Here is a 69,446-nt window from a genome sequence, read left to right on the forward strand (position 1 = left end):
CCCCCCCCTCCCCCCCCCCCCCCCCCCCCCCCCCCCCCCCCCCCCCCCCCCCCCCCCCCCCCCCCCCCCCCCCCCCCCCCCCCGCTTTCATCTCTGCCGGGGCACATCCCAGCACCAACATCTGTCCCCCAGGGAACCCCCACGGCTCCAGCCTCAGGGCACTGTCAGGCCGGGTGACCTTAGAGACGGTGACAAATCAGGTGGCAGGTGTGCTTCCCTTCACCCTACCTCAGGGCCGGGGCTTCACAAATAACCTAACGTCTATATTTAGGCGCTGTCGCAGCACTGTCGGTGACTATAAATACAGTCGCTGCGCTGACTGCCGACACACAGACCGACTGGGATTCATTAGGACAGGGCGAGGAGTAGATCGCTGAGGCCAGGAGTCTGCAGCTGTGGGGCGCCAGACTGGGGAAACCCGGGTGCCCGGGACTGTAGGAGGAAGAACAGCTTTCCCACCCTCTTCCCTCTCCCGTGGGGCTTCCTGGTTCGGCGACAGCTGTCCCAGCTCACAATTGCGCGGCCGCCCTGCTGGAGCCCAGTGCCCGCTCATCCGCGAGGAGCTGCCCGGCCTCTTCCTCTGCCATTGTCTCCAGCCGGTGGCATCCTGTTATGGTCCCTCCGCCCGGGATCCCATCCGACCCCTGCCCTGCCCAGGCTCATGCAAGCGCTGTTGGGCTTGCGCTGGTGGGACGTCGAGGTCCCAGTCTGCTTGCCACACCCCAAAGACAGCTGCTAGTTTTTGCGTTTTATTCTCTTGCTGCTTGGTCATTCCCTCAGGATCCCCGTGGGCGCCAAAAGGCGCTCCACTCACAGATGGGGAAATTGAGGCTCAAAGAAAACACATCACTCCCCAAAAGGGCAGAGCTTTGAGGTAGATTGAAGTGTTTTGAGCCACCAAGCAATTCATGATACTCTTGCAGGCTTCCCCCATATGTCAAGTGGAAACCATGCTGCCCGGAGCTATTGGGAGGATGAGCAAGTTCTAATTGCTGTGAAAGGCTACAGAGAAAGAGCAATGGCTGACGTTCTAGTCAATAAAGGACGCTGAATTCGGGCTTTCCTCCACAACACTGTGGAAAAAAGTGGGGTGCACAATAGATATCAATTATCTATTGCACCTTTGATCCCAGCACTCAGGAGGCAGAGGCAGGTGGATCTCTGCAAGTTCCAGACCGACTTGGTCTACAGAGTGAGTTCCTGGACAACCAAGCTGCACAAAGAAACCCTGTCTCAAAAAAANAAAAAAAAAAAAAAAAAAAAAAAAAAAAAAAAAAAAAAAAAAAAAAAAGAAAGAAAAGAAAGAAAACAACTCTGTGGCAACAGAGGATATGAGTTCAGAGCTCAGCATCCATCAGCTCAAAGAACCCAGCGCCCTCTTCTGGCCCCCTTGGGGACCTGCATGAACCATGAACATGCACATGCACACAGATACATAAAAGTAAATTTAAAAATTCCATATTAAAGCAAAATTTTACTAAGAATAAAAGAGATAGAAGTACTCGGTGGTGGCGCAGATCTTTAACCCCAGCACTCGGGAGGCAGAGGCAGGTGGATCTTTATGAGTTCAAGGTCAGCCTGGTCTACACAGTGAGTTCCAGGACAGCCAGAGCTGTTACACAAAGAAACCCTGACTCAAAACACAAAACAACAACAAAAAATGAAACAAACAATCTGAGTTCCATTGCCAGCGCCTACATGGTGGCTTACACTGTACTGTAACTGCAGTTCTGGGAATTGATCCTCTTCTGGCCTCTGTAGTCATCAGCCTCACAGCGGTACACAGAAATATGCAGACAATACCCATACACATAAACATTCAAAAAAAAAGTGTATCAGGCATAGTAATCCCATCCCTCTGGAGGCTGACACAGGAGGATCATGGGTTCAATGCCAGCTTGAGCTATAAGGCCAGATTCCAACTTAAAAAAAAATGATAAAAGTCCTGCCTGGGGACTAAATAGCAGAGAGGGAAGAGGGCCAGATGTAAGACCGAGTTTCTGGTGGACAAACGATAATGCTGTGGGAAATAGAAACAAAACACCCGGGCCTGGGAGGGGGCAGAGCCAGGCAGCTCTCAGGGCTTGCTGCCAGCCAGGCTAACCCGGGGGGTGAGCTCCAGGTTCGCTGAGAGACCTTGTCCAAGAAACTAACATAGAATGAAATTGAGAAAGACACCAGCATGCACAGGCAAGCACACACATACACACATACCTATGTACACTGTAAACACACCAAAAGAAAAATAAAGAGAAAATAAAAGAGAAGATAAAAGAAGAAAGAAAGAGCAAGAAGAACTGCCGGTCCAAGAGGTGGCCTTATTGTTGAGATGAAGGTGTGGGAGGCCCAGTGATATTCAAACCCAAACCGAAGAGCAGGGGCCCTTCAGAGGTTACCTAGTGAGTCTGACAGAGTTGTGCCCCGCTGCAAAGACCCTGAGGCCAGACCCTGCAGGGGATGAGGGACTTAGGTCAGTGGTGAGCATTTGTCTGACATACGCCAGACCGTGGGATTCTTCCCTAGCACTGAGAAAAACACCAAAACAAACAAACACAAGCCAGGTACACAGTAGTAAGTGACAGATAACACTGTAAGACCTGTAACAACAACAATAATACTATGATTAAAACCTCCACTTTAATTTCAGCATCCAGGAGAAAGAGGCAGGAAAATTCTTTCTGAGTTTGAGGCTAGCCTGGTCTTCATAGTGAGTTCCAGAAGAGCCTGGTTGTGTCTTGACCGGAGTGTGCACTGGGGAGAGTCTAGAGGGTGGGAACCAGGATGGGGCGTGAGAAGTGGAGCCATGGGTCTATTTCAACCTGCAAACAGGTCAGATTTAGGGTATCAGTGACAGAGGAGGGGACATCATAGAGCCATCAGCCTGAAACTTTTTCTCCTGTTACTCTGTCCTTCTTCACCCTGACCCTCAGAACACTGGGATCTGCTGTTCTGTTTTTAAAGGTTTCTTTTTCTTTTCCCTATATCCATGCTTGCGTGCACGTACATTTGTTCACCCTGAGCCTGCCTGGTGCTGAGGGAGGTCAGAAGAAGGTGTTGGACCCCCTGGAATTAGAGTTAAAGACGGTTGTGAGCCACTGTGGGCATGCAGGAAGCAAACCCTAGTCCTCCGGAAGAGCAGCAAGTGCGTTTAACCCTTGAGCATCTCTCCAGACCCTTTGTTTTGTTTTGGTTGAGGTCCAGTCTGTCTGTAGACCTAGTTGGCCCAGAATTCACAGTAATCCTCTTTCCTTTGCCTCCCGAGTGCTGGATGACTCCTGCGGGCCACCATACGTGGCTTTTATTTTAGTCTAGTTTTTGTTTTGTTTTGAGCCAGTGTCTTGTGTAGCCCTGGCTGACTTTGAACTTGCTATGTGTTCTAGTCGGTGTTCTCTGGAGTAACAGAGCTGGTAGAATAAATATTTATATGGGATTTATTAGAGTGACTTACGGGCTGTGGCCCAGGTAGTCCAACAATGGCTGTCCCCCAACAATCCAGGATCCAGTAGCTGTTCAGTCCATGAATCTGGAGGTCTCAGCTGCTCTTCAGGGTATGGCAGGATACTGAAGAAGTGGGCTTGATGTCAGGGAAGGAACAAACTTGTCAGTGGCAGTGAGGACAGCAGGAAAAGAGCAAGAGCTTTGTCTGCCACGTCCTTTGTGTAGGCTGCCACCAGGTGTGGCCATATTTAAGGTGGCTCTTCCTACCTCGGATGATCTAAGCAACTAAAAGCATCTCTCACAGGTGCACCAATCGTCTAGGGCTTCATGTAGCCAAGGTGACAACCAAGAATCGCCACCATGCTTTGTGGATGTGTCCATCTTGAACCCCTGATCCTCCTGACTCTACTTTTTAGTGCTGGGATAATAGGCGTGGGCCTCCATGTTTGGCTTAATCCCATTCAACACACAGGAAAACCAAATCTCAGGGAGGCTCTGACTGCCAGTCTCTAGGGACAGTGGACCCTAAGGTCTCTCATTTTGGGGGGAAAAAAAGCCCAAATTCCACTCTGGATTTGGACTGCCCTTTGTCTCCCCTCCGCCTCCTCTCTACTGTCTCTTGCTCAAACCCCAAGGGATTAAATCCTGAGCTAAGACTTGGCCATCTCACAGCCATGCTTTCCTGGTGCCGCCACTGGTCCCTTCTCAATGTCCCCTGTGAATTACTTTGTACCACACATTTTCTTTTAGTTTTTAATTCACACACTAAGGCTTAAAGAGAAACGTCTACATGCTGAGAATCCTTGGCCATAATCTTCCTTCCACAAACTTCAATCCCAATAGCCTTTCTACTTACTAAAATACGGAAAATGGGTCTAGCGTAAGGACAGGAGGAGGACAGACCAGAAAGGAATTGCAATATTTTTACCCCCTTCTAAACAGAGGTAGGAAGATGAAGATATATGATGGCCAATAGTTATACCCAATGCATTTAAAACACCATTATAATTGACAAGGTGAAAATAAAGATTTATATTTTGAACTTAAAATCTAGAAACTGTGTAAGAAGCTGAATTTTTCCAAATAAAACATTATTTTATTTTTACAAAATATTTCTGGAACAGGAAGTTGAGGAAAACGTTGTATCTTTCAGTGGGGAGGGTTTCAAGACAGGGTTTCTCTGTGTATCTTTGGCTGTCCTAGAACTCACTCTGTAGACCAGGCTGGCCTCGAACTCACAAAGATCCACCTGCCTCTGCCTCCCAAGCGCTGGGATTAAAGGTGTGCTCCACCACTGCCTGGCCTCATGTCTTTATTTTCATTACTGATTTTGTTTGGCCTTGGTCAGTTCTCTGTGTGTGTAGCTGTGCACCAGTGTAAGCCATCTCTGTGGAGACCAGAAGAGGGAATCAGATCCTCTGGGTCTGGAGTTGCAGACAGTGGTTAGCTGCCGTGAGAAAACTGGGAATACACCCTGACCTCAGGGAGAGTGGCCAGTGCTGTTATCCACCAGTGTTCTTAACTAGGAAGCCATCCCTCTGGCCCTAACAGCACGTGCTTTCTACAACTTCCTTAATTTTGTTTTATTTTTCTCTCATGACATCAGTCAGGCTAGCCACGAATCCTCTCGCCTTGGCCTCATGAGCGCCACCATGACAGGCTGTGTGCCTCGTAGCTACATCCATCACTGTGCCCTGGAATTTAGGGAGGTGAAAAGGAGGCCTCCAGCTCCGGGGGTTTAGGCCTGTGGCTCCTGCAGACTTAGGCCTCAGAGGTGGGGAAATCAGGAGTTCAAGGCTCTCCTAGGCTACACAGAGTTCAAATTCAGCCTGAGATACCTGAGACACTGATTCAGAGAAAAAAAGGGGAAAAAAAGTCAGTGATGTTTTGAAAAATCACTAGATGTATCTGGGAACATAGTTCACATGGTAGAGTGCTTGCCGAGCATACACAAAACCCTGGGTTACACACACACACACACACACACACACACACCACATAAAAAGATATGATAGTTATATGACAAGTTCTTCAAACAGGAAACCAGTGTTCATCACGTGTAACCAAAAAGCCCTGCAGTGGTTAGAGATGTCCAGTGGTCAAATCTCCTCTGTTTAATTCTAAGTTCTTAGTACATTGTACTTGTTGATGTACAGTTTAGGACTTGTGCTTGTGACGGTCAGAGGGCAGCTGGCAGGGGCTGGTTCTCTCCATCCATCATGTAGGCCCTGGATGTCGAAGTAATGTGGATAGGTTGGGGGCAAGAGCCTTTACCCACTGAGATGTCCCGCTGGTACTCCTCCCTTTTATTTTATTTTATATTTTATTTTAATTTTATTTGAGATAGAGAACCTATCTGCATACCTCTGGCTGGCCTGGAACTCTTACGAGGTCAAGGACAGCCTGGGTTTAGCCTCTGCTTTCCAGAAAGCAGGGATTACAATAGGAGGGCACAACCCTCCACACCCCTTTTTTCTTTGTGAGGCAAAGTCCTGGCAGGCTTTAAATGCGACAAAACGACAACACGAGAGCTGACTTTGAACGCCTAATTAGGGCTAGGGTTACAGGCCCGCGCCCGTTTAGGTGACACTGTAACTAGACGTGGCCTCGAGCGTGTTAAGCAAGCACTACACACACTGAGTCACATCTCCTATCCCTGACATTTCTCCTTCCCGGCCTGGCATTCCAGAAGGGTCCCCTGCCCTCCTCTGAATCTTATTTGGCCTCTGACTTCTATGAGCCTCAGTTTCCCTCCTGGAATAGAAGAGGGGTGGGGGTAAAGTCCTACTGTTGGGAATGGGGTTCGCTCAGGAGCCCGGGGCGTCGCTCTGGTGGGAGCTCCACCCAGTTCTTTTCGCAGTGACTGTCCCGGGACACCTCGTCGGCGCCGCCCAGCTCTGCAGCCGGCCGGCCGCCTGTCCGCGAGGGGCGGGTGTCCGGGACGCGCGCGCGATGGGTCGCGTTTGTTCCAGGCGCGGGCGCGCGCCGCGCCCTGGGGCTGTTTCCCCGGCACTTTCCTGTTACTTTCCAGCGGGGAGGACAGTTCCGGGGAGGGCCCTGCCCACGCCCGGTGCATAAAGGCCCAGCCCAAGAGGCCGCCACCACCCGCAGCCAGCCCAGACGCCAGCCGTTCCGCGCCACCATGAGAGGCGCCCACCGCCTCCTCCTGCTCCGTGAGTCCTCGGGGTTGCGCGGGGCCGGGAGGAGGCTCGCGGGACGTGGCCAGGCGGGGCAGGGTCAGGCAAAGTCCACGCACCTGTGCGCCCCAGAAGGCTCTCAGGGGTACTGGGCTCTACTGCTGCCAATTTGGAGGCTAAGAGGGAAAACTGAGGCACGGGGACATATAAAGGGAGTGGCAAAGCCGGCATGGTGACACACGGCGTTAGGGAAGCTGAGGCAGGAGGGTCACTAGTTCCAGGTCAGCCTGGGCTACACAGCGAGACCCTGTCTCAAAAGAACAAAAGAAAAAGAAATTCAGGCTGCAAGCTGGAGAGATGGCACAGAGGTTAAGAGCATTAAGAATGGACCTGGTTGGTTCCCAGCACCCACATGGTGGCTCTCAAGCGTCTGTAACTCCAGGGGACCCAACACCCTTTTCTGGCTTCCACAGGCACCAGGCATGCATGCAGTTCACAAACATACATGCAGGCAAAACGCACATACAATAATAAAATTAAGAAAAAACAATACAGGATAAAGTAAACTCCACTGGTTGGTCTCCTGTACTGGCGCTCTTATGCGGACACCTGCGAGTGTGAGAATGACCCCAGAGAGTGGGAACCCACCCCCCACCCCCCCCCACCCCCCAGAGATGCTCCTTGAGACCTGCCTTGGACTGAGCTGCTGGCTGAAGGGATAGTGTCAGACCGAGTTTGAACTTGGACTTTCCCGCCCCACCCTGGGTTCCTCCAACCGCTGTCTGACTGCTGAGTTACCTAAGTAACTCGATAACAAACAATGAAGAAATGTAATTGAGGTGCAAGCTGGGGTTACCCCAACCACAATGACTGGCCTGCGTGCCAGCAACAGGTGGCAAGTGTCAGGCAGCTCAGGGGCCTGTGGCCTCTGGAACCAGGAACTAGAGTCCCAGTGGGGCACAGTTGGTGGCAGACAGCTGCTGAGACGGGCCTGCCTGTCATCACTGGGCTGGGTCACAGTGACCTTGGGCTTCACCTTCCTCCTCTGTGAAATGGAACAAGACCAGCTGCATTTTATGGTACTGTTTCAAGGGCCAAGAGTTTGTCCAGAAACTTTCTGGTTCACAGTTTGAATTAACTGAACACATGGGTGTGGTGTCCATGTCTGCCAGCACAGTACCCTGGTAGTGGAGCCAGGAGGGTTCGAAGTTCAATGTCATTCTCTGCTAGTTCAAGGTCATTCTCTGCTGCGCGTGAGTTTCAGGCCTTAGTGAGACCTCATCTCAAAAACCAAAACCAAAACCAACCAACCAGCCTAGCTGGTGTCTTTAATCCTAGCACTAAAGAAGGAGCCGGGCAGATCTTGTGAGTTGGAGGTCTACATAGCAAGTTCAGCGCAGGCGTGCGGGGACACACACACACACACACACACAAAGGGGGTGGGAGAGAGAATTAAGTGGGCACTGTTTTATTGTTGTGATAATTATTTTCTGGGTGAGATGCTGGGGGATCTCCCGCACCAAGCACAAAGGCGTTCTTTCCATTTTGAGCCTGGGAATCTGAACCACTCCTGCCTTCCTACCCCCACTCCTGGCTTCCCATTTTGAGCCTGGGAATTTGAACCAGATGTGTCTGGGAGCAGAAAAGAGCAGCTGTGCTTCTGTTTGGTTAACTTCCAAGCCTCCAGATGTGGGCAGCCTGGCCAGTGTCTTCAGGGTAGTGGCGTAGAGCCCAGCTCATGGTGAGGGGACGAGTATCCCACCCTGCCTGGGTGACTCTGCTCCAGCCTTGCCTTCACCTCCCAGCCTGCTTACCCACTAATCTTTTTCCAAGCTCCAAACCTCACTTTGTCTTGGTGGAGATCAGACGTGACACCAGCCCCTGCCTCCTGATGCTGCCCTGAGTCTTCTCCGGGTTTCTTAGGAGACAAAATTTCAGGGTAGTTAAGGATGACCTTGAACTTCTCACCCTCCTGCTTCCCCTTCTGAGGGGGTACAACCAGGCCTAACTTCATTTTGATTTTGATTTGTTTTGTTTTGTTCTTTTTAAGGCAGAGTTTGGCACTATAGCTATGTATCCTGGGCTGGTTTCGAATTTAGAATAAATTCCCCTACTTCTGTTTTGTGTTGTGGCTGTTGATGAGACAGGGTCTTGCTATGTAGCCTGGGGACCTGGAGCTCCCTAGGTAGAGCAGGCTGGCCTCACTAGTGGGCACCATCACACCCACTCCACCATGTTTTGAGTCCTTTTTTTTTTGTTTTGTTTTTTGTTTTGTTTTTTGTTTTGTTTTTTCGAGACAGGGTTTCTCTGTAGAAAAAACCTGTAGAGCCTGTCCTGGAACCAGCTCTTGTAGACCAGGCTGGCCTCGCATGGTTTGAGTCTTAATGGAGTTACTTAAGGCAATAGAGACTTGGCTCAGTGGTTAAGAGCACTTGCTGTTCTTCCAGAAATAGGGGGCTCAGTTCCCTGCAACCACAGGGTGGCTAACAACCATCTTTAACTCCAGTTCCAGAAGATCTACTGCCATCTTTTGCCCTCCCTAGGCACAAGGCAACACACGTGCAGACAAAACATCCATACACATAAAAAATAATTAATATTATTTTACAAAGTTACTTGAGGGCTGGGAAGAGGGCTCTGTCAGTGAACGACCCATGGAAAGGGGGCTGGATATGGTGACACACTTGTAATCTCAGCGTTGTGGCAGATCCCTGTGGCTCACTGGCTGCCCAGCCTAGCCTGCGTGATGAACACAGGTTCCATGAGACCCTGTCTCAAAACTCAAGGTGGAAGGGACCAAGACTGGTCACACAGAGAAAGACAAGTACCCGCACTAGACTTTAGAAACTGTGAAGTTGCCCCAGGGCCCATCCTGGAGGGTAGGTCGTTTTGTGGTCTGTCACACAAAGAGGAACTGGGTTCTGATGGGGGTGAAAGGAGGAGAAATCCAACACTGTGGCCCCAGAAAAGGAAGAATTCTAACTTGAGGCTGACAGTCGCCAGGCTGGGGTGGTCCAGCCTCAGCATCTTCACCCGGAGCCTTGTGGGAACCCAGTCAGACAAAGACTGAGACCCTCTTAGAGACACTGTCCCCGTCCCTCCCCACAACCCTGCTGATAGTGACCGACCCCAGGAACCCCCCTGAGAACCTGGCATGCAGCCAGCCCAGTGGGTGAATCATCCAGGAAGTGACTCACTTCATCTCCCCCTACCAACCAACCCTTCACCCTAGGGCTCCCTCTAGGATTCTGTTAGGATTCTTTTCTTGATGCTGTGGGAACAACTCTGTCCCCTAGGCTCTCCCCAGGTCCCCTGCTTCTCAGACAGCTCCCCTCCCACTTTCTGTCAGCATGCCCTCCCCTTCCTCCTGTACTGAGAGGGAAACTGGGCTTCACACCTGCTGGGGCCATATCTTCACACATGCTACACCCCAGTCTTTCTCTTGACTTCTATTCTGAGACAGGCTCTCGTGCCTATGGTCTGTAGCCCAGGAGGAGACTTCCGGTCCTCCGGCTTCGCATCCCTGTAACCGGCCATCACAGTGCGGCCCCACTGCATGGGTTGCCAGGCTTTCTCCTTTTAGATTTATTTAGCTTGCATGCATGGTTGTTTTGCTTGCCTAAATGTGTATGCACGGTGTGAATGCCTAGTAGCCCTGGAGATCAGAAGAGGGCACCGAAATCCCTGGAACTGTGAGCCACCAAGTGGGCACTGGAAATGGAACCCTGGGTCCATTGGAACAGCAGCCAGTGCTCTTATCTGCGGAGCCATCTCTCCTGCTGCCAATTCTTTTGTTTTGTTTTGTTGTGTTATTGTTTTTCGAGACAGTGTTTTCCTGTGTAGCCCTGGAACTTGCTCTGTAGACCAGGCTGGCCTCAAAGAAGCAGAGATATGCCTGCCTTTGTCTCCCAAGTGCTGGGATTAGAGGCGTGCACCACCACCACCCAGCCCAATTCTTTTTTCAAATTTTTCATTTTATTTTTTTGTGGGGTGGATATGTGTGTGTGTCCGTGCTTGCATGCATGAGTGTGTGTGTGCACGTGCTTGTGTGCGTGAGTGTGTGTGTGTGCGTGTGCTCTCATGGCATCACACACACACAGGTCAGTTCTCCCCTTCCACTGTGTGGATCCCGGCTATTGACTCAGAAGTCAGGTTGTGCCTTTGTTCAAGCTCTCTCTCCTCTTCTTCCTCCTCCACCACCCCCTTTCGATTTTTGGCCTTGGAGATGAAACCCAGGGCCTTGTTTCAGTCAGATTCCCACGGATTTGCCCAGGCTGTGCTCGAATTCTGTGTAAACTTAAGAGCCTCCTGCCTCAGCCTCAAGTCAGTGGGTCACCCTCTTCTTGCCGTCTTGCCCTGCTTCTCTCTTCCTCCCCATCATTTCTTTTCTCTCCACCCCTGCATTCTTGGATGTCTGTCTCTAGTGACTGCTGCTACCTACGGCTTCCAGTCCTGCCTGATGGGATGCCTGCCAGCTACAGCGAGGTAGCAAGGCTGTGTTTTGCAGCCACCCGCCCTCCACCGCAGCCACTTCCTGTGTGTGAGGAGGCCTCTCTGACTTGTTACCACCAGCTCATGCGGTTGACAGTGGGTAGATGTGGGTGGTGCTGGAGTGTCAGAGCTTGGGTGGGACCTGGGAAACACAGTCTGAGTCGTCATTCTTCCCTAAAGGGTCATCGGACAGTGGTGGCGCACACCTTTAATCCCAGCACTTGGGAGGCAGAGGCAGGTGGATCTCTGTGAGTTAGAGGTCGGCCTGGCCTGTAGAGTGAGTTCCAGGACAGGCTCCAAAGCTCTACAGAGAAACCCTGTCTCAAGAAACAAACAAAAAGAACGACAAGGGTCTGGCCTGGCCTCAGCTCCTTAGGTCACTGAGGTAGGAGGACTTCAAGTTCAAGCCCAGCCTGTACAACTTAGAAGTAAAGTAAAAAGCGGGGTTGGGAACAAGGCTTAGTGGTTAGAGCAACTGCCTAGCATGCAAAGGCTTGGAGCTCATGAGAGAAAACAATATAAAATGTGGTCGCTCCAACAGGGTGGAGGCTGGAGGGTCAGGAGTTGAAGGTTATCCTTAGCTGTGCGGCCAGTTTCAGGCCAGCCTGGGCTATAGGAGATCCTACTTCAAACACACCTGAGGTGGCCAAGATAACTTAGTCCATAAAGGTGGCTGCTGTATGTAAGCCCAGTGACCTAAATTTAATCCAGGGCTCCATGTAGTAAAAAGAGAAACAGCTTACACACAGGTTGTTGTAGCACGCGCGCGCACACGCACACACACAAATAAATGTAAATGCATTGCTTAGTTTTCTGTCAACTTGACACAAGCTGTAGAGCCGTTTGAGACGAGGGACCCTCAGTTGAGAAAAGGCCACAAGTTGACCTCTTAGTCAAGTTTGTGGAGTATTTTCTTGATTAATGATTGATGTGGGAGGGGCAATGCCCCCCCCCCCTTCTTTGAGACATAATCTCTCTATATAGCACTGAGTGTCCTGGAACTCATTCTGTAGACCAGGCTGGCCTCGAACCCACAGAGATCCGCCTGCTCTGCCTCCCGAGTGCTGGGATTAAAGGTGTGTGCCCCACAGCCCTAGTTTAACACTGTCTTTTACACTTACTCTTTATCTTAGTTTGGTTTCTATGCTGTGATAAAGCATACACGCACATAACCTGGGCAGGTGATCCTGTGCTATATAAAATAGCAGGCTGAGCAAGCCAGTGAGTAGCCTTCTTCTGTAGATAAACTTTTCTGTCCCGCCTGTCAGTTCTGTCCAGTCAGCCATCTCCCCCATTAACCACACAGAGACTTAATATTAATTATAAATGCTTGGCCGATAGTTCAGGCTTGTTTCTAACTAGCTTTTACGATTTAACCCATATTTCTTATCTAAATTCTAGAACGTGGCTCATGGTTTGTCGCCTCATTTTCTACATGTCCTGCTTCCTCTGTGTCTGGCTCTCTCCACTCCCGAGGCTTCCTCCTCTTCTTCAAGTTTTTTTTTTCTGCAAGTCCCATCTAACCTCTATCTGCCCACCCACTGGCCAGTCAGCTTCTTTATTAACACATAGTAACACATATTCACATGTTCTCTGCTTCAGTCCCTGGCTTCGGTCTCTTGCCTTGACTTCCCTGAAAGTAGACTGTAACCTGTAAGTAGATAAACCCTTTTCCTACCCAGCTTGCTTTTGATCATGGTATTTATCACAGCATAGAGTCCAAACTAAGACAAAGATTTAAGTGTAAAAGGCAGTATTTAGCCAGGCAGTGGTGGTGCACACCTTTAATCCCAGCACTTGAGAGACAGGCAGGCGCATTTTTGTGAGTTTGAAGCTAGCCTGGTCTACGTAGTGAGCTCCAGAGCTATAGAGAGAGACCATGTCTTAAAAGAAAGTGTTAATCCCTGGGCACGGGCACGTAGAGTTTGTTGCCATAAAGGGAGCCCATCATCACCTCCATTGCCACAGAATGGAAAACCGGGTGAGAGAGTAATGAAGCTCTCATTTATCAACCAAAAGCCTGTGGCTTCCTATCTCCACCCCACAGGCCTGGAGAGCCTAGAGCTCAGCCACCTGTTCGCAGGCTGTCTGGTGCTCAGGCCCTGGATGGGCCGCTGTGGGTGCTGATCCTCTGGCTGTAGGTGTCTGAGCCACAGGAAGCAACATCTGGGTTTTGTAGTTTTTCCTCTCTGTGCTTTGTTTTTGAGGCAGATTCTCACTATGTGACGTAGGCTAGTTTAAAACTTGCATCTGCTAGCATACACACAAACAGAATATTGTATTCATAATAAATAAATAAATATTTAAAAAAATAAAACTTGCATCTGGAAACTCTCGTCCGGCTTTCTGTTTTCTTTGTTGGTTTTGTTTTTTTGTTTTGTTTGTTGTTTTAGAGATAGGACTCTTGTAGGCTATATTGGTCTTAACCTTGTTATGTAGCCAAGGATAACCTCAAACTTCTGGTCCTCCTGTAACCACTTCCAAAATACTGGGATTACAGGCATGCGTCCCATGCTCTACTTTGTGAAATTTGTTCTTGTTTGCTTGTTTGTCTAATGTTTTTAAAAGATTTATTTATGTATTCTGTGTATATGCATGTTCTGCCTGCATGTATGTCTGCACACCAGAGAGGGCATCAGATTCCATTGAAGACAGTTGTGAGCTGCCATGTGAGTGCTGGGAATTGAACTCATGACCTCTGGAAGAACAGTCAGTGCTCTTAACTGCTGAGCCATCTCCCCAACCCTGGTTGATTTTTATTTTCTTATTTTTACTTTTTGAGATGGGAATCTCAGTCTGTAGCCCAGGGTTGGCCTTGAGCTCCTAATTCTTCCTCAACAACATCCTGAGTGACTGAATTGTAAGCAAGTGTCATCATCCTTGCCTGCTGGGTCTATTTGAGTATTAACTACAGAATCTTAGCCTGGGCAGGGTCCGCACCCACTCCCACAGACTCACAGCTTTGGCCGCCTGTCCCCTGCTCTGGGTTCCGGCTGATCATCTTTTGCTTTGTTGCAGTGATGTGCATCCCACTGAGCCTGTCAGAAACCCAAACCCAGAAGACTGAAGGTAAGGCCATTGGACACCAGGGCTCCAAGGCCGGAGCTGGGGAGGGAATCATCCCAGGAGCAGATGAGCAGCCGCTGGGGGAGCTTGGGGCCAATCCTCACACCTTTCCAAGATTCTGTTCCCCTCTACCGGGCCTCCTTTACTCTCTTACCAAAGTACCTGCCCCCGACAGTCTGTCCCCGCTGGGGGTGCCCTAAGAACTCAGATTGTGTGGATAAAAGAAGCTGTCGGTGCAAGCCAGGCTTCATCTCAAGTGGCAGAAATGATAACGGGCTCATCACGAATCTCCTACAGTCCTGTGAAGGTACAGAGGCTTGGGGTGGGCACATGCAGAGATGACAGGTGTGGTCTGGGGCCAGGGGTCTCAGCTGCATCAAATACGGAAAAAGACAGCAAGATGGAGAGGCAAGAAGCTAACAATTAGGGTTTCCTGAGAGGGGGCCTGGGTTCTGGGGATCCGTGTCTGAACTTAGCTTTAGGAGTGGGGAGGGGGAGGCTGGTCTTCCGTTCCCCCCCACATTGGTATTGTCCATCCAGAGGACTGAGAGGAGCAGAGCTGACAGTTGCAGCCTGCAGGAATAGCTAGCTCAAGCTATAGCACAGCCATTAATTCCCCTCAGCGATGCTGACACGTCACCGCTCCGCGCTGTAGTCAGGTGGGGTGGGAGGTGACCCTGACTGCTTGTTGTGTTGTAGACGTCAACGAGTGTTTACTACCTGGTATGTCAACGATTTGTGGCTCCTTCGCCACGTGTCAGAACTCAGAGGGGAGCTACCACTGCACATGCAACCTGGGATATAAGCTCCGTTCTGGGGAGACATCTTTTGCTAACAAGAATGAGAACACCTGCGAAGGTAAGAGCCCGCCAGCGTCACCCATGTCAGCTTCAACATCACCCGTTACCACAGCAGGCACAGGGCAGGGTCTCTGTGGTTTGCTCTGGGTCATGTGTCACATCCACAAGCGTAGAGATGCAGGGGGAAGGGGACATTCTGGACCCCCTGCTCAGGCCTCATCCTGATACCTGGGTGTGGCCCTGAAAGCCCTGTTTGGTATTGTGGTGGACATCTATGATCCAACACTCTGGAGCTGAATGAGGGATTCACCACAGAAATCTTTAACAGAATTTTATAAGGGAAAAATGACTTTATTTACCCAGAACAGCAAACATGATGGCAAACAGGCATTACCAACCTATACCCACATGTTGTTTACAGAATTTATGGTGGATAGTTGTTATATAAAGTTGTTTCCAACTTCCTGGTTGTTTTCAGCAAATGGTTACCACAACACACTCACACGCACAAAGGACACATGTACATTATTCTGGGTCAGGAGCATGGAGAGCGGAAGACCAAAGCTGTGCTTTAGCTTAGGCTTAGAGCAGGACCCAGTCAAGGCCTAAGGCCCTGGCTTAGCCATCCATTAGCACTCCAGACTCCAGCCTGAACTGCTTAGAGGACACGCCCACCTGGATCACACTCAAAGGAGGGCAGGAGCCCTTGGGTCACGTCCTCTGCTGCTTCTTTACTACTTGGTTCAGGAAGTTCAGAAGTTCCTTCTGCTCATCTGCATCTCATTTTCATAAGCCACCATCCTCCTGCTCATCTACATTTCATTTGCATAAGCCGACGTGTCTCTGCCCATCTGCATCTCATTTGCATAAGCCAAAGGGATGGTGGTCGGAATACTCTGCCTCTCTCACAAGCACGTTCCGCTGCAGTGTCTGTCCTCTTCCCAGCATCAGTGGACACTGGGGTGACGCCCGCGCCCTCTGGGAGCCACACAGTTACTGCTGCGCCTGGAAGTCTCCCTAAGCAGCCAGCTACAGTACACCCACGGACACAGCCTGGAGACCCAGGAGAAAAGACACCCCAGCCAGCTACAGTACACCCATGGACACAGCCTGGAGACCCAGGAGAAAAGACACCACAGCCAGCTACAGTACACCCACGGACACAGCCTGGAGACCCAGGAGAAAAGACACCCCAGCCAGCTACAGTACACCCACGGACACAGCCTGGAGACCCAGGAGAAAAGACACCCAAGGGTAGGCCACATTCCCTGCCGTTGCTCCTGCTGGAAGATGACACTATGGTCAGCCTCGTTCATTGCTCTTCCCAATCACCATGCTGACTATCCCCAGCAATCCTGGTTCCTTGAAGACAGCATAGAATGGTATGACCAGATTGGGCAGGGTGACATCAGACCCCAACACATTCAGAGAGTTGAAGGCAAGCACTGTGCAAAAGAAGGTGCTATGGAGGACCATAACCATTGCCCCAGAACCCACCCTCACCTGAGGATGTCAACTTGCCACTGCCAGGCGAAGCAGTTCAGGACACGGAGGCGGGGTACACTCAGTGCATCCCCAGGTCTGTGACCCCCCGACAGGAGAGAGGACAGAAATGCCCGTCACTCCTACTCCTGTGGACACTGTGATATTGAAGGGTTGGCATCAATAGAATACATGTTCTTACCTCCCTAACTCCAGCCAAGTGATGCCTAGCTGCTTGTGCACCAGCTGGTCACTGCTCACCATACAGGCTGGCTCCCTGGCCTATCTGGTGTGATTCCTTCTTGCCCTGCCCATTCTATTGGGCTTCTTTCTAAAGGGGGTGTGGCTTGGGAGCAAGGCTCATCCTTCTCCACTGCATAGAACAGAAGGCATCATGGGATACCTTCATGAGTTGGAAGGGGGGTGTGCCCACAGGAGACTGGTATATTCCAGATGCTTCTGTGTCATGAACCTAGCCAACCCTGAGCCTGAGGCTTCAACTTCAAGCACACAACCTCCCCCCCCTGCTTCTTCTCATGAGGTAGAGGAGGGTCAGAACCCCAGTCTATAGGAACACTGCATTTGCACCAACACCCAGGGCAGCTACACACGCAGGTGTCACCTGACCTCAAGCCCAGGCTGAGGCCCCAAAGGTATGCACAGGTGTACCCCCAGAAGCATCTGCAAGACTGGACGGGAGCTGGGAGGAAGAGGCAGGGCTGTAGCCTGAAGAGGAAGAAGTTCTGCAGGGTCTCGGGAGCTCCCAGAACTATGAAGACTCCACTGAGGAGTCATGTTTCGACAGGGTAGGGAGGCCCCAGGGTGAACCCAGAAGCTCTGGAGCCCCCAGAGCTCGGCTCTTCCTCATCTGTGAGAACAGTATCACATCCTGTTCCGACCAGGGTCAGAAAGCAACAAGAGGCCTGGGTCATGAAGTCCAGCCCTATGTGACCCAATCTGCTTCCTGGTTTTACCTCCTATAAACTGAGTCCCCTGATCCTTGCGGGGCCTGTCCTGCAGAGGTCACGTGCAACTGAGTTTGAGGCAGTGAGAAGATGGAAAGTGGGTACAGTGCATGGAGGTATGAGCGGGGGCCGGGATGACCCTTTGCTTCTGTTCTCAGATGTAAATGAATGTGCTTCCGGGCAAAACCGTTGCCACCCATCTACCCATTGCATCAACAAGTTGGGCAACTATTCTTGCAACTGTCGTCACGGCTGGAAACCTGTTCTTGGATCCCCCAATGGCCCAATCAACACAGTGTGTGAAGGTCCGGATGCCACCTTTTAAGGACCCGCAGTCTTGTTTAAGATTTATTTAGTCAGTTGTGGTGAAACACACCTTTAATCCCACCACTCGGAAGGCAGGCAGAAGCAGGCTTACCCTTGTGATTTCCGGGCCAATGACCCTGCTTAAAAATATATATGTAATATATGTGTCTTGAGTATATATATATATATATATATATCTGTGTACACCACATGGGTGCAGGTGCCCAGGGAAGTCAGAGGAGGCGTCAGCTCTCCTGGAACTGGAGTTGAGCCATCTGGTGTGGATGCTGAACCCCGAAGGTTAACTGAGTCATCTCTGCCGTCCTCGTGTTTACTTAAGGAATGAAAGGGGGCTCTGTGGGGTCAGGCCTTAATCTCCTGAGGTTGAATGTAAAAAGCTGAGGGGCCCAGGAAGGGAGGTGAGACACTAAGAGGTATCCCAGAGGACCCCAGATGAAGTCCATAGTCCTATTTTCCTGTGTACATTCGCCTTAGACCTCTCCACATTCCTAACCCGTCATGTACCACTCACTGAGGCCACCAGGGACCAGTACGTCAAGCCAGGCATTATGGTTGTACTAAGGGAGAGACTGGGACCATACAGGAAAGGACCTAAACCCTGTTTTGTGTCCCCAGATATCGATGAGTGCAGCACCGGGCAGCATCAGTGCCACAACTCCACCGTCTGCAGTAACACCCAAGGCTCCTACAAGTGCCGCTGCCACCCAGGTTGGAAGCTAATCTCTAGGTTGCTCAGTGACCCAAAGAGCATCAGGTGCCAAGGTACTTGCCCTAGCTACCCAGCACCTCCATGTCCTGCCCATGCACTCTGAGATTACTGAACCAGTCCTGTCCCTACAGAACCATTCCCTGCCTGGACACTGCTGCCCACAGCCCAGAGCCGGGTGAGTAGCCAGTGGGGACCAGGAGGTCGGATCCCTTCACACAGTCTGTCCATCCCCTTCCGCTGTGCTGCTGCCCACCTGTGACCCACCATTTTCCTTCCCAGAGTCTCTCTCACTTCTCTGTTGAAGTCCAGAATCTGCTCAGGGACTTCGATCCAGCCACAGCCAACTACACCATCCAGGTAAGGGAGAGATCTGGGGACCCCAGTGCAGTAGGGGAAAACCACAGTGTCCCATCCATCCAAGCAGTACTTCTGGTTTGAGGCATGGCTCTGACGTGCAGCCGTGTGTGTGGCTCAGACACAAGGGCTGTAACAGCAATGACTGCAGCAGTTAAGAGTGGAGTTCAGCAGAGTGTGGAGGCCTATGCTGCTTGGAGCCAGGAGAAGGATCTCAGATTCCTGAGCTACGCAGCAAGACCCTGTGGTGGTCTGTGATGTGCCTCCACCCCAGAAGGTAGAGGCAGGAAGATCAATAGCTCAAGGTTTTATAGGGCTGGGGTGTGGCTCAGTGGTAGAAGACCAGCCTGGACTACCCCAGTGAGGGGCTGGGGGATGACTCAGCAGAGCCTTGGCAGTCATGCCTGCTGGTGTGTGTGTTCCATTGTGACATGCACAGGCTCATAAACCTCATCTCTTTGGTTTCTGGCTACTGTGTAAATCTTAATGTGTCCCTCTAGCTGGTTCCCCAAGCAACCCATGTGGCTTTTCAGTGTCTGCTGATGGGAAGGGTGGTCCGGGTCCCTTTATTCAGTTCCTGTGGTTCAAACCTCCACAACTCTTGTTACTCACCACCTCCAGAAACTCATTGAAGCCATGGACAAGCTGCTGGAAGCACCCACAGATATAGATACTCTAAACGCCACTGACCGCCACCTACTGGCTACCCTGTTGCTCAAGTATATGGAACAAAGCCTTCGAATGTTGGCCCAGTTCTTACCCAAAGGTCCCTTCACCTACACGTCCCCTTCAAACACTGGTAAGGCTTCTTCTGGTCCCACCCCCAGGTGCCATCTTATCCTTGGTTTCCCCAGTCACCCACTGTCCCTGTCTTTTCAGAACTGTCCCTGATGATCAAGGAACAAGACAACAAAGATATCACCACAGTATACCAAAGCCAAGCTTGGATGAAACTGGACTGGGCTTTGACAGCTGGAGCTGAACGCTCAGAAAATGGTAGGGGTCGAGGAAGAGGACCTTCCAGGAAAGCCAGGGTGAGGTCTGGGATGTGGGACAGGCAGACAGCAGCTCATCGGGAGGACCTTAGACTGAGGTGGATGTCCTCACTGGGAGGATGGCAATGGAGGGAGGACAGGAGGCAAGCCTGCATCTCTGCCCCCAGGCTACTCCTTGGCAGGCATCCTGTCCAGTCCAAACATGCAGAAGCTGCTGGCCAATGCCTCCATGGACCTGACCCAGAGTCGGGATCTACTGGAGGAGCTCTACGAAAGCCCAGTTCTCAATGTGTCGCTCACGCTCCTCTCCAACGTCAGCTCCATTTTCCTGACCAACACGGACACTGGGAAGCTCACCTCGAACGTCACCTTCAAATTCTCCCATTCTTCCGTGAGTCCCTGAATGGGAAGAGTGGGGGAGGGGATGCTCTGCTGCTCATTCCCTACCCAAAGTCAAGGTGGCCATTCTTGACCCACATGGTAGAAGGACGGAACCAAAGAAAAACCAATTTAGCCGGGTGGTGGTAGCACACGCCTTTAATCTCAGCACTCAGGCAGAGGCAGGTGAATCTGTGAGTTCAAGGCCAGCCTGGTCTACAGAGTGAGTCCCAGGACAGTCAGGGACACACACACACACACACACACCAAAAAGAAAAAAAAGTGTCCTACTCTTTTTCTTTTGTGTACACAAAATAAATAGTTATAATTTAAAAAAACACTAAAAGTACAGAAAACTTTTTAAATTACAGCTGGGTATGGTGACACATGCCTTTAATTCTAGCACTTCAGAGGGTCTCTGAGTGAGGCCAGCCTGGTCCATAGAGAGAGTTACAGGATAGAGCTCTCAAGAGAGACCCTGTCTCAAAAAAAAAGCAAAGCATGAGCTGTGGTCTTGTGGCATAAGTGTCTCGCTCCCAGCTGCAGGGAGGGAGGAGAGTCAAGGTTCAAAGCCTGCCTGAAGCAGAGTCAATTTAAGGCCAGCTGGGCGAGGACTTGTCTTCAAACTTTGGTACAGTACTTGGTTAGAATTCAGAAGGGCCTGGGTTCACTGCTGAATGAATGAATGAATGAATGAGCAATAAACAGCAGGCAGGCAGGCAAGCAAGGCTAGTAGTTGACTCAGGAAGAATGTTTGCCTGTCATAGTAAGGTCCGGTACCATAAAAAGGTTAAAAAACAAAACACTACAGTCTAAGCCCAACAAGATGGCTCGGCAGAAAGGTGCTTTTCCCCAGGCCTCAGTTTAATTCCTGACCTGAGCTCATCTCCAAGACCCGCATCGTGGGAGAAAACCAATTCCCAAGACATGCTCTGCCTTCCGCATGCGTGCTGGAGCACAAGGACAACCCCACCAATGTAACGGTAAAAGGTCTTATGTGTGTGGGTGTTTTCCCTGTATGAATCTGTGTGCCACATGTATGCCTGGTCCCACGGAGGCCACAAGAGGGCATCAGATTCCCTGGAACTGGAATTAGACAGTTTGAGCTACCATGTGGGTCCTGGGAATTGAACCTGGGTCCTCTGGAAGAACCACCACCTGTGTCTGCTGATGTCTGCTGTGAGTGGATTAAAGACGGAAGTGACAGCTCATTCCCAGCACTCAGGCCGGCAGAGCTCTGAGTTTGAAGCCAGCCTGATCTACATAGCAAGTTCTAGGACAGCTAGGACTACACAGAGAAACCCTGTCTTGAAAAAACAAAAATTTTAAAGTTAAACAAATTAGTCTAGGCTGGATATATAGCTCAGTTGGTAGAATATTTGTCTAGGATGCATGAAGCCCTAGATTCAGAGATTAAATGACTACATAAAATATAATCCAAACACTCAAGAGGTAGAAGCAGGAATATAAAAGCATCATCGTCCTCAGCCACATAGTGAGTTTGAGAGCAATCTGGAATACTGAGACTGTCTTAAATTTGTGGGTGGATGGATGGATGGATGGATGGATAGATAGAGGTAGCATGGGGACCCTTCCCTTGCAGTACATTCAATAAACCTGTTTTTTTGTTTTTAAATTACAATCTGAAAGCAACCATTCCCCACAGATTCTTTTAATTTCTTTGGCATTTATTACCTGTTAACTGCTTGTGATTTGCTTCAGCTCACAGCAGGGACTGGTGTCCTGTCGTCCCATTGCTGGCTCCCCATGCTCTCTGCGCAGAGTAGACATATTATGCGACCAAAAAGCAAGATCCTCTGCTTACCCCAGACTCTAACTGTGCTTTGGACACCCTCATTGCCTGTCTGCCTGTAGGTGGAGTCAAAGCGGCCCCGTGAACAGCTGATATGTGCCTTTTGGGACACTGGTGACGATGGGAGTGGGCGCTGGGCCACTGACGGCTGCTCACTGAATGACACTGGTTTCTGCCAGTGCAACCATCTGAGCAGCTTCGCCATCCTAATGGCCCAGTACCATGTGCAGGTAAGTGGTAAGTCCGGACACCATTTATCCAGGCTTGCCTAAGGCGGACCATAGGACCCACTCAAGGGTGTACCCCACTGGATGTTCAAGTAGGTCCCCTTGAATAGCCCCATGCTCTGTGTCTCAGTTCCTCCCCTAAAGTCCTGTGACCCAGTAGCTGACAGATGCAGGCCCCCACCCGAGTCCCTGAACAAATATGAGGCACTGCTAAAAATGCAAGTCTGTGCAGATGAGATGGGCTAGCTTAGTAAGCCAACAAACATGCCTACACACTTCAGCCCTAATAACCTGAGTTTCATCTCTAGAGAACACATACAGTGAGGGGCAGGCAGATGCTTCATGCCATACACACAAATACATAAATGTAATAAAAAGGCCCTGTGTAGAATATCCCAGAAAGTACAGCTTTCTGAACATGACCAGAACCTGAGTCTCGTGGTCAGCTGGAATTATTTTAGCCAGGCAGAGTTGGCCCTGTGGTTCAAGACAGGTGTGTGAGGTCTCTGACTTCTCATGGGTGCTGAGAAGTTAATAAGTGTGTAGGGAAAAGAGAAGTACCACCCCCCCAGCCCACCCTCAACCCCTGCCCCGTGTAAGGGAACACCACTCATCCTGAGCTGCCCGCCCCCAGGACCCGAGACTGGAGTTGATCACCAAGGTGGGGCTGTCCCTCTCCCTCATCTGCCTGCTGCTGTGTATCCTGACCTTCCTGCTGGTGAAGCCCATCCAGAGCTCCCGGACCATGGTGCACCTGCACCTGTGCATCTGCCTTTTCCTGGGCTCTCTCATATTCCTGGTTGGCGTCGAGAATGAAGGGGGTGAGGTATGTTCCTGTCCTGACCTCACTAGAGCGTGAAGACCTAGGAGTAGGGTAGCCCAGTCTGTCCTGGGGATCAGTGTGGAAGGCGCCCCATCAGGCTGATTGAGCCCAGCTGCCAGGGCTTTGGAAGCCGTTGGGCCTACCCTGCTGACAGCCCAACCCTTTGCGCCCACAGGTGAGCCCACGCTGCCGCCTGGTGGCAATGCTGCTGCACTACCTCTTCCTGGCGGCCTTCTGCTGGATGGCCCTGGAAGGCGTGGAGCTCTACTTCCTTGTGGTGCGCGTGTTCCAAGGCCAAGGCCTGAGCGTACAGTGGCGCTGCCTGATAGGCTATGGGGTGCCCCTCCTCATCGTGGCCATCTCAGCGGCTGCCAAATTGGATGGCTATGGACAGCAAACATAGTGAGTCTCTGTCGAGGTGAGGCTGGAGTGGAGGGCTGGGACCTCGCGGCCGGGGCCACTCACAAGGTGCTGTCTTCTCCCCAGCTGCTGGTTAAACTATAAGGACGGCTTTCTCTGGAGCTTTGTGGGACCCCTGGCCTTCATCATTTTTGTAAGTGCTCCTCTCTGGGGACTGGAGACCTGAACAGCAAGCCTTCTAACTACCTGCAGCCCCCTAATCCTGACCCATATTCTCTACCCAGTGTAACTCCGCCATTTTCCTCATCACTGTCTGGAAGCTCACAGCAAAGTTTTCTGAAATCAACCCAAACATGAAGAAATTAAGGAAGGCAAGGTGAGAGGGGCAGCGGGGAAGGCTGGTGGAGCCAGGTTGAAGAGGGCTAGGGCCTGAGCAGGGAGTTGGGGAGTTGCAGAGACTGTTAGCTGCAACTGCCCACCCCTCCCAGGGTGCTGACCATCACAGCCATTGCCCAACTCATCGTGCTGGGCAGCACCTGGGTCTTCGGCCTGTTCCTCTTCGACCCCCACAGCAGATGGCTGTCCTACATCTTCACCCTGCTCAACTGCCTACAAGGCCTCTTCCTCTTCTTGATGCTTTGCCTGCTCAACAAGAAGGTAGGCAGACCAGAGGCAGCTGTGGGAAGAGCTTGGGGTGGAGGTAGACAGGGCCAAGCCTGATTCCTTTTGTGCCCCTAACCTGGCGCCTTTGGCTCACAGGTGAGGGAAGAGTACCGAAAGTGGGCCTGCATGCTTGCTGGCAACAAGTACTCGGAGTTCAGCTCTTCCACAGCGGGAACTGGCACCAGCCAGAGTCAAACACGGTCTCTCAGGGCCTCAGAATCAGGGATGTGAAGGCAAGTTCCAGTCAGGTCACCAGCACATGCTCAAAGCTGTCACTCTCCTGCCTTCTGTTGCCGCCATCTTCCCAGCTTTGGCCCCATTTCTGATAAAGAAGGGATGTACACCGGGCAGCGAGTGGGAACGGGGCCACGAGTCCTGCTTCTGGTTGCTTCTTTGCCCCATCACAGCTACCGCCTACCACAGAAACAGAAGCCAGCCAGCACAGACCTGCAGCCCACTGCCGTGGTACACGAAGCAGGCAGTCTTGGGGATAGAGTGCAGGTCCCTTGGCCTGGGCTCTTTGCAACTGTCTTTGGCACGTTAAGAGGCCAGGGTGCTGGGTTCAATTTCCTTAAGCTAAGACTGATGCCATGTCAGCCATCAGTGATCCTGCCTGCTGCCGAGGCTCACGGTACAGAGGCCCAGCTGTCCCTCATCCAGGGCAGAAGGGTCTCATTGTTATAAAGGTTATGTTTTGTAACATTTTTAAACCTGTAAACCTCTCAATGTTGATACATAAAATTAAATATCCTGATGCAAAAAGGTGGCATGTTTGTTGGTAGAGGTGCTTGCTTGACCTTCAAGTCCATGAAATGCTGACCAAGAGAAGAAAGATGGTCGGGAGCCAGGCGTCCACAATAAAACTTTATTCTTACATAACTACAGCTTTGGAACAATAAAAAGATACACCCATCTATTATCTAGGAAGAGGATCTGGAGCAGCAGGTGGGAAAGGTGGCCGTGGTCCTTGGTTACACGTATGGTTATCGGCTCTGTTCAACTGTAAAGACAAGAGTGAGGCAGTGAGAGAGGAGGGGCCTTGCTCTGGAAGCCCAGCTCTCCTGTGCCCAGAATGGCCATAGCAACTTACTGTATGTAGAGATATCTATTTCTTCTGGAAGCTCTGCCACATTCACTTCAAACCGGTCCTGAACATCATTGAGGATTTTGGCATCATTCTCATCAGATACAAAAGTGACCGCCAGGCCTTTAGTACCAAAGCGACCAGCACGAGCCACCTGCAGGGAGATGGGGTCAGCAGACAGGCACTCTTCAAGATCTGAGAAAGGGAGGGGCCCTGATCCACCCACACTGGGAGGGGGCACTCACCCGGTGAAGGTAGGTGTCTGAGTCCTCTGGCATGTCATAGTTGAAGACAATGTTCACTCGCTCAATGTCCATACCTCTACCAAACAGATTGGTAGCTACCAGGATGCGCCGCTGGAAGTCCTTGAACTGCTGGTAGCGGGACAGGCTAGAGTGGGAGACAAACAGAGGCATCAAACACAGGTGGGTCCCAGGGGCACCCTTGGCCATGGTGGACATCATGCACTCACCGCTCTTCCTGGGGCATGCCTCGGTGAATGGCAATGGCTGGGAAGTTCTGTTCTACTAGGAGCTGGGCCAGGGCCATGCAGCGTTGCACAGACTTGACAAAGATCACCACCTCAAGAAAGAGAATGCTAGTTAGGCCCATGGATTATCACCCATGATCCCAGATCTTGGTGTGGGCAAGTAGGAACATCACCTGGTTAAACTCTAGGACGTCAAGGAGGTCAAAGAGCTTCCGGTTCTTCTCGCTGTCCTTGAGCTTGACATAGTACTGCTGTAGGCCGTGCAGTGTGAGCTTGGTCTCGTCATCCACAAACACCTCCATGGGCTGTATAGGAAAGGAAGCAGGAAGGAGCAAGTAGGGCTCACTTCTGGGCATCTCATGTGCCTGGAACCTTCCAGGGAACAGTTCCTCCGTAGTGATGACTTCCAGAGGGCCTGTTGCATCCAACCTCAGTAAACAATTCCCTCCCAAAAGCCAGATGTAAGCTCTGCTCTGGCTCAAGTGCAGACCCTCTCAGCTCCTAGTCTGACAAACCAGGGGAAGTGAGGCTGGTGTGTCGTGGAGTGGCTCAGGCCCCGGTAGGCAGGTGGCTAGCCGGGCCATCCCCTACTCACATCCTGCATGAACTTCCTGCAGACTGGCCGGATCTCCTTGCTCAGGGTGGCGCTGAACATCATGCACTGCTTTTCATGGGGGGTCAGGCGAAAGATCTCTTGCACGTCCCGGCGCATGTCTGGATGGGATGCCAACATACAACAAGCTGAGTGTCCTGCCTGACTGAGCAGACCCACACCAGAGAGGAACCAGCCCTCCCCAACCTGGGCCAGAGAACATTGGCACCATGGTCATGGTGGAGTGGGCCCAGGGGTGTCCCCCACTGCCTGAGGGGCTGGGCTCGGATGGGCGGGCGTGCGGGAGCGCAGGCATGGGAGGAGCCGCGGTCCACTTACTCGCTGCCAGCATGGAGCGGCTCTGCCAGTGCGCCTTGAGCCATGCTTCGGGAAAGGGAGCCTGAGGCAGAGACACCCGCTGGCGTGAGAGCTGCAGTGGCTTCCCAGGACACATGCCCATCTCTCCCAGCCCCCGATGGGTGGCAGAGGCCACACTATTCCTCCAGATCCCCTGGGTATGCCTACATGTCCTAAAGGGATGGCAACTCATGGGGCCTATGGTTCCACTCAACTTGGGCTCAGAAGCAGCGCATACTCTGTCAACATTGGACATTCCCTTAGGCTTCTCCCAGGAGCCCTGAGTTCTGGCCACCCATGTGACCCACTGTCCCATCCATCAGGCCCCCTAGAAAACTGCCGTGACTCTGAGTGGGGAACTGGCTGGGAAGGCCAGTGGGATGCTCACCCAGCTGCTCCAGCATCTTGTCACACTCATCTAGCACAAAGTGCTTCACATTCCTTAGGTTGAGGCTCCTGCTCCGTACGAGTGCCAGGATCCGGCCTGGTGTCCCCACCACAACATGGGGACAGTTCTTCTTCAACACATCTTCATCTTTCTTAATGGAGAGGCCCCCAAAGAACACAGATACCTATGGGGACAGAAAAGGAGCTGTTTTCACCTTTCTGGGATCAGTGATCTTTGCGGCATAGGCATCCACCCATCTGGTACACCAGCCCCACTCTCTCAAAACCCAGGCAAGCCGGAAGAGCAGAGGCAAGCCTGAGAGGCTAGCTCTGATGAAAAGAGACACCTGGGACCAGCACAAGCTTGTGGAGGCTGGGCATAATTCATCAGACTTAAGAACACAAATTACCACTAACCTTAAGCTTGATAAATGCCACTTGAGCTGGAGCTGAGGCCAGCATGACCCAAACACAGCACCTGAGGAGGCTTACCTTAACGCTGGGCATGTACTTAGAGAAGCGCTCATATTCCTTGCTGATCTGGAAGGCCAGCTCCCTTGTATGGCACATGACCAGTACTGATACCTGTAGAGTAGGCAAGAAACACATGCTTTCCCAGAGTCCACACCCATCCACCCCAACACACAGTGTGCCTATTATGATAGTTCCTTCCACACAAGCTGCTTGAAGGCCCAAACATCTATCTCCACCTTCTCCTTAAGCCTATCCTCCTCAAACTCTCTCATGGTAACTCAAGCCTGTCTCCCTCAAGAGGCCAGGAACAGAAAGGTAGCAACAAAAGGGTTACCCCAGGATGGCATGTCTTCTCGCCCACCCACAGCACAGCCCTCACCACACTTGTGCCATGCCCTGAAAAAGACACCCACCCACCCAAGGATGCACACCAAGGCCTCACACATGCCACTCAAGAGCTCTACCACACAGTCAAACTCCAGCACACCCCAACCTGACATTCTTTGTTAAACAGAGTCTTCCCATAGCTTGGAACTCTCAATCCTGCCTCAGCTTCCTATCTGGATTCAAGTATAACTCTTAAGACCTTGTAGTTGACCTACAATGGTGGTATCAGAACACCTGCATAACAAATCAGCAGTAACACTGGGGACTGTTACTGTCACTATAGCTTCAATCCCCAGCTTAAAATCAAAAGTACACAGAGACTATGAAAGTTTCATGACACCCAAAGCTGCACACATAGAACCCCAGCCCAGAAAGGAACCCACAGCCCTACCTGGCCATTGATGGGCTCGATCTGCTGCAGGGTGGCCAGCACAAACACAGCTGTCTTACCCATCCCAGACTTGGCCTGGCACAGGACATCCATACCCAGAATGGCCTGGGGAATACACTCGTGCTGGACTGAGGAAGAAAAGGGTAAATGAGTAAGAGACTGGATGCTGCCTCCCTGCACACTCCTCTGACAGAGGTCAGGTCCCAGCCACCTGCTTGCACACAGGGGCTGGTGATAACTGACTCGTGGGGTGGGTGTGGCTGGGAGGGGGGAACACCAGGGAAACATACCCTCTGAAGGATGCTCAAAGCCACAGTCAACTATGGCTCTCAGGAGCTCCGGCTTCAGCAGAAAGTCCCGGAAACCAGAACTGTGAATGGACACGTAAGACCCTTTGACATCTTTCTTTGGGGGAGCTGGAGTGCTCTCCTGGGGTGCTTGGGGCTCTTCATCTTCATCATAGTCCAAAAGCTCATTTTCCACATCTTGTTCTGCCATGGCACTGAGAACAGAAGGCAGAGGGAGGCAGAGATGCAGCTGAGATGCAGGCAGGAAAACCCACTTGGTAGAGAAGGCAGGTCAGGAAAGAGATTGGCAGGGCAAACCCTTAAGCAGGCAGAGCTCAGTGGTGCGCCTGCACAGTGTCTCCCACTTTGGCCTACTGCCCCTCATCACCACCCTCCCAGCAACCTCTCATCTGCTACACACCGCACACCCCATCCAATGCCACCACCGTCAAGCATGCTAAGGTCTTCAGTGGAATACCAATCCCACATTACAGCTGGGGATGAGGCTCAGTGATAGAGCACTTACCTAGCAGGTTCTGTCCCCAACACCACAGATAAAATACGTGATAGTGATCACACCTCCTGGCCTGGCCTCTGATTCCTTCCCCCTTCTTCATCTCATCAGACCATCCTTCCACCCCAAGGCTCCTAAGTCTCTGCGCACACAACTTTTGTTTTTGAAACAGATCTCACTACATCAGCCTGGCTGTCCGAGACTTGCTATGGAGACCAGGCTGGCCTCGAAGTCATAGGGATCTGCCTGCCTCTGTCTCCCAAGTGTTGGGATCACAGGTATGTGCCACCTCACTTTTTTTCTTTTTCTTTTTTTTTTTTTAAAGATTTATTTATTATGTATACAATGTTCTGCCTGCATGTGTCCCTGCAGGCCAGAAGTTGGCACCAGATTTTATTACAGGTGGTTGTGAGCCACCACGTGGTTGCTGGGAATTGAACTCAGGACCTGTGGAAGAACAATCAATGCTCTTAACCACTGAGCCATCTCTCCAGCCCACTTTTTTTCTTTTTTAATATTATGCTGGGGCTTGTGTCTCCTTGAAAAGCATTTCATTCACTAACTGAGGAATTCCTCCCTTTCTTTGTGAGGGTTTTTTTTTTTTTTTTTAAAAGATCTTAATAGGGCTGGAGAGATGGCTCAGAGGTTAAGAGCACTGACTGCTTTTCCAGCAACCACATGGTGGCTCACAACGGCTTAAGAGATCTGATGCCCTCTTCTGTGTGCAGGCAAACATGCAGACAGAATATTGTATATATAATAAATAAAGAAATCTTTAAAAAATACAAAAGATCTTACTATATAGGCTGGTCCTCCTGTCTTTGCCTTACAAGTTTCTGAACTGTATACAGGCAGACACCACCTTGCCTGATTAATGTGCCCTCCCTGACTTTCAAATTTCAGCACTAATTAAGGCTCCTCAGACCCATCCCCTCCAAGGACCTTCCAGAACCTGAATGAAGCAAGACCTAGGGCCTGCAGTTGTGGCTGCCTGGGTGCTGAGAAAGGAATGGTGGCAAGGGAGCAGGCAGCATCTGCCCTGCCCTGCCCACCCCACCCTGGCTGTTTGTGGTCAACACAGGGGAATCATTAAGTGCTTTTATGAAAAGGGTTCCCATTGGGCCAGGCAAGCAAGAAAGCCAGACAGCTGAGATGCTAAATGGAATCCACAGGGGACAAGCTCCCCACTCACTTCATTAATTCCTCAAATGCCAAGTACAAGGCATATACCAGCCAGGCTCATCTACTGTTGTCCCTGGTCTGCTGAGGTCAGACGCTAACGTACTAGACCCACTTCTGGCCCTCTTTCTTCCCTCTGACTTTATCCAAATTCAGCCACGTCTATGCTAAGGTCCCAACTTTGTTTCCGGTCATATGCCTTTCCACTCCAGACCAGTTCTCAGTTATCTTCCCATACCCTTAGGAGTTGAACTCAAAAGGCCTAGGGCAAAGAATTCTGTTTCTCCTCGAGGCCGCACCCATCTCAGAAAGTTATTCTATTCTCAGAGACAGTCTTGACTGCGCAGCAAATCTGTCCAGCAAGCCCACTCACCAAATCCAGTCATGTCTACCTACTCACTTCTCACAGAGGAAACCATGCTGGCCCCAAGGTGAAGGCCTTTTTTATTTAAAATTGGAACAGCTTTACTGAAAACAATCAAATGCTATACAATTCTCCAAAGTACATAATTTAGGAGTCAACAAACATGTCGGCATCAGCACAATCAACCCTAACATATGCCACCACCTTTATAAGAGAAAACCTGATGGACTGGAGATGGCTCAATGGTTAAGTTTCAGAAGACTGGGGTTCGATTCCCAGCACCCACATGGTTTACTCCTGTTCCAGGAGACCCAATGTCCTCTCTGACCTCCAGTCATAAAGCATGCCCTCAGTAAATATAAATGTATTCAGGCAAAACGTTCACAGAAATTAAAATGAATAAACTTAAAAAAAAAAAAGACTCTGGGTCTGGAGGTGTGGCTCAGGGGTAGATGCAGAGCATGTGAGAGGCCCCGGACTTCATCCCCAACCACAAAAGTGAAACTACCTCTACCCTTTAGCCTCCACCTACCTCCCAGAACCACTAATCTGCTTCTCATCTCTGAAGACTAGCTTTTCCTGGACATTTTCTATAAACAGATTCAGACATCACGTGGCCTTTCACTTCTTCAATCCTTCATTCTGCACTGTTCTCAGTGCGCACCCACAAAGCAACATAAACCAATGCTTCTTTTTTTCTTTCTTTTTTGTGACAGGGTTTCTCTGTGTAGCCCTAGTTGTCCAGGAACTCGCTCTGTACACTCAGAGATCCTCCTCCCACTCCCAAGTGCCGGGATTAAAGTTGTTAGTCACCACCACCATCAAATAAAATATTTTCATAATGCCAGGTGGTAGCACACATCCTTAATCCTAGCACTCAGGGCAGAGAAGCAAGCAGATCTCTGTGAGTTCCAGGCCAGCCTGGTCTACACAGCCAGGACTGCAATGAGATCCTATCTCAACAACAAACCCCCCCCACACACACACCTTACACTACTGCAGTTGCTGCCTGCACACGGTCATGACCTCCCCTCTCCAACGCACACTTAGTCGGGTGCTTATTCTTCAGACGTGTACTTCCTTTTAGCATCAATTTAAAAAAGCTCTCCTCAGCTAGGTGTGGTGGCACACACCTTTGATCCCAGTTCTCAAGAGGAAGAGGCAGGATCTCTGTGAGTTCCAGGATATTTGCCCATCAAGAAAGGTTACTACCCAGTAGGTAAAGGTACGAAAGGTACGATTCCCCAAACTCCACATAGCGGAGAACTGACAAATGGCCCTGATCTACACACATACACAAAATAAAAATGCCTTCAAAAGTTATCAGTGGGGGCTGGAGAGCACTGCCAGGTTAGGAGCACTGGCCGCTCTTGTAGGGGTCCTAAGTTCAAGTACCAGCAACCACATGGCAACTCACAACTATCTGTAATGAGATCTGGTGTCCTCTTCTAGTGTGCAGACAGAACACTGTATACATAATAAAATCTTCAAAAAAAAAGTTTATCAGTCACTAAAGCACCAGACCCCGGGGACAGGACTAAAGCAGACAGCTAGGGACTAAAGCAGACGGCTAGGAGAGAGAAGCTAGACAGCCCAGGACATGTGTGCTTAAATTTCTAAGCAATGCCAAGCATATATTAACACTTTCCCTCACTCCCCTGAGAGTTTTCAGAGCCTGTCCTAGAACTAACTCTTGTAGACCAGGCTGGCCTCGAACTCAGAGATCAGCCTGCCTCTGCCTCCCAAGTGCTGGTATTAAAGGCTTGTGTCACAGCCGCAGGGATTTAAAATGAACTTTAAAAAATGCCTGAGGCTAGGGCCGGCAGAACCCGGTGAGTTCCAGGCCAGCAAAGGCTACAGAGTGAGATCCTGTCTCAATGACAACAAAAATCTTAAGAGTTCAAGACTAGCCAAGAGAGGGGGCGGAGCTTTCAGACAACCTGAGTTAGTGTTCTCAACCTAACTTTCAACCTACCCTAACAACCACGTTCTAACTCCAGGTACAGGAAGTTCGACTCCCTCTTCCGGCCTCCAGGAACACCTGCACACAAGTAACTCGTTCACACACAGACACACAAATTAAAAGTTCAAGGACAGCCTCGACCCCACGAGAACCTATCTTATGGCCCCTCATGTTTTTAGGCAGTATAGCTCTAAAAACGTTTCTTGTGCTATTTAAGGAATAAATGTGAAGTGGGACCAAGTGGCGCACGTCTTTAATCCCAGAGCTCTGGAGGCAGATGCAAGTGGATCTCAGTGAGTTCGAGGCTGACCTGGTCTTCATAATGAATTCCAGGACTTTGTAGAGAGATCCTGTCTCGAAAAACGAGATGCGATACACCAACACCAAATGTTCCAGGAACGGGTTGGGGTGCTACTTGGAGCGGATACCCTCAAATGCAACAGGCCTCGGTTTTATCAGGGGCAGAAAATGAAAGAAACCCAGGAAGTGGCTGCCCCAAACAAGTTCCAATCAGGTTCAGGGAAGCTGAGCTGCAACCGGGCTGGACCGGCTCACACGCGGAAAGCGACCCCGAGTGAAGAATCGGACTCCGGTGGGTCGCCGCGCCGGCCGGGGGAGCGGCAGAGCCACATAGGAGGGAGGTGATTGCAAACTCGCGAAGCCGAAGCCTGGGTCGTCCCGAACTCCAGCGTGAAGCCGCCCTCTGCCTCGATCCCGCCACCATACGCAGGCGGGTGTCGGGGTACAGCCCTGACATCGCTCCCGGAAGCCGACGCACTAACGGCTGGCCCGCCCCTGGCGCATGCGCAAGGGACCCCAACGGCTGCCAAATCGAGGTGGGTGCCTAACCGCCCAGCCGCCTCGCGCCGGCTCCTCCCGCTGCACCGCGGCGTCCGCTTCAGCAAACCCACAGCCCCGCACCGCGGCCCGAGCTCGGAACCCACCACTTACCTGTCGCCCGCTTCGCGTCCGCGAGCTGCGAAGAGAACCGCCCGTCGGCTTGTACGTCGCGCCCCTGGACGCGAGCTGCAACGCTTCCTGTCTGGAGCCCGACTCGCGTCCTGCTCACTGGGCCGCTGTCTTATCACTCAACGGAGGAGGGAAATGACGATTGGATTATAAGGATGCTGTCGGCCGGCTATTGGTGGGAGGGACGAAAGGGCGTGCCTGAAAAAACTCAGGTTCATTGGGCAATCCAGAAGTGGGCGTGTCCGGGTGTGTGAGTGGGGGGTGCTGAGCGAATCATAAGCTCCGCCCCGTCACGTGAGGTGAGTTGAGCTCTGAGTGGATGCTGCCATATTTAGTACTGGCAACGGCCTGTTAATTGCCCATGCTTGTGCCCCACCCTTTTAAAGTGTAGTTTCCTAGCTGTCGTGGAATTTCTGACTGGTTCATAGGTTGTTTGGTTTTTTTCCTCCCAGACAGGATTTCTCTGTGTAGTCTTGGCTGCCCTGGAACTCGCTCTGTAGACCAGGCTGGCTTTGAACTCACAGATTCACCTGCCTCTGCCTCCTGAATATTTGGGTTAAAGGTGTGCGCCACCACCGCCTGGCCCCAATTTTTTTTAACCCAAGTGCTGGGATTAAAGGTGTGTGCCACCACCACCTGGTCGTTAACAAAACTTTAACGAGAGCTGGGGTGTAACTCAGTGGCAGAGCACTTATGTAGCATTCACAAGATCCTGTGTTCCACACTTATATTGAAGAAAAAAATTTAAATGCACCTTTAATTCTAGCACTTGGGAGGCTGAGGCGAGGCAGTGGACTCCTAGCTGACGTAGTGAGTTCCAGAACAGCTAGGGTTACATAGTAAGACTCAATCTCAAAAACAAAACCACGCCATAGTGGCACACACCTTTAATCCCAACAATCCAGACACAGAGAATTGTGAGTTCAACCAGCCTGATCTACATAGTGTATTTAGAGGCAGGCAGTATTATTGAGTTTGAGGCCAGCCTAGTCTACACAGTAAATTCCAGGATAGCCAGAGCTACGAAAAGACACTGTCTCAAATAAAAATAAGAAAGAAAGAAAGAAAGAAAGAAAGAAAGAAAGAAAGAAAGAAAGAAAGAAAGAAAGAAAGAAAGGAGAAAAGAAAAGGAAGTGCCCAAAGAGATTTGCTTTGCAACTCAAAGACAGCACTGGCCCAGTATGCCTGAAGCATCTCCATCCCTACAGAACCAAAACTACTTCCAGTTATGACCACAACAGCTCGTAAAAGAAAGCATTTAATTGGGGGTTTCCTTACAGTTTCAGATGATTAGACCATTACCATTTGGGAGGATGGGGACACGCACGGGGTCATTTATTTTTATATTTCCCTGGTTTTTGATGGGGAAGGAGTGTGTATGGAAGTCAGTGAGTCCTGAAGATCAAATTCAGGTCGTCCAGGCTTGGCAGCAAGTACCACCATCTCATTGGTCCTTTGTTTATGTTTATTTATTTGTCTGTTTATTGAAGCAGGGTCTTGCCATGTACCTCTGGCTGGCTTGGAACTCTCTATGTAGACCAAGCTGGCTTCAGACTCACACAGGATCTGTCTGCCTCTGCCTCTTGAGTGCCGGGATTAAATGGGTAGGCCACTACACCTCATTTTTATTTTATTTACTTTTGAGACAGGGTTTCACTATTCAACCTTGGCTGACCTGGAATATACCATGTAGGTCATAATGGATCCTGGCTCTGCCTGTCAATGCTGGGATTAAAGGTGTGTGGCCATCACACCTGGCTTTATTTTTTTTTTTTTTATTTTTATTTTTTGAGACAGGATTTCTCTGTGAAGCCCTGACTGTCATAAAACTCTCTTTGTAGACCAAGCTGACTTCAAACTCCGAGTTGTGGCTCTGCCAGCTCCTACATTGCGACCCCATTGCGCCCAGTTCTTATTGGATCAAGTATCCCAAGAGAAGATCACACCCATTGGGCCAAGCTGCCCCAATACAATTGCCTATTGGACTGAATTCCCACAACATGTTATGTGTATGAGCCTTTTGTCTGCATATATTATGTGTGCCACATGTGTGCCTGGTCTACCAGAGGTCAGAAGATGGCACTGGATCCCCTGGAACTGGAGTTACAGATGATTATGAGCTATACATGGATACTGGGAACCAAGCCCCTGTCCACTACAAGAGCAGCAAAGGCTCTTAACCACTGAGCCGACACTTCAGCCCTGGTTTTGATTTTTTTCCTATTTTATTTTGTTATTATTATTACTATTATTATTTGATTTTTGAATCAGGGTTCCTTTGTGTAGTCCTGACTGTCCTGGAACTTGCTCTGTAGACCAGACTGACCTCAAACTTGGAGATTTGCTTGCCGCTGCCTCCCAGAACTGGGACTAAAGGCCTGCGCCACCGCTTCCTGGCTCTGGTTCTGACTTTTTGAGGTAGGGCTTCATGTAGCCCAGGCTGGCCTGAAAGCCTCTAATTCTCTGAAAACTACATAAAGGTTGAAAAAGGAGAGAATGGATCCTTGGTAGTCATTGTCTGACTCGCACAGGTGTGCATGTATGTTGCCAGAGGTTTCTGTCCTGCCCAGTCCTGCAGCCGTTAGTCCCAAAGAAACACACAGAGGTCTGTTGTCAAGATCATTGTCCCACAGCACTCCCGCACCTTTTTTTCAAAACAAGAACTCTGAATCTAATCTCCTTTATTTAGCTTTTTTTCCAGACCATTATCCATAACAATTTGTAACCAACAGTCTAAACAAAGACAAACATCCATAATCCATTTTTTGGGGAAATGTGGGTATAGTTTTCCAGGCTAATTCCTGCTGATTGGGGTACTCATAATCTTACAGGGACCTAAAGAAAATTGTGAGTTATGGTCAAGTCCTGACTGAAATATTCTGTGAGGCTTGATCATCTCAGCCAGCACTCTTGTGGCTGTTCTGGATGTAGAACTCAGACATCTGGGCCATCTGCTCCTACTGGAGATTTCTCAGGTGGTCTTCCTTGATCAAACATAATTTTTCTTAGCCCAGAATGAATCCACAGCCTCTCATTTCTTGTGGAAACAAAAGCAAAATCTCTTCTCCAAAGTAACATAACTTTTGACTTAAATTTTGAAGTCAAAGCATTTTCAAAATATATATGTTAGATTAATCCAGAAATTTATAATCAAATGTTTTTTTAGCAGCTTTTGCTTTTTCCTCAGCCATCAAACAATTCAAAGACAACACAATAGTCTACAATATCCAGATTCTCTGTGTATTTTCCATTTTTACGTGGCTTTATTTTAAACTCTTATTTTTATTTTTAATTTTTGTTTTTTTGAGACTAGGTTTCTCTATGTATCTTTGGCTGTCCTGACACTCACTCTGTAAATCAGGTTGTTCTTGAACTCACAGAGATCTACCTGCCTCTGCCTCCCCAAGTGTTGGGATTAAAGGTGTGTGCCACCACACCCAACTACTCTCTTTCTTTCTTTTTTATTTTAAGGACTTTATCCTTTTTTTCTTTTCTCTTCCAAGCCTACATATACTTTTAAACACACTCTAAACTGTTTATAGTTTTTTTTTTATCTAAATCTATCTTTACTGTAAATCTCTCTTTTTCTGACCACATGAGTCTTTAATTTGCTAAGCAATATGGCTAGAATTAAATCTGTGGCTTTGCTGGCTGGATCCAGCCCATTCCTTAGCTTTCTGAGAGTCTAGCTTCGTGGCAGAGGTACTGGCAGGAGCCATGTTTATTGCCACAACTCTATAGCTTCATAAATACCATTTAAGTATTTTGTGGCAGGACCTCTTGAAAGGGCTGCAAGGTTTTTGCAGCTAAAGCTGAGTCAGGAAGTCTCTCTTAAATGAGAAACACTTGTCTCTAGCAAACAGAGCCCATCTGAGAAAATGCTGCTACCAAGAAGCCACACTTAACTCTGTTCTTTTGTGTCTAGAATTCCTTCCCAAGCTCTCTCAGGTTTTAAGTGGATTTAGTTGTCCACGTTCACGCCATTTGTTGACAGAGATTTCTGTCTCACCTGGTCCTGTAGCCGTTCAGTCCCAAAGAAACACACAGAGGTCTACATTAATCATAAACTGGTTGGTCTATTAGCTCAGGCTTCTTATTAACTCTTACATCTTAACCCATAATTCTTGTCTGTGTCAGCCACATGGCTTGGTACCTTTTATCAGTGCAGCATTCTCATCTTGCTTCCTCTGCCTCTGGGAGATGACTGCAGACTGAGTCTTTTCCTCTTCCCAGAAATCTGTTCTCATCGCCCCACCTCTTTTTCCTATCTGGTTGCCTTGTCCATACTTCCTGCCTGGCTACTGACCAATCAGCATTTTATCAAAGCAATACAAGTGTTAAATCTTTATAGGGTACAAGATCATTGTCCCACAGCACGTGTGCACACGTACACACACAAACAGGAAATGAAACGTTTTGTTCTCAAGGATACATTCACAACACGTGGCCCATGCCTGTGATGTCAGCATTTGTTGACAAACTGAGGTAAGAGGAGTTTAAATTCAAGATTAGCTTGGGCTAGTTAGTGAGATCCTGTCTCCTGAAGTGCAATTGGTTTGGACAAATTAATAATTAACTCAGAGTCACCTATAATGCCTGCGTGTCACACTGAGGAAAGAAATCAAAGCAAGGCCTGATTTGAATTCTCTACACTGCTCTCCCTGTCTGTTTGGGCCTGCCTCTGTTCCTACCTGAAAGCTGTCCTGTGAATCTGTCCCTGTATGTGGATCTTAACAAAGAGCTTCATTCCTACTTTTTTTTTGACCAGCTCAGAGAGGATCCCATGGAGAAGGGATGAGGGTTACTTTACAGAAATCTTTAACCAAGGTTTGCAAGGGATTAAGTCAGTAAATCCAACTGACCCAGGTAACAAAAAGTATTACAAATATCATTATACCCATATATTGATTTCAACATCCATGGTGCATATTTCCAATATTTGTTGTTTACAGCAAATGATTATCATAACCAATGTATAAACACACATGCGTTATTTATGGGTCAGGCCATAGACCAGTACATAATTTGAGATTTCAGCTATGCATTAGTTTAGGTTGTAAAAATTGTCATGGGAAATATAAGGCAAGTGAGACTGAACTTATATTTTCTCTTAAACAGACAGGCTCAGCACACAGTAGGATAGCAGTTTTAAGTCTCAAGTGACCTTACAGTGAATCAACTCTGGCTGTGAGGTCTACCAAAAACACCAGTCTCTAAGAATGTAAAAGATGTTTTGTTTGTTTGTTTGATTTTTTGTTTGTTTGTTTGTTTGTTTTTTGAGGCAGGGTTTCTCTGTGTTACAGCCCTGGCTGTTCTGGAACTCTCTCTGTAGACCACCCTGTCCTCAAATTCAGAGATCTGAGATCTGCCTGTTTCTGCTTCCAGTGTGCTGGGATTAAAGGCATGTGCCACCATTGCCCAGGGAGAGGTTTTCATAATACTACCTAATCCCAGTACATAACCAGTAGGGGTGATTCATGGGTTAAAGTGTCTTGTTTACATTCTCAAAGCTCTGAGTACTGCATAAATTGGATGGCACACACCTTTAATCCCAGCACTCAGGAGACAGAGGCAGGCAGATCTGAGTTCAAAGCCAGTCTGGTCTGCAGAGAGAGTTCCAGGACAGCCAGGGCTATACAGAGAAACCCTGACTTAACAACATCAACAACAGAAAAGATTCTTAGCTATATATTAAGTTTGAGTCCAGCCTGGGCGATGCAAGACAACAAAAACATGTTGAGTGGAAGGAGAGAGTGCTGAAGAGTTGTGAGTTTACTCCCGCAGGTTGTCCTCTGACTTCAAGCCATATGTGGTGGCATGCTTGTCTCTACACATATACACAATTTAATAAATTCAATAAAAAAATACTGAGCTAGCTCATTCTAGATAAAGTCTCTGTCCTCCCTCCCTCTGCACCCCGACCCTGTTAAGTGTGACTATAGCCTTGATCCTCGAGGGGCCAGAATCAAGTCACTGGAGCCTGCCAGGAACTCATGACTGTGAGCTGCTGCTATCAGAATTTTGAGTTTTTTGTGTCTTTGGTTTGGTTTGATTTGGGTTTCTCTGTGTAGCTCTGGCTTTCCTGCAGCTTGCTTTGTAGACCAGGCTGGCCTTGAACTCACAGAGATCCACTTGCCTCTGCCTCCCAAGACCTGGGATTAAAGGTGTGTGCTGTCATGCCCAACTATTATACTGTAGATGGAAGTTTCTGTCCTGCCTGGCCCCGCAGCAGTTCAGTCCCAAAGAAACACGCAGAGGCTTACATTAATTATAAACTGTTTGGCCTGTTAGCTCAGGCTTATTATTAACTAGCTCTTACAATTTATACTAACCCATAATTCTTGCCTATGTTTAGCCACATGACTTAGTACCTTTTCTTGGTAAGGCATTCTCATCTTGCTTCCTCTCAGTCTGGCTGGTGACTACGTCTCCACCTTTCATTTTATTTCAGAATTATTCTAGTTTGGTTGCTTCACCTATGCTTCCTGCCTGGCTACTGACCAATCAGCATTTTATTAATCAAACTGAGTGACAAATCTTTACAGTGTACAAGAGCATTATCCCACAGCATCATACATTTTGTTTTGTTTCCTTTTTGATTGTGACAGTCTCCACATGTACCCAGGCTGGAATGCTGCAGTTAGATGTGAATTGTTGCATGATGGCGGCAGATGTCAACCCCAAAACACCTCAAAGGAAATAAGTCATAGTTTATTCTGGAGCCAGATGTGAGTGACTGTGGCTCAGGAATAGATAGACTTAGGTTTCCCCAAAGTCTGGTGGGCCAACACAGAAGCAGCATCACAGAACAAAGAAAGTGATGAATCAAGCCATCTTTATTTCTTTATCATCATCATCATCATTATTATTTTGAGACTGGGTCTCTCTCCTGGCTGTCCTGGAACTCACACTGGAGACCAGACTAGCCTAGAACATACAGAGATCCCAGGCCTCTGGCTCTCCAGTGCTGAGATCAAAGGCCTGTGCCAGGACAGCTGGCTAAATGAAGGTATTTTAAAAATGCACTTTGAGACCAGGTGATGGTGGTGGTGCACACCTTTAATCCTAGCACTCAGGAGACAGAGGCAAGTGGATCTCTGTGAGTCTGAGGCCAGCCTGGTCTCCAGGCAGACAGGCTTTGGATGCTGTCTGTCAGCATCCTTAGCCCTTGCGATGGTGGAGGGTGGAGAAGAGCGTTCTCTAAGTTAATGCGCTCCACTGGGTTTTTTTTTTTTATCAGTTTATTGGGTTGTTGAGTCTGACATACTGCTGGGTAGGGATGGCTATTTATTTATTTATTGTGCATACAATGATACATACTTACGTAATACATACCTACATATGCCTGTGGGCCAGAAGAGGGCACCAGATCTCACTATGGATGGTTGCGAGCTACCATGTAGTTCTGGGAATGGAACTCAGGACTTCTAGTAAAGCGCCCAGTGCTCTTAACCGCTGAGCCATTTCTTCAGCCCAGAGAGCTTTTTAGAGAGCCTGGTCCTCCTGCTTTGGCCTCCCTGGTGCTAGAGTACCACATTTTATTCATCTTAACACATTATTTCATTGTGTTTTATAGTGGTGGGGATGGAGTCCAGGGCCTCAAAAATGCTAGGCAAGTGCTCTGAGTCAAATTCGTCCTTCTGAGGTAAAGTAACTAATTAGGCTAAGTAGCCCAGACTGACCTGGAGCTCTTGAACTCTCCTGCCTCAGCCTTTGGAGTGATACATTTAATACTGATGTTAGGTAAATCTAGCCCATAGTACTTATGCTCCCCCTCTCTCCTGGCTGTTGATTTTTAAGGTGTATTTATTTTATGTGAATGGGTGTTTTGCCTGCATGGGTGTCAGTACATGTGTGTAATGTCCACAGAGATCAGAAGAGGGCACCAGCTCCCATGGACTGGAGTTACAGACAGTTGTTAGCCACTATGTGGATGCTGGGACTCAAACCTGAATTTTTGGAAGAACTTTATCTCTCCAGTCCTGTTTTTGTGGTTCAAGGAAGCCGGCCTCAAACCCACTCAGTAGCTAAGGAGAGTGGGTCAAGTGGACAAGTGGATTTTTTTTTTTTTTTTTGGAAAGTGTTTCTCTGTGTAGCCCTGACTGTCACTCTGTAGACCAGGCTGACCTTGAACTCAGAATTCCCCCTGCCTCTGCCTGGGATTAAAAGTGTGCACCATCATTGCCCAGGTGATTTTGGTTTTTCAAGACAGTGTTTCTCTTCAACCCTGGCTGTCCTAAAATTTGCTCTGTCCTAGAACATGGTCTCAAACTCAGAGATCCGCCTGCCTGTGCCTCCCCAAATCTGGGATTAAAGGCATGTGCACCATGCCTGGTTTAAAGTGGATGATCTCGAACCCCCTGACCCTCTGTCATTACCTGGGAGTCCTGGGATCCGAGCCTGGGCTATCACCTCTCTCTGCTCTCACCTGTGTGTGAAGGCTGAAACGAGGCACCGGACGTCCTTCTTGCTTCCCAGGTCTCCTGGCAGAGGAAGCTAGGCTGATGCTGGCCTCATCTCATGATGCAGAGGTTACAGGCACCTGCATTCATGCCCAGCCTTTGGGCACATGAAAGTCAGGTCATGCTTACAGGTCATTTAACTTTTTGTTCAAAAGGAAAAAGTTTAATTTCTTTTTGGATTTATTTTTATTTCTATGTCTGTATGAAGATCTCCTTGGAGCTGGAGTTTCAGCCATTGGACATGGGACATGGTTATTGAAACTCAAACTGTGGTCTTCTGAAGAAATGGTAAGCACTCCTAACCACTGAGTCATATTTCTAGTCCCTGTTTTGTTTTTGGTTTTTTTTTTTGCTTGTTTTTGTTTGTTTTTTTGAAACAAGGTTTCTCTGGATAGCTCAGGCTGCACCAATTCTGCAGCTTCAGCTTCCTTTTTTTTTAATATTTATTTTATTTATTTATTATGTATACAATGTTCTGTCTGTGTGTATTCCTGAAGGCCAGAAGAGGGCACCAGACCTCATCACAGATGGTTGTGAGCCACCATGTGGTTGCTGGGAATTGAACTCAGGACCTTTGGAAGAGCAGGCAATGCTCTTATCCACTGAGCCACCTCTCCAGCCCCCTTTTTTTTTTTTTTTTTTTTTTTTTTTTTTTTTTTTTGAGACAAGGGTTTCTTTGTGTAGCTTGGGAGCCTGGCCTGGAACTACTTCTGTAGACCAGGCTGGGCTTGAACTCACAGAGAGCCACCTGTCTTGTCTCCCCAGTGCTAGGATTAAAGGCATGCGCCACCACTGCCTGGGCAACTTCAGCTTCCTGATGGCTGGGATGACTTAGTACCTGGTTGGCAAAGAACTTTATCTTTGGAGTGACACGACGTCATCATCCAGCTCCACCCTGATAAGAACTGTCTGTGTTTTTTATTGACTCAGAGTCCAGTTCAAATACTAAGGCTCTGCTAGACGCTTGCCTAGCGTGTGTGAGGCTCTGGGCTCCTCCCAGCTCTGGAAAGCAGAATACCAAAACACGTGGAGCAGAACTACCATTGCAGTCACCGCAGCCTCACCTCTGCAGAGCCTCTCTGCCGGGTTGAGCAGCAGGCCAGCTGTATCCATCGCCAAGCCCCTCTGTCAAACCCCAGACCAGATCCAGCAAGTCCCGTTTATTCCTCTTTCCAGCTGCTTGGCAGCTATTTTTGTTGTTGTTTTTTATTTATCTTCTGGTGGTCCTGGGCATGGTCTCAAGGCCTTCCACGCGGCAGGCAAGGGTTGAACCATTGACACCTGTTCCTCGCTCCTCACTGGAGGATTCTAGGCAAGGGTTCTCTGGCAGTTATTGGCTAAATTTCTAGTACATTCTAGACTTCCTTGTAGGAGCTTGGAATTCAACTATGCGCAAGATGAATATCTAATATCCTGCTACTCCACAGGCTGAGATAGGAAGCTGCCGGGTCCACAAGGTGAGTTCAAGGCTAGCCTGGGCTGGGTAGCAAGGTACTCTGTCTCAAAATAGAAGTTAGCGCTGGAGAAATGGCTCAGCAGTTAAGAGTGCTGTTCTTCCAGAGGACTGCACACATGTCACAACAACTTGTAACTAGCTCCAGGAGATTCATGCCTCCCTCTGGCTTTGGTGGCCTCCTGCATACATGTACACCATATGCATGCATACACAAATAAGTCATTGTAAAAATCGTTTTTTCCGCAGTCCTCACTGGGATAATAAAGAGTGGTTCTAATTTTTTTTTAGTTCTTCTTTATCTTTTCTTTTTTTCTCTCTTTTTTTTCTTTACTATTTTTATTTTTTCCTTAGTTTTTTTTCTTCTTTTTTTTTCACTCTTTTTTATCCTTTTTTTTTTGGGTTCTAATTTGTTTGTTTGTTTGTTTGTTTGTTTGTTTCAGAGACAGGATTTCTCTGTGTAGCCCTGCCTGTCCTGAAACTCACTTTGTAGACCAGGCTGGCCTTGAACAGAGATTCGCCTGCCTCTGCCTCCCAAGTGTGCTTCCACCACCACTGGCCTTTTTATGTTTTTTTCCTTTGAGACAGGGTTTCTTTTTTTTATTTCCTTCCTTTTTTTCCCTTTCTTTTTCTTTCTCTCTCTCTCTCTCTCTTTTTTTTTTTTTTTTTTTTTTTTTTTTTTTTTTTTTTTTTTTTTGGTTTGTTGAGGCAAGGTTTCTCTGTAACTTTGGAGCCTGTCCTGGAACTTGCTCTGTAGACCAGCTTGGCCTCAAACTCAGAGATCTGCCAAGACAAGGGTTCTCTGTGTAGCCCTGGCTGTCCTAAAACTGACATTGTAGACCAGGATGGCCTCGAACTCAGCGAACCCCCTACCTTTGCCTCCCAAGTGCTGGGATAAAAGATGTGCACCATCACTGTCTGGGTCATCAATTTCTAGGATTAAAAAAAAAAAAAACAACAATAAGGAGTCCAAGTCTACACTGCCTAACGTTGTCTTGTTCCCAGATCTAAAAATATATTTTTTTAAAAATGAAAAGTTATAACCAAGCGGTAGTGGCACACACCTTTGAAACCAGCACTTGGGAGGCAGAGGTAGACAGACCTCAGGATTACCAGCCTGGTCTATATAGTGAGTTCCAGGATAGCCCAGGATAAATAGAGAAATGTCTATTTCAAAAGACAAGCAGAGAGAGAAGGAGAGAAATTATTAAAAAAGAGAGCGGGGAATATAGCTCATACTCAGAATGTAGGTGTTCAGCCCTACAGTACAGAAAGAAAATACAACTTGCGGGGAGGGAGCTGGCTCAGTGGTGGAGAACACTGGCTGCTTTTCCGAAGCACCTGGGTTCAATTCCCAGCACCAACACTGTGGATTGCAACCATCTCTCAACTCCAGGTGATCTGATGCCCTCTTCTGGTTTCTGAGGGTACCAGGCATGCACAAAGTACGCAGACACAAATAAAGACAAAACATCCATACATGTAAACTAATTTTAAAATATTTTTTTTTCAGGAGAGCTGAGAATGTAGCTGAGCAGTGGAACACGTGTCCAGAGGCACAAGGCCCTGGGTTCAATATCAAGTACCACACAAAGTTGTTTGTGGGTGCTGGAGAGATGGCACAGTGGTTGTGAGTACTCGCTTTTGCAGAGGACCCAGGCTTGGTAGCTCACAAGTACCTGTAACTCCAATTCCAGGGGAATCTGATGACCTCTTTTGACTTCTGCAGGACCAGACATGCATGTGCTACACAGACATGCATACAGGCAAAACACTTGTACACAGAAAGTGAAATAGATATATATTTTTTAATTGCAGGGTGGAGGTTGGAAAGGATGGATGGGCTGTGTTAGGTGAAGGCTGCAGAAAAGATCCGGCTTAGGAGGTGGCATTTGAACGAAAGTGGGAATGAAACCGGAGAGAAAGCCAAGATGAAAAGGAGCAACATTACAGACAAAGGGGAGAACCAGTTCAGAGGTCATGAGGTCAGAACAGGCTTGTCCGAGGAGCAGTGAGGAGGCCCCTATGGCCAGAGTGGATTGAAGGAGGAGAGAGGTGGAAAATGGGGGACAGAGCAGCTGATAGCACCCCAGAACTTCAGTGTTTTCCCTAAGGATCTCTCAGCCTCTCCCATTACTTTTTTTTTTTTTTTCACCCGAGAAAGGGTTTCTCTGTTCTGGCCGTCTTGGAACTTTCTCTGTAGACTAGACTGCCTCTGCCTCCGAGCGCTGGGATTAAAGGTGTGGGATACCATCATCACCTAGGTTTTTCTTTTTTTTGGACAAGGTCTTACTATGTGGCTTGGCTGACCTCTCAAATTTACAAAGATCTGTCTACTTCTACTCCTACCTTCTGGATTCTGGCATTTTCTAACCATTGGGAACATTTCTGCTTATTCTTTAACACTTAACTCCAGGGCCAGCTCCTCTGAGAACCCTGGCCCGGTTCATCCCCCACCATGGTTGTCTTCCACCCTCCATAGGAATAGTGTGGTTACCTTGGCCCAGCTCATCCCCTGTGGTTGTCTTCAGGCCTCCATAGGGATTATGCGCCATTGCCCCCCTCACTGCGTCCTCTCCTCAGTTCTACAGATGGAGGGAGCAAAGCCTGTCAGTCACTGTTCTATTGCTGTGAACAGACATGACCAGGGCAACAGGCAGAAGAAAGCATTTAACTGCGGTCTTGTTCACAGTTTCAGAGGATTAGGCCCTGGGGAGTGGTGTCAGGCAGGCTTGGTGCTGGAGCAGTAGCTGAGAGCTCACATCCCGATACCCAGGCACCGAGCAGAGACAGCAAGTCTGGACCTGACATTTTAGACCCTCAAAGCCCAGTCCCAGTGGCGCATCACCTCCAGAAAGACCACACGTTCTAATCCTTCCCAAACAGCTCATCAACTAGGGGCCAACCATGCAAATATGGAGCCTATGAGTCCGTTCTTAGTGAAACCACCACAGCAGGAGCAGAACACCTTTGAAATGAAGTCAAGCCATGCAGACTCAAGTCATCCGGGAGGACTGTGAGGGGCTCAGAATAGAGACATTCAAACAGTTAACTAGAACAAACAAGTAAAAATACTTAAAACAGGCTGGAGAGACGGCTCAGCTGTTAAAGGCTAGGCTCACAACCAAAAATATAGAGCAGGCATTGAGATTGCTCAGAAGGCCAAGGGGCCCACTATTGTGCTAGACAGTCAGAGTTTGAGCCCAGGACCCACGTGGGAAAAGATGAGAACAACTCCTGAAAATTATCCTCTGAGTACTTCATATGAGCCATTGGTGGTACATATGTTCTCTCTAACACACACACACACACACACAATCCATTTTAACGTGTAATAGAATTGAGGCTGGAGAGATAGCAGCAGTTAAGGCTCACAATCACCTGTAACTCCAGTTTCAGGGAATCTGATACCCTTTTCTGGCCTCTGTGGGCATGTGGACCCATGTGCACATATCTACACGCAGACATATAAACACATAAAAATACATTTAACTACAATTTTTAATGTAACAAAAAATTTTTTAAAATGAATGAACGAAGGGGACCAGCCTTGGGAAAATATGATGGAAAGATATTTTAGACCGGAGAACAGCCTGTGCAAAGGCCCTGTGGTTGGCAGCAAGAAGAGGACCCAGAGTGGCTGGACAGACAGACTACCTTGAAGGCCAGTGAGGGTGAGAAGCCCTTTCAAAGGCTGCTTCAAAGATAGGATGAGACTTTCCAGCACGGAGTGCCCGACCATGGTGAGATGTAACCTGTCTGGGATCTAGTGTACCCAGGTCCCAGAGTAGACTGCAGAGGGGAGGCCAGGGAAGCTTAGGAAATCTGCTGGAACTTTTATCATTGTTGTGTGGAGATTTTACAATTAGTTCTTTGTCCCTTTTAAAGCCTAGAGTACAGCTCTGTTTCCAGGGCACCCAAATCCCCAGCGGACCGTGATAAAGACTCACTGAGTAAATGAACGCTGGAAGGCTGAAGGAGAATCTGGCTGGATTCCCAAGCTCCATCCCCAGAGGCAGTTCAGAACCTGGCAGGCAGGGCTTTAGGCAAGGCTTTTCCTGCCAATCCCATGCCCTTCTCAATTGCAGAATGGGTGGGTTCAATGCCCACTTTGCAGGGACCATGAACATCCTGTCTTGATTATAAAGGCAAGGGGTTTTTCTCCTCTATCAATCGGCAAAAAAGGAAGCGAGAGGACTCGTTTGGCAAGCTATTTAATTTACTCAGCAAACATCTGAGGTATAATTAGGATGTCAGCTTGCTGCAGGAGTGCGTGAGGAGAGATGTGGAGAAGACAAGGGCAGCGTCACACAGGCCTGGGGGGTTCCTCCTAAAAGTGTCCAGGCTTTAGGTGTTCATGGGCACCCTTGGGCTGTGTTTGAAGAAGAGACTGTAGGAGGAGGCTGGGAGACCAGAAAGGTCCAGAAAGGTCGGTGATGGCGTACAGGGCCTATGGAGAGGGTCTGGGCGAGGTGCTGAGGGAGTTCCCTAGTGCTGCTGTTTTCCTCCTCTCTGTTAAAATACCCTACAAAGTTGGCCAAAACACAGAGGGAAACCCCACAGCGTTGTCCCTGGGAAGACAGAGGCATATAAGATACTCCTGTGTCCCTGTGCCAGAGCTGATTCCTGGAGGGCACACCTTGTAGGCCTCCAGTGAGCATAGCCTGCCTGGAGCCCTGGGGACCAAAGTTTTTGGATCCCTCGCCTGGGTTTCTCATTGAGAGAGCCGCAGAGCTACCACAATACAAACTGCAGCTGCATTCCCCTGGTCCTCCAGGAGAAATCCTGCAGAAGCCCCTGCATGCCATTTGGACACTCGTGTGCACTGATGGTGTACCATCTGAGGGCAGCATCCAGGAAAAAGAAGCCAACACTTCACAGAGGGCAAAAACTAGAGCCCTCAGGGACCCACAGGGTCCGGCGCATCAGAGGCCATGCTGAGGTTCAAACCCCTTAATCAATAGTGGCAAATATATTAAAAGTGACCGCATGACCGGGAAATGGCTCAGCAGGTAAGGGCACTTAAGGTCAAGCCTGATGACCTGAGTTTGGACCCCCTAAGAACGATAGGGTGGAAGAAGAGGACTGACCCTGCAAATTGTTCCGAGCGCCACACACTTGCCTTGGCTTGCCCATGTGCATGCACACATACTAAATAAATAAACATCAAAACTGGGGTTCGAGATCCGTGCTCTTGAAGAAGCCCAAGTCTGGCCCTCAGCACGCACGTGGGCGCGGCTCACAAACCGTTTATAACTTCATTCTGGGGATGCCATGTCTTCTTCTGATCCCCAGAGGCACCTGCACACACGTGCATAACCCCCACACACAAATATACACATGTAAGAAATAAAATATGAATCTTTTCTAGCAAATACTATAAAACTTGTGTTTTGGACAGCAACTGCAATCATTATCTCCTTACCTTTTAAGACTTTACGGGGATGTTTTAATCTTCCCTGCCCAGTAAAACTTTTGTTTACACAAAGGTTCCCTTGCTCCTTTCTAGGAATTTGAGGCTTGGAGCAGTGACCCCTTTCCCCTTCCTCCTCCAGCTCCTCGGCACTACTTTTTTTTTTTTCACTAACCAATTGAATACGATTATGAGGTCACCTGAGTTAGACTAAAAACCAAATGTACTTCCTGCCAGCACTCTCTTGATCGAGAGTAAATTTTGCCTCGCTCAGACATTTGTTAGAATGGTGGTCCCTTTCTTGGCCACCTCAAACTTATTTCTAACATACATAAGTCAAAATAAAATCTTCAAAACAATAAAATTGACAGCCGCTGGCATTGTGTGTGGTGTGTGTGTGTGTGTGTGTGTGTGTGTGTGTGTGCTTGAGGACACTTAGCCTACTCTTTCTCATTAAGTTTTACGGACATCCTTGCCCGGAGAGGTTCGGTGGTCTCCAAAGGTCTAGGGCCCAGGGATTTGAAGTCCTGTTCTCCCAGTGCTTGCCTCCGGGGAAATGGGAGGATGCGCCTGTGCTGTGGGGACATAGATTGTGACTTTTGGCTTTCAGAGGGGTCCGAGGCGGGTGTTGCAGGGAGGAGAGGGTGTTGCAGGGTGTCGCGAAGGCTTAGGCCTGTTCAGAGTTCCAGCATGCTAGGAGGAGCGCAGGGCGAGCGGCGCTGCAAACGGGACCCGACTCGGGCCTGAGAGCCCCGGGGGCCGCCGGGAGCCCCGCCCCCGCCCCGCCTCCTCCCCAGGCGCGGACCTCGGCGCTCACGTGACCCGTCTTGCAGCCGCTGGGGCCGGAGGGTGCAGCTCGGCGGAGGCCTGGCCAGGCCGGGCCGTGCGGAGCAGGCCAGAGCGCGCCGCGCGCCAGGGAGGGTCTGGGTGCCGCGCCTCCCGCCGCGCCCGCTCGCGCGCTCGCAAGCCGTGCCTCGGCGCTGGGACCCCTGGCGGGCGGCCGGAGGACATGGCCGGCGACGCCGTGCAGGTAGGCGACTTGTCCACACCCGCGGGGCGGCCGGACGGCGCGGAGGACCCAGGCACTGGGAGAGCCCGGGACGGGGTCCCCATCGGGAGCCCGCGCGGGCCCTTGTAGCAGGCGGGAGCGCCGACCTGGTCGGAGGACGGGGTGCTGTTCGGGATTCTGCTATCGCACCTCCTCCTCCCGCCCTCCCTGAGAGGCAGCGGACTCAGTGAGGGCCCCACTGCGGTGTCCGAGGCCAGCTGCGGGTTCCGGTGCTTCTCGTCCCCAGGCCCTCCTCGCCGAGGTCCTCAGCGTTCGGTTTCTGGCTGGTGCCGCTTCACCTGGAGCAGGTGCCTGGCACCCTGCCGTGGTCCGTGCCCCTCCCCCGCACAACAAAGCCCGGGCCACCCCCGCCCGCAGACGTCTTTACGATGGTCTTGACGCCACCCAGATGGGCACCTGTTGGAGGAAGTGTCTAAGTCACTTCATTATGCCAGAGGCCGGGTTCCTCCTCCAGCGCCCCCTTCCCCTTAGCCACCCTTCTCTGACAGATGGAGCTGTATCCCAGGTGGGGCGTGTCCTGTCACACAGGCAGGAAGGATTTTATGTCTGGAAGGCTACAGGGCTGGGTCCCCCCCCCCCCCCCCGCAACAAACACCTGTGACTGGCATCTGTCAACTACATGGCCTTCCCAGTGTGACCTGTTGGGCATTACTGAACCCACCTTCCCAAGAGGAAGCAGAGTCAGGGTGACTTCCCACCTTCTAATACAATGACCCAAATCTGAGATCTTGGTATCCTTGTGGCTCCATTGGTTCTCCACCGTGTAAGTCCATTGTCCTATGTAACTGGTTCTCATCTCCTTCCACACCTGCCCCCATGTCTCCCCTGTATTCTCCTGTACCCCTCTTCCCCAGTCCTGCTGATGGCCTGCCGGCCTTGCCGAGGAGCTGGGCGTATCTGGTGCTGCCGATCTCACAAGGTCAGACCTCCAGGCGTGATGCACTGGGTGCCGGCTCGCCTTCAAGCCCACAGAAGGCTGTGTAGGGCTCTCCCAGTGCATGCATGTGCTTGGTGTGCCCCACACTGGACACACACGGAGGCTGTTATTCCCAGAATGAGGCTGGACCCACACATCACGGTCCCCTTCCTGTTGTCTCTCTTAAGTTTATTCCCGCTTGGACTTGCTGCCCTGTCCCACCACCTCCATGCCTGTCTGTTCTATGTCTGGCAAACGGATGTCCTGTCTCGATTCTGGAAACGCCCCAGGCATTGAAATCTCAGGATGTGGGGTTCTGGATCCCTAGCTACTTTGCCAAGAAGGGTTCCCCGAGGTGAGAGTTCTTGTTCTGGTGTCTCCAGGTCTGTGATGGCAGGTGGAGAAGCTGATGTTGTAATGCTTCAAGACCAGGCCAGGCGTTTGCCCTGCTGCCCTCAAGTGACTCCTTGTTCCTGGGCACAAGTGAATCACCCGGGGGAGGAGGACCCAGGAGGCCCTGCCTCCTTCCTTCCCTGCATGCTTTACATATTCTCAGGCCTCCTCTGCTGGAGGTAGGCCCGAGGGCCTTCACTTTTCCTCTTTGCCTGTATGCTCCCCATGAGAGCTGGCCCTGCTCCTGGCTGAGTACCTGCTTTGCCTGCTGGTGGTGGGGGTGCTGATAAGGGACCGTGGGTGGGGCCTGGTCACAGCAGGGTGTTGTTCAGTGAGGCTAGGTTTAAATCCCCCATGCTGTCTGTCTTCCCTGATGAACTCTTGGGTCAAACCTTCCTGAGTCTTGTTCCTGTTTTGGAGGAGGGAATGGGGTTATGACTGGTTGGTTATGAGGAGGGAGGTGGAGCCTCAGCTGGTTCTCTAAGGGTGAACATGGAGATTGGCAATCCGAGATGGGAGCCCACAACCCCTTCCCAAGGCCCCAGCACTGGCGTTGGGGCCTGGATCATTTTGTGGTGGGGAGCTGTGCTGTGTGCCTCGGGATGTTGAGCCGCAGCAATGGCCTCCACTTGACAGGTGTCTCCTGTATGCCTTGGTTATAATGACCACCAATAATGTGTATCTAGAGGTGATGAGAAAACAACCCCACCTTCCTTGAGAGCCACTGCTATGGCCTCCTGGAGCCTCAGTTTACCCCCATGGTTACTAGTACACAGATACATAGAGAGGAGATGACAGAGCAACAAGATCTGTGCTCTTGGCCTGCAGTCTCATTGCCCTCCCGGAGAACTTTGCTCATTGTGATGGTGGCTCACAGCAACAAGGTGTGAGGGACCTGGAATTCCTCCCAGCTAGCGGTAGGAAGCCTGGCCCTATTATCTCTAGCTGACTGTGGGACCTTGGGCAAAGTGCCCCAGCTAGTCTCTTCCTTTCTTCTGTTCTTCCTGTTTTTGTTATTGGTGGGTTTCTTCTTTGTTTGCTTGTTTTGAGACAGGGTCTCATTGTGTAGATGAGGCTGGCCAGGACTCAAGGAGATCCTCCTGCCCTGGCTTCCTAAGTACTGGGATTAAACAAGTGTGGCAACAAGCCTTCACGGGCCTCGATTTCTTAATTCATCTTGAAGATAGTTTGATATCTGTCTGTCTATAGCATCTGCATCGTGCTGTGCTGGGTGCACTGGCAAGGTGGAAGCAGGGGGTCGGGAACTCAAGGCCAACCTTAGCTGTGTATTGAATTCAAAGCCACCGTGGGTTACTTGAGATCCCAGCACAAAACAATATAAAGCCAAACAAAACAAATAGTACCTGTCTCATGGGATGACATTAGTGAGACCTGGCTGGCTGAGATTGTGGTAGCTCTTGTTATTGTCTCTTCAGAGGTACAGTGGTTGTACATGCTACCAAACTCCACCCACTGCCTGTAGCTGCTGTTGCTACTACTTTTTATTGATTTTATTGTTTTTAATTATGTATGTGGGGGGTATGTACATATGCCCACAGAAGCCAGAGCCATCAGATCCATCTGGCATGGCTAGGACCTGAGCTCAGATCCTCTGGAAGAGCAGTGTGAGCCCTTAACTGCTGAACCATCTCTCCAGCAACACTGCTACTGTTTTAAAATAGAATAGTTTTAAGAGCAGTTTTAGGTTCACTGCAAAATCTGGTGAGAAATAGAATGTCCTCACATACCTTGTCCCTGATATGTACAGCCTTGTAACTGCTGTAGTTGGGATTTGGTGTATATTCGGCAAACAGTTATGGGCTGCTGTTTGGGGCCACTCAGGGCTGTCTCCTCCTGGTGTTAGCTTTAGGGAGCTACTACTAGGCCAAGTGGGCCCCCGAGGCCTCCAAGCTGCCATCAGCTGTGGTGGACATCTGGGTAGGAGGAAGCAGGAAGTTGATGCTGCCTGTCTACAGGAAGCTGCGCGCGTGCGTGTGCACACACTCACCACTGCAGAACTGGTTGTTCTGATTCTTGAGGGGATGTTGGGGACTACGGGCAAGACATGAGCAGACAGTAGCAGGGCTGAGGGCCTGAGGGAGCTCACAGTTGCTGTCGGGGCATGGGCAGTGCAACTAAAAAAAAAAGAAAAGCAAAGCAAAAGGAATGTGAGCATGTACAAGCCCTGCATCTCAAAAAGAAAACAAACAAACAAAAGAAGCATGTGAGCACATGTATGTGCTGGAGCTTGTAGTCACTGGCCAATTGGCAGGTGCACTGAGAGAGCAGCTTCCCGGGGGACTCAGACTCGCACTCATGGCTGTTCGTTATGAGGGTCTGTGCAGGCAGGTGTGGGAGCCTGTGTTCACCCATGTGCTCACATGGATGGGAGTGCAGTATGTGTGCACATGAGCCGTGTTCCAGGCACACACCTGCAGGTGCCTGGAGGAAGTGCAGATGAGTGTGAGTCGGTGCTCTGTGCACCCTAGACCTGCAGAGCTGGTAGCTGCACACTCTTGTGAACCCATGCCCTGTCCACACACTCCTGCGGGTGGGGATTGGTCTAGTTTGCTCTCTGTAGCTGTGATAACAGACTGACCAATTGCAACTTGGAGAAGAAAGGGTTTATTTGGTCTTATAAATTATAGTCCATCATGGAGTGAAGTCAGGGCTGGAGCTCAAGACAGCAAAGCCACAGAGGAACATTGCTTACTCCTCACTTCCTCTGGCTTGCTCAGCACCTTTCTTACACAGTCCAGGCCCACCTGCCCAGGGGTGGCATCACCCACAGAAGGCTGGGCCCTCCCACATCAATCAGCAATCAAGAAAATGTCTGATAGACCAGTCTGATAGGCAGCTCCTCAACTGAAGTCTCCTCTTCACGAGTTTGTCTGGTTGACAACTGAAGCTAGTTGTGACAAGGGTATACATATATATGAACCTGTACTGTATGAGCATACGTGAGCCTATACAACAAATCTCACACCTGCAAAGCTGGACCTGGGATCATACCTGTGAGCCTATGGACTACACACCTGTGTACCATGTGAGATCCTGCCTGCTGCATACATACTGTGGGTGTATATGTCCAGGGTGTTCTCTCAGGTCGTGAATTGAGGAATGCCTGTCCCTAGCTTTGCCTCTAGTGAAGCAAGCATGGCCATTTAGGGGATAATGTAGGAAGAACCTCTTACATGCCACACGCCTTTAATCCCAGCACCCAAGAGGCAGAAGCAGGTGGATCTCTGAGTTTCAGTCCACCCCTGTCTTCATAGTAAATCCCGGGACAGCAGGGGTTACATAGAGAGACCCTGTCTCAAAAAATAAACAAACAAAAAACCAAAACCATTGCCCCAACAAAATAACAACAAAACAAAAAAACCCCATGCCCTAGAGCTGCCCTGGCGTAGAGGATGCTGGGAGTCAGCAGGAAAGAGGAAGTGGCAGTCCAGAGGCCCTGGCAGGGCTGAGGTTCAGGAAGAGGGCGTGGTCCTCAGACCAGACCCAGGACCCAGATGGCGGCTGATCCCCCTTTGGATCTGGAGCTGGAGGTGGGAGCTAGGGTCTTCATGGGATGGGCAGAAAAAGCTGGAGGGTCTAATCTGGGTGCCTATCATTGGGTATTAAGGGTAGGAAGGAGATGGGGCACAAAAGACAGCTCTCTAGATGGAGGGTGAAACTTCTGGGTGCCATGGCAGCTCTCAGGATCGAGAGATGTGGGAGGAGATGAGAGCTGCTCTTTGGAGTACCAGATAGAGAAGCCAGGGAGGCAGGGCCAGCCCTTGGGACCTCCAGTTTGGGAATGCAGATGAGAGAAGTCAGAATATGTCTCTAAGGTTTTCCTGGTTTTGGAGTATGACAAAAGAGATGTGTAGCCCACTTGGGACCTCCTGCTTAGGAGTGCAGGAAACTGGAAGGAAAGAGGGATCTTCTGGAACCTTCCTGCTAGAATCCTATTGCATAGGTCACAAATTAAGGGAAATAGGGCCCACCTGTGGTGATACTGGTTCTTGCAAACAAGGGAGGAAGGAGATCTTGTTCTTGGTCTATTCTTTGACTTCCTATTTGTTTATTTGTATTTTTATTATGCATATGTGACTGTGGGGTTATGTACACATGCACACCAGTGCCTGATGAGGCCAGAGGTGTCAAGTCCCCCTAGATCTGGAATTAGAGGCTTGAAACGGAATTCAGTTCCTCTGCAAGAGCAATGCATGTTTTTAATGGAGTCATTTCTCAAGCCCTCTATTTATTTATTTGTGTGTGTGGGTGTGGTAGAGGTCAGAGGACAGTTTTTAGGAGTTGATTCTCTCCTTCCACTGTGTAGATTCCTGGGGGGTGAACTCGGGTCACTAGGCTTGGCATCAAGAACCTTTACCCCTGAGCCATCTTTCTGGCCCAGATTATGAGGGTCAGGGAGGAGGGACAGGCCCCCAGGCCTCCCTGTCCCTGGAATTCTAGGGTGCAGTAGAATAAAGTGGTAGGTCAGGTGAGCTGCGCCCTGGTGAGGCCACCTGTCCTTCAGCCCCTGACCTCTGTGTCTGGTCCCTCCCCCTGCAGAGCGAGCCTCGCAGCTGGTCGCTGCTGGAGCAGCTGGGTCTGGCTGGGGCAGACCTGGCAGCCCCCGGGGTGCAGCAGCAACTGGAGTTAGAACGAGAGCGACTGAAGAGGGAGATCCGCAAGGAGCTGAAGCTGAAGGAGGGCGCCGAGAACCTGAGGCGAGCCACCACTGACCTGGGCCGCAGCTTGGGCCCTGTGGAGCTGCTGCTGAGGGGCTCTGCTCGACGCCTTGACTTGCTCCACCAGCAGCTGCAGGAGCTGCATGCGCATGTGGTGCTGCCTGACCCTGCAGCCGGGAGTGGTGAGCAGAAAGCTTGGGAGCAGGCAGGGTCACTGACTTTCTGGAGTTAAACTCCCATCAGGATACTGTCCTGGGTCAACCAGAGTCATGGCAAATGCCAGACTCACAGGGTGACTAACACCCAGACATTACACCTGTGATGTAATGTCACCCAGATGCCACCCAAAGCTGTCTTTGGTGTAGGGAATACCTAAATACACATGCCGACATCTAGATAACACTAAAGGTCCACACACTGTCACCACATACCTAAGGAAACAGCTATAGCTGTGCCCAGACAGCATCTGAGTGACATGCTGTCCCATGAACACCCAGAAACTCATGGGCTCCCACACCCAAATACTGCACACTTGTCACTCAGAGCCTTGCACAATTATACCAGTACAACAGCAGTTATAGACTATTTTCTGTTGTTCTTTGCTTTGTTTTATTTTTTTGTGTTTGTATATCTATATCTATATGTGTTTATGTATTGGACAGAGGGAGGTAGATATCTGTGAGTCAAGGCCAGTCAGGCTACGTAGTAAAAAGCTTTGTCTAAAAAATCAAAAACAAAGCTACTTGCAACCCAGGGAAGAAAAAAAAGAAAAACAACTCCAGATAAAAATTCACATATGAATAAATTAAAACAGCCAGGCAGTGGTGGCACACGCCTTTAGTCCCAGCACTCTGGACCAGAAGCAGGTGGATCTCTGTGAGTTTGAGGCCAGCCTGGTCTACAGAGTGAGTTCAAGAACATCCAGGGCTACACAGAGAAACCCTGTCTCTAAAAACAAAACCGAAACCAAAACAAAACAAAACGTATTTTTAGTTTTTCATTTATGTGTGTGTGTATATTCCCGGATGTCTTTATGTGTGTCACATGTCAGGGGCTCCTGAAACTGAAGTTACAGGTGGCTGTGAGTCCCTGATATGGGCACTGGCCCAGCCTTGGTCCTCCACAGAGCAGAGCGCTCTCTCCAGCCTTTCCTCGGAACCCTTGTTTCTTTGAGGCAGGTCTTACTGTGTAGCCCTGGGTGTCCTGGAACTCACTCTGTAGACCAACCTGGCCTCTGCCTCCCTGGTGCTGGGATTAAAGGCGTGTGCCATTTGAGACAGGGTTTCCTGAGGCCTAGCCTGGCCTTAAAGTCGCTGCAGCTGAGGATGGCTTAGGCCCCCGACCCTCCCTGTAAAGTGTGCCCAGTTTAGCAGTGCTGGGAATGGAGCCCAGTTCTTCGTGCAAGGCAAGCATCCTACCAGCTGAGCCACATCACCCTAGACTTTTGCAACGGTTAAAGATTTGAATTTAATTGGGTCCTGGGGAGGAATTTGGGGACGTCTACACTCTGAGTATGTTTTGTACCATTGGGCTATACCTCAGCCCTCGACTCAGGTTTTTTTTTTTTTTTTAAAAAAAAAAAAAAAAACATGTGTTTTGAGACAAAATCTCACTATGTTGCCCAGGCAGGGCATGGACTTGCTTTAGTCTCCCGAGTAACAGAGATTACTTATTGGAATGCTAAGCCCAGGAGGGTTCTTCCCCCCCCCCCCCCCCAAGACTGGGTTTCTCTGTGTGTGGCTCTGGCTGTCCTGGAACTCACTCTGTAGACCAGGCTGGCCTTAAACTCACAGAGATCCATCTGCCTCTGCCTCCCAGTGCTGGGATTACTGGAGTATGCCACTACCCCTAGCTATAAGGCTCATTTTTATATTTTTACAAATTTAAATTTTTGGCCCGTGGGTGGTGTTGCATGCCTTTGAGAAACCCTATGTCAAAAAAAATTTTGATCATAGCATAGTTAAAATAAAAGAGGTTGAGAAACTTAGCCAGTGAAGTGTTCACTGTGCAAACATAGACTTGAGTTTGGGGTCCAAGGACCCAAGTAAAAGCCACGTGTGGTGCTAATTCTAGTGCTTGGGAGATGGAGAAGGAGCTCCAGGCTCACTGCTCAGCCACAGCAGTTGAATCAGAGAGCGCCAGGCTGGCTCAGTGAGAGACCTTATCTCAAAAGAGAAAGGGAGGGAGGAAGGAAGACAGAGAGCAATTGAAGAATTTACCTGCTGTCCCTTTAGCTTCCATATATACACATATGCATGCACACACACACACACACACACACACACACACACACACAGAACCCACACATAATTTATCCTCGCCAGAGTTCAGTAGTGTTATGTGTGTTCACACAGCAACAATACAAGGTCACAGAGGTCCTTCATCTTGTAGCCAAGATGTGCATGGTCACAGGAACACGAGAGGATACCCAGAGAGTTCAGAAGTGCACAGTCAGTGATGGAATAATGATACCTGAGCAACACAGCAAACATGGCTTCATGATTCCAGACATTGTAGCACAGTCATGACAGCACCCAAGATTTGTACCCCGTCACCTACACCGTGAGACACTAACCTGCAGTGACATCAGAGCTCTTCCACCTGGTCACACCAACCCAGAGGTGCCCCAACATTGTCTCATCCACAGCAGACTTTATATACAGTCAACAGACTCAGCACCAGCCCCTCTAAATACAGCTGTGTCCATTATTGGGGTCCAATATTATCCCATCAACACTTGGGTGGAGTCAAGCTGAGAATCCCATAAGCCCCTTCTGCAGTGAGTCTACCGCCCTGACCCTACTACTCTTGAGGTACAGACTTCACCTCTGACTGTGACAACAGCCAAGCCTCAAACCAGAATCTCAGGTGCCCTTAGAGATCAGAACTGAGTGGTACCAACTGAAACAGTGATCGTAAGCTCACACAGACCTCCTAACCCCAATTACACCCACATCTAGGGTACCACACTCCTACTACCCCTGTGCTTACAGACATAGTCACACTCACACCAGTGGGCTTACATACCCTTAGGTAGATAAGGGCATTTATTCCAGCTAACCCTGAAAACCTGCATACCTGGTCACTAACCACCTTCCTTCATGCTGGGCCCACTGCAGCGCTGAGGGCTATGTGTCTCCTGCCTGTGTACTGGCCCGCAGGCTCCTTTTCTGGGTTGAGGGCTTCCTATCAGCTGGGGCAAAGTCTCCCAGGTCTACTGAAGTGACAACTGTGTGATTCTTTTCCCTCCTTGTTTCCTCAGATGCTCCCCAATCCCTGGGAGAGGGCAGCCCTATGTGCTCATCCACCAACCTGAGCCGAGTGGCTGGCCTGGAGAAACAACTGGCCATTGAGCTGAAGGTCAAACAGGGGGCAGAAAACATGATCCAGACTTACAGCAATGGCAGCACCAAGGTGGGACAGTGTTCTAGAACATTCTATCGCTGTGACAGAAGGCTGTGTCCCAATTAGCCACTACTAGTCTGCTTTTTGTCTCTGGTTTGACCTGCTCTAGGCATCTATATCTATCTATCTATCTATCTATCTATCTATCTATCTATCTATCTATCTATAAATTACTACAGTATACGGCAATTTGTCTGTGACCCTGCAGACATCCGCACAGATGTGCTGAGAGCTGAGGAGGATGTAGCTCCAACTGGTCCAAACTGGCTGAGTCCTCAGCCCAGTGGCGGTCCAGACTTTGCAGATGAGGGGGGTGAGGCCACAAGGCTCAGCTCTTGGTGGCAGAGCTGGAGTGAAGCCCATGGACTGTATCTCGCTGCACTGGCCCCAAGGCCTTCATGGCATGGCAGCAGGGTTGCTGTCAGACTTGAGTTCCCAGTCTTCTACTACCTTGCATGTCTGTCTCTAGGACCGGAAGCTGCTGTTGACGGCCCAGCAGATGCTGCAGGATAGTAAGACCAAGATTGACATCATCCGTATGCAGCTTCGCCGTGCGCTACAGGCTGGCCAGCTGGAGAGCCAGGCGGCTCCTGAAGAGGCCCAAGGTGAGGCCTTTCCCTTCATATTGCCTGCCTGCACTCAGCCTTCTCTCCTTAATGCTTTGCTGTGTATGGCAAGGAGGCGGGAATTAATCTCACTGTGAAGGGAGCCTCTTCCTGCCGTTTCTGACTAAACCTTTGGTTCCATTCTAGGTTTGGGCTAGGATAGTTGTAGTCAAATGCTGCCTTCAGGCCAAATGCACCTGCTGGTTTGTTTGTTTCTTTTTCCTTCCTTTTCTTTCTTTCTTTTGTTGTGTTCAGGATAGAGTCCAGGGACTCCTGTCTACTAGGCTTGTGTTGTGTTATTGAACCATGCCCCAAGGCCTTCACTGGTAGAGTCTGTGTGGGCATGGTACCATCCAGCCATGCCCTATTCCTTTTTTTAAGGGTTGTTTTAAAGATTTAGTTTATGTATATGTGTGCACGTATGTGAGCAGGTTCCCCAGAGGCCCGAAGAAGGCCTAGAGCTGGAGTTAAGGTGACTGTGAGTCACCCCGTGTGGGTCTGGGGAACACACCTGACTCTTCTGAAGGGCACCAAGCTCTCTCAACAGTCACCGCTCAGCTGTATCCTTGGTTGCTTTTAGTTTAGTTTAGTTTAGTTTTGAGACAGGTTTTTCTACACAGCCCTGGCTGTCCTGGAGCTCACTCTGTAGACCAGGCTGGCCTCAGACTCACAGAAATCCCTCTGCCTCTGCCTCCCGAGTGCTGGAATGATTGTGCCTCCACCGCCCACGATGTGACCTAGACCAGACTTGAACTTTCAGTCCTCCTGCCTTCACCTTATAAATGTTGGGAATTATAGGCTTGTGCCACCAGGCCCAGGTGCCTTGATGTTGGCACAGGTATAGCCATTTTTTCATGTTTGCTTTTTTACCACCTCCACAGAGCTAAGGAGTGGAGACCAAGCCTTGGTGAACTAGGCGTAGTGACAGAGGCCTCTCATCCTACCGCGCTGGAGGCTGAGGCAGGAGGCTTTTGAGTTCCGGCACAGCTTCCACTACATAGCAAGATCCTGTCTCAAAAAGCCACAAAACTGAATACATCTCATGTCCAGCTCCTTATGGAAATGGGCCATAGTGGTCACGATCATGTGGTTCCCTTGTCACACTAGCTGTCCAGAGCTGTAGGTGTTCCCCAGAGTGGTTGCATATTGCTTTTATGTGCAGGCTCACATATGCACTTATGCATGCAGGCCCAAGCTGATGCCAGGTGTCTTCCTTGATTTCTCTCCACTTTGTTTTTAAATTGTGTGTGTGTGTGTGTGTGTGTGTGTATGTGTAGAGGCGGGGGGGGGGGGGGGGGGGGGGGGGGGGGGGGGGGGGGGGGGGGAGAGGCTGGAAGGATGGCTGAGTGTTTAGATGCTGACTGCTCTTCTAGAGGTGCAGGTTCAGATACCCAGCATCCACATAGTAGCTCACAACCTATAACTTCAGTTCTAGGGGATTCAGCACATTTTCCTGTATGATGTGGGCACAGATGCACATGGTGCACAAATATACATGCAACCAAAACACCCATACAACATTAAAATAGAAAAAAAAGATTTTAAAAAAATATCTCGACAAAAGCAACACAGTGAAGCAAGGGCTTATTTGGCTCCCACTCCAGGCCCCTGTCCGTCATTTCAGCGAGGTTTTGTCAGCAGGACCTTGAAGAAGCTGTAACGCGACAGCCCAGAGTCAAGAGCAGTGCATGAATGCGCGCATGCGTGCTGGTTCTCTGTTCTCTTCCTCACCCTTCTACGATCCAGTCTCCCCTGCCCAGAGAACAAAACACACAGTGGGTGGGTCTTCCGCCCTCCTCCCCACAGGCCGTCCTTATCTAGACAATGCCCTGGAGACTCCCTAACTAATTCTAGATTGTAGCAAGCTGTCTCCTAAAACCAGTTTTATCAGTGCTGGGCACCTAGGTGGTAGTGCAGGCCTTTAATTACAATATCAGGAGGCAGAAACAGGCAGATCTTTGTGAGTTCCAGCCAAGAAACAAAACAGAAACAACCATGACAGATGCCAAGAGCTGTCCTGGTCACTGTGAATACTGTGTCACTGTGACAGGCAAAGGAGCGTCAACTGTTGATGGAACCCTGAGTGGCCATGTGTGCCAGAGTGTGACTGTGTGTAGGTGACGTGCCTGGCGCCCTGCAGTTGTGTCCGTATCAATTGTTGTGTACTTACTACAACAACTAACTAAAGGCACAGGGTGACTGTTTCAAGCTATTTATTTACACTACGTGAAGATGTGTCTGTGTTTTGCCTTACTGGCCTAAGGATTGTTTAATAAAGAGTCAATAGCAGGAGACGTTAGGCGGAACTTCTGGGCAGAGATAGGATTCTGGGGGAGAGGCAGAGACACAGTGAGACACTGAGGAGGTTGGGTATATATTATGAAGATAGGTAACTAGCCACAGAACACAGATTAATAGGAGCAGGTTAAGTCACAAGAGCTGGTTGGGAACAAGCCTAAGCTAAAGGACAAGCTTTCATAATTAATAAGTCTTGTGTCGTTATTTGGGGCTGATGTCCAAAGAACGTCTGACAAGAAAGTTCCACACAGGGGACAGTGGTTCTGTCCTCAGATGGCCATGAGTGGGTGTGACTGGAGCTCTGGTTACCTGTGCCTGTGTGACAGTTGTCATCTCTGCACCAGGTGCCATGCTTCATGCGGGCTGTGATTGTCCTTGTGCCTTCATCCTGGGCATGACTTTTCTACCATTGACATTGGGTGTGCACCTATCAGTACTAGTGTGGCTTCCGTATGTGTCACGTGGTGGCACTTCCTGTCTTGGCCCTCTGCCTTGTCCATATGGCAGTGCATTCTCCCAAGACTTGAGTCTAACAACTCCTCCTCTTCCTCCTCTTCCTTCTCCTCTTCCTCTTCCTTCTTCCCTATTCCCTCCTTTTTCTTCTGTTCTCCTTTCTGCCCCTCTTTTATTGCTTTTATTTTAAGTCTGTGCATGTTTTAACTGCATGTCTGTGCACCACTGTGTGTCTGGTTTCTATAGAGCTAGAGAAGGATATCAGATCCTCTTGAACTGGAGTCATAAATGACTGTGAGCCACCATGCAGGTGTTCTGGAAAACAGTATATACTCTGCACCCTTGCCATCTCTCCAGCACCACCACCTCCTTTTGGGGCAGCCTTTCACTCTGTAGCCCAAGCTAGCCTCATACTTGCTAAGTAGCCCAGGCTGACCTAGAACTTGTGGTCCTTCTGCCTCAGCCTCTTGAGTGCTGGTGTTACAGACTTGTGCAACTACACCCTACACCTACCTGAGTCCTAGGACTTTTGCCACATTATGACTATGCCCATTTTTCTTTTTTGAGACAGGGTCTCACTATGTAGCTCTGATCGTCCTGGAACTCACCGAGTGGAGCAGGCTGAGATCCGCCTGCCTCTGCCTCCCAAGTGCTGGGATTAAAGACTGGGCCAGCACACCCAGCACTACTTTGTTTTTTGGGACAGTATCCCTGAGTGATTTACTAGTGATTCACCGATTTACCTAGATTGGCTGGCTGGCAGGTCTCTGGGATGGCAGGGCACACTGCCCTACCTGCGGTGGATTCTGGAGAGTGGAACTCAGGTCCTCGTGCTTGCATGACACGCTCTTTACTGAGCTGTCTCCCCAGGGTCAGGCTGTTAGCTTTTCACATGCTCACCAGGACCTATCAAAGTGCCCTTGGTGAAGGTGATGGGCTATGTCTGTCTGATGGCTGACCTGTGACAGTGTCCTGTGTGCAATAGGACGGTGTCTTTATGGTTTGGCTGTCTGCTCATTTGCCTGTAGGTTCAGTGTACTTACAACTGATATCAAAATGGCAGTGCTTTCGAGTGCTCACAGTGTCTGTCTTGGGTGACTTGAGCCGCCCTAGGCTAGAGCTACAAATGAGGCTATACAAACATAAGGCAGCTTCTTCACAGCCACAAGCACAGGTGTGGGAGTGGGGTGTAGCATAGCCAGGCTCTCTGAGATGGTGGAAGAAGAAGGAGCTGTGGGAGCTTTGGAGGGAAGGAAACAGGTGCACACAAGCAAGCTCTCTGCTGCCTCTCATCTTCTGCATTTCCTTATTCTTAATTTTCTCTAAAACAAATTTGTTTGATTGTTTGTTTATTGGTTTTCCAAGGCAGGGTTTCTCTATAGCTTTGCAGCCCGTCCTGGAACTAGCTCTTAGAGACCAGGCTGGTCTTGAACTCACAGAGATCTGCCTGCCTCTGCCTCCCGAGTGCTGGGATTAAAGGCGTGCGCCACCACCGCCCGGCTATTTTTTAAATTTTTAAATTATGTGTGTGCCCATGTGCCCATGTGTGGGTGCCCAGAGAAGGCAGAAGAGGGCACCAGGTCCCAGTGGAAGCTCTAGGTACGGACAGTTGTAAACTGTCCAGCATGCGTACTGGGAACTAAACTTGGGTCCTCTGCAAGACTAGCAAGTGCCCTTAACCACTGAGTCATCTCCCAAGTCCTATTTTTGATGTTTTGAGACAAAGATTCACTCTGTAGCCCAGGCTGGCCTTGAACTTTTGGAATTCTCTTGCCTCAGTCTCCCAGGTGCTGTGATTATAGGCTTGTTTCATTTTTCCTATTTGTTTGTTTGTTTATTTATTTATATTTCTTTATTTTTGAGTATGTGTTGGCACAACTAAGTGAGGTCAGTTCTTTCTTTCCATGTGGGCTCTGGCTTAGCAGGCTCTTTATTCTCCCCGCCCTTTGCTTCCTTTTTCTTTTCCCTTTTCCTGTCCTTTCTTCCTTTGTTCCTTCCTCTCTCCCTCCCTCCTTTCCTTTCTTCCTTCCTTCTCCTCCTCCCCCCCACACTTCTTTTCTTTCTTGGGGCAGGGTTTCATGTAACTCAGGCTGGCCTGGAGCTCGTGTAACTTTAACTTCTAAACTTCTTACTCTCTGTCCCAAGTATTGGGATTACAGGTGTGCTCCCCCACATTCAACTTTTTATTTGTTTGTTTTTTGAGTTTCCTGTTTTGTTTTACTGCTGTGTGTGTGTGTGTGTGTGTGTGTTGGGTGTGTGTGTGTGTGTGTGTGTGTGTGTGTGTGTGTGTATGTGTGTATGTGTGTGTGTGTATGCTGGGAATGGAAGGGTTCCTGTGCACCAGTAATTTTCCCAGTAATTTACCCTGCTAGCTCTTGACTTCTTCCCTTGTGACCTCATCTCGCTCAGAGACCCCCATCTCCGAATAGCCAAATACCATCCCATTAGAGTTGAACTCCACGTGTAAACTGGTGCAGGACACACACATTCAGTTTCTTACTGCGTCCCTATTGGTGGCAGTTCATTAGAATGTGAAGGGAACCCAAATTTTAGGAATATCTGAGTTATGTCTTCATGACAGTCCTTGTTGAAAAGTGTAATGTGTGGGTGATGGCCACTGGCTGTGGATGATATCTGCCCTTGTAGATTACAGTGCTCCCTTTGTCCCGTGTTATTCCCTGGGACTCACAAGGGCTGTTACAATGTCTGTCCCTAAGTCTAGACTGACAGTGTGCCTGTGTGTCATTTCTGTGAATGTACTTGGGTGACCATGTCCCTAGGGTTCTGGTGTTTGAGTAAGAGTGACTTGAGTTTGGGTGGAAGTACAACAGTCCTTTCCAGCAGAAAACCGTGATGCGCTTTGGTGGCAGTGTGTGGTGTGCATGTGTCTGTCTGTCCACGTGGTGTGTCTGGGATCAGGCTACCCTGAAGGTTGTCCCACTGTCATGTGGCCCATGCCCATAGGAGGCCCAGAGCTGGGAGCTGTAGAGCTTCGCATTGAGGAGCTGAGACACCATTTCAGAGTGGAGCATGCTGTGGCAGAAGGTGCCAAGAATGTCCTGCGCCTGCTCAGTGCTTCCAAGGCCCCAGACCGCAAGGCAGTCAGCGAGGTGACACTGAGGGCTTCTACTAGGGGAGGGCATTCAAGATGCGGGAGGACGGGTCTGAGACACAGGAGAGATAGGGAGATCCAACAGGAGCAGTCATGATGAGGGATGGAGCCGGAACCTAGATGGGCCGCCATTAAGTGTGGTGCCTCAATAAGAAAGAGGAGAGACACCAGGACAGATCTAAACTAGGAGCAGGGTAGAGTCTTGGGAAGGGGTGGGGCTTAAACTGGGGCCTGTGAGAGGTGGGACACCTACCTGCAAGAGACCGAGCTTTAAGTGAGGTGGTGGGCACCAGAAAAGAAAAGGCTTTGGTGAGGATGGAGCCTCAGTGGGTCCTGGCTCCAGCAAGGGGCAAGGCCTAGTCTTTAAGGCTCCACCTGATGGGACCAGAGTTGCTGGAGGTTTAGGCCTGAGGAAGAAGTTGCTGGAGGTGGGTGGGTTCTTGGGGGCCTATGCCTGTCTTTAGCGCTCTGCCTTCTACCTCAGGCTCAGGAGAAATTGACTGAATCTAACCAAAAGCTGGGCTTGCTGCATGAGTCACTGGAGCGGCGCCTCGGGGAGCTCCCGGCTGATCACCCCAAGGGACGGCTACTTCGGGAGGAGCTCACTGCGGCCTCATCGTCAGCCTTCAGTGCAGTGCTGCCCGGGCCCTTCCCTGCCACGCACTACAGCACTTTGAGCAAGCCTGCACCTCTCACAGGTGGGCTCCAGGCTGCACCCCTGGGGTCTCGCTCTGAGACTCCTTACCTGGTCTCCAGGCTTCTCATCGTCTCCTTCCCCTTCCTCTACTGGTTCCCATTTCATCTCTGATAGCCATCTTCTTGCTCTGCCCCCCCCCCTGGCCCTGCCTTCCGCTGCCGGGTCCCCAGCCTGTGGCAGGCCATTAGCAGCCCCCACAGTGCTGCTTTCCTCCTTAGGCTTTACTTCTGGCTGTCCTCAACAGTTTCTTTCTTTGAAAACGTCACACCTGAGCTTCCTTAGACTACTTGTCCTCTACTCCGGCGCAGTGTCAAAGCCCCCACTGGCTGCCCTTTCTCAGCTGCCACTTGCATGAGCAGAGGTCCTTTTCCCGCTGCTCTGTCCCCTTAGCCTGCCTCCCATGAGCCTGTCCTTCCTGCAGGGACCCTGGAAGTACGCGTGATAGGCTGCAGGAATCTTCCAGAGACCATCCCCTGGAACCCTTCCCTCTCAGCTGGGGCATCTGGAACCCCTGACAGCCGTACCCCTTTCCTAAACCGCCCAGCTCGGGGTCTTTACAGCCGAAGCGGAAGCCTTAGTGGACGGAGCAGCCTCAAGGGAGAAGCTGAAAACACGAGTGAGTGAGTGGCTGGGTAGGGTGTCTGCATTTGTAGCATTTTATTTATCGATTTGTCTGTTTGCGTGTTTATTCAAAGCCAGGCTGCCCTCAAATGCTGGCCTCAAGTGATGACACTCGTGCCTCAGCCAGCTGAGTAAGCTGGGAGCACAGTTGCCCTGACTTTTCCACCACTGAACAGGCACTAGAGAGAGGACTCAATGGTAAAAGTATGTACTGAGCTTACAGAGGACTTCAGCCCACAGCAGGGGTCTCCTGACTGCTTTAACGGTAGCTCCACGGCCCCGATGCCCTCTTCTGCCCTCCCTGATCTCTACGTCATGTGCACAATCTCCCACGCAGACATACATATGCACATATAATTAAACAATAAAAATGAGAGGCCTGAGAGATGGCTCAGCAGTTAAGAGCACTTGCTGCTCTTGTAGAGGACCTTGGGTTTGGTTCCCATTATCCACATACCTGCCCACAACCCTCCATAAATCCAGTTCTAGGGGATCTGACACCCTCTTCTGACCTCTTCAGGCACCAGACACACACCTAGTACACATGCAGGCAAAACACTCATACACATAAAAATAAAAGTAAATAGATAAAATAAAAATTAAATAGATAAAATGGTGACATCCATTGGGATAACTTACCAAAACAAAAACAAGACAAAACAAAAGCCCACAAACATAAGAAAGGACATAGAGAAGTTGGAACCTGTTTACATGGGGTGTGGGAGTGTAAGTGAAATAGCCACTGTGGGAAACTGCAGGCTGGGGACCTGACCAGTGCTAGAGCTGCCTAGAATCCGCCAGAGGAATGGGGTCACGGGCTCAGAGGAGGGCACTTGCGTAGCGTGCTTGAGGCCTTGGTCCCATCCCAAACCCAACAAACATAAAGGGGGAAAATAGCAACAACCTCGTGACCTAACAGTTTAGTTTCTGTGTCCATCAAAGAACTGAACAAGGGTCTGAGGTGCTAGACACCTGGTTTGTGGCGGTTTTCAAAATGAAAGGAAGGGAGATGTTGGGGGCTGGAGAGATGGCTCAGTGGTTAAGAGCATTGCCTGCTCTTCCAAAGGTCCTGAGTTGAATTCCCTGCAACCACATGGTGGCTCACAACCATCTGGAATGAGGTCTGGTGCCCTCTTCTGGCCTGCAGACATACACACAGACAGAATATTGTATACATGATAAATAAATAAATATATATAAAAAAAAAGAAGGGAGATGTCATGTCCATTGTGTTTTATGAAAACAGAAATAGTGGACTAGAATTCAATTTCAGAAGCCAGGAGACCATGTGCCATGCCACAGCACGGATAAACACTGAGGGCTGTGGGGAGCTTCAGGCCCTCGGAGACAGGAAGTAGGATGGCCGGTGCTAGAGTAGAGCATGTTTGTTAGGGAAAGATGCTGACATCTCCTGGGCCGAAATGAGGGAGATAAACTGATGGGCACAGCAGTAGGCGAGGGACAGAGGTTATGTGGAGTGCTTGCCTAGCATGTGTGGTGCCCTTAGTCTGAGTCCCAGCACTAGATAAACCAAGTGTGGTAGCACACACCTGCAACCCTGGCAGGCTTAGAGATAGGGCAATGAAAAATTTATAACCGTCCTAAAAATGTATCCAAGGCTAGCCTGAGCTACACAAGACTGTCTCAAAACAAACAACCAAACACGTATCTGGTGTGGTCATACAAGCCTCCCAGAATTTAGGAGATAGAAGCAGGAAGAGCAGAAGTTCAGGGCCAGCCTGGGCTACATGAAACACTATCTCAAAAAACATCAAACAAAAATGAGGATTGACCTGGGACGCTGAGGTGGGAGGATTCACGGTGGTCTGGGTTTCAGAGTAAGTTCTAGGCTAGCCTGGTCTTTGGAGGAAAAGTCTATCTTAGAACCAAAAGGTAAACACCCCAAAATGAACAACCCCTTCTCCCCAACCCACAATCTGAACTAAAGGCTTTACTGTGCAAGACAAGCTCTCAGGACATTGAGGCAAGGCCGTTAGAAAGACACTGACGGGGTGTGGAGCAAGCACCCCTTACCTGCTGCCCTCTCCTGCTTTCAGCCGAGGTCAGCACCGTGCTCAAGCTGGACAATGCGGTGGTGGGACAGACAGCCTGGAAGCCGTGCGGCCCCAATGCCTGGGACCAGAGCTTTACCCTGGAACTGGAGAGGGTGAGCTGAGTTGGGGGACAATGGGATTAGAGGAACAGGAGTTTGGGCTTCAGACACCCGAGATGATGGATGGCCCCATTCTTCTTCCTTGAGGCACGGGAGCTGGAGTTGGCTGTGTTCTGGAGGGACCAGAGGGGCCTGTGTGCACTCAAATTTCTGAAGTTGGAGGACTTCTTGGACAACGAGAGGCATGAGGTGCAGCTGGACATGGAACCCCAGGGATGCCTGGTGGCTGAG

The 69,446-nt window shown here is 49.8% G+C and overlaps 3 protein-coding genes across 11 annotated transcripts in view; 2 read left to right on the top strand and 1 right to left on the bottom strand.

Annotated features, from left to right (window-relative positions):
* The first annotated feature begins 6,309 nt into the window (after positions 1 to 6,309).
* On the top strand, positions 6,310 to 24,794 carry Adgre5 (adhesion G protein-coupled receptor E5). Of its 6 annotated transcripts, none has more exons than XM_050120707.1 (19): positions 6,310 to 6,611; positions 14,085 to 14,135; positions 14,308 to 14,439; positions 14,832 to 14,990; positions 15,860 to 16,186; positions 17,538 to 17,684; positions 18,322 to 18,468; positions 18,547 to 18,590; positions 18,695 to 18,772; positions 19,391 to 19,568; positions 19,649 to 19,765; positions 19,932 to 20,155; positions 22,018 to 22,185; positions 22,817 to 23,008; positions 23,181 to 23,407; positions 23,492 to 23,558; positions 23,650 to 23,741; positions 23,854 to 24,022; positions 24,125 to 24,794. In XM_050120707.1, exons 1-19 carry the CDS (start codon positions 6,581 to 6,583, stop codon positions 24,257 to 24,259), a joined length of 2,685 nt encoding a protein of 894 aa, XP_049976664.1. In that variant the 5' UTR covers positions 6,310 to 6,580; the 3' UTR covers positions 24,260 to 24,794. The 6 variants fall into 6 exon arrangements, with proteins under 6 accessions (XP_049976664.1, XP_049976665.1, XP_049976666.1 ...); XM_050120708.1 differs by having other exon boundaries at positions 15,878 to 16,186; XM_050120709.1 differs by having other exon boundaries at positions 15,884 to 16,186.
* An 85-nt stretch (positions 24,795 to 24,879) lies between these two features.
* Ddx39a (DExD-box helicase 39A) lies at positions 24,880 to 33,589 on the bottom strand. Of its 4 annotated transcripts, none has more exons than XM_050120714.1 (11): positions 33,449 to 33,589; positions 28,481 to 28,692; positions 28,191 to 28,318; positions 27,431 to 27,523; positions 26,940 to 27,123; positions 26,198 to 26,316; positions 25,776 to 25,907; positions 25,585 to 25,694; positions 25,358 to 25,502; positions 25,119 to 25,266; positions 24,880 to 25,028 (listed from the first exon to the last, which is right to left on the bottom strand). In XM_050120714.1, exons 2-11 carry the CDS (start codon positions 28,686 to 28,688, stop codon positions 25,012 to 25,014), a joined length of 1,284 nt encoding a protein of 427 aa, XP_049976671.1. In that variant the 5' UTR covers positions 28,689 to 28,692; positions 33,449 to 33,589; the 3' UTR covers positions 24,880 to 25,011. The 4 variants fall into 4 exon arrangements, with proteins under 4 accessions (XP_049976671.1, XP_049976670.1, XP_049976673.1 ...); XM_050120713.1 differs by lacking the exon at positions 33,449 to 33,589 and adding an exon at positions 32,808 to 32,951; XM_050120716.1 differs by lacking the exon at positions 33,449 to 33,589 and adding an exon at positions 32,510 to 32,767.
* Positions 33,590 to 49,616: 16,027 nt separating this feature from the next.
* The window catches only part of Pkn1 (protein kinase N1), a 29,744-nt gene continuing 9,914 nt past the window's right edge, over positions 49,617 to 69,446 (top strand). The window contains exons 1-9 of the mRNA XM_050120697.1: positions 49,617 to 49,824; positions 55,733 to 56,033; positions 59,114 to 59,265; positions 59,726 to 59,861; positions 65,577 to 65,722; positions 66,209 to 66,422; positions 66,843 to 67,037; positions 69,100 to 69,209; positions 69,303 to 69,446. Of these exons, the coding sequence (XP_049976654.1) occupies positions 49,804 to 49,824; positions 55,733 to 56,033; positions 59,114 to 59,265; positions 59,726 to 59,861; positions 65,577 to 65,722; positions 66,209 to 66,422; positions 66,843 to 67,037; positions 69,100 to 69,209; positions 69,303 to 69,446 (1,419 nt within the window). The 5' untranslated portion in view covers positions 49,617 to 49,803. The remainder of the gene's footprint in view (positions 49,825 to 55,732; positions 56,034 to 59,113; positions 59,266 to 59,725; positions 59,862 to 65,576; positions 65,723 to 66,208; positions 66,423 to 66,842; positions 67,038 to 69,099; positions 69,210 to 69,302) is intronic.

This window comes from Alexandromys fortis, unplaced genomic scaffold (genome assembly GCF_014885135.2).
Source record: "Alexandromys fortis isolate MF-2015 unplaced genomic scaffold, M_Fortis_MF-2015_v1.1 scaffold_186, whole genome shotgun sequence".
In the NCBI taxonomy this organism is placed as follows: Eukaryota; Metazoa; Chordata; class Mammalia; order Rodentia; family Cricetidae; genus Alexandromys; species Alexandromys fortis.

Coding starts and splice junctions, on each gene's coding strand:
- Adgre5 (XM_050120707.1), top strand. CDS start 6,581: ATGAGAGGCGCCCACCGCCTCCTCCTGCTCC. Junction 18,591..18,694: donor TGCCCACAGCCCAGAGCCGG/GTGAGTAGCCAG, acceptor TTTCCTTCCCAG/AGTCTCTCTCACTTCTCTGT. Junction 24,023..24,124: donor TTTGCCTGCTCAACAAGAAG/GTAGGCAGACCA, acceptor TTTGGCTCACAG/GTGAGGGAAGAGTACCGAAA.
- Ddx39a (XM_050120713.1), bottom strand. Junction 28,319..28,480: donor CTTTGAGCATCCTTCAGAGG/GTATGTTTCCCT, acceptor TTTCTTCCTCAG/TCCAGCACGAGTGTATTCCC. Junction 26,317..26,939: donor CAAGATGCTGGAGCAGCTGG/GTGAGCATCCCA, acceptor CATCCCATCCAG/ACATGCGCCGGGACGTGCAA.